We start from the raw sequence: 71,150 nt of genomic DNA, 5'->3' as shown, positions 1-71,150 counted from the left end.
TTGGGGTCGCTTATGTACACTATCATATCATCTGCAAATAACGCAAGTTTAACTTCTTCCTTTCCAATTCGAATCCCCTTGACCTCCTTATGTTGTCTTATTGCTATTGCTAAAACTTCAAGCACTATATTGAAGAGGTATGGAGAGAGTGGACAGCCTTGGCGTGTTCCTGATTTTAGTGGGATGGCTTTTAGTTTCTCTCCGTTTAATTTGATGTTAGCTGTCGGCTTGCTGTAAATAGCTTTAATTATATTTAGGTATGACCCTTGTATCCCTAATCTCTCCAAGACTTTTATCATAAAGGGATGTTGAATTTTGTCAAATGCTTTTTCAGCATCTAATGAAATGATCATATGGTTTTTTTCTTTCAGTTTATTTATATGATGGATTACATTGATAGATTTGCGTATGTTGAACTAGCCCTGCATCTCTGGGATGAAGCATACTTGATCATAATGGATAATTTTTCTAATGTGTTCTTGGATTCGGTTTGCCAGTATTTTGTTGATGCTGTATTTTGTTGAGGATTTTTGCATCGATGTTCATGAGTGATATAGGCCTGTAATTCTCTTTCTTGGTTGAGACTTTGTGTGGTTTTGTTATCAGAGTTACTTTAGCTTCATAAGCGGAATTTGGCAATGACTCTTCTGTTTCTATATTGTGAAATACATTAAAGAGTATAGGTATTAGGTCTTCTTGGAAGTTCTGGTAGAATTCCGCATTGAAACCATCTGGTCCTGGACTTGTTTTGGAAGGGAGGTTTTTGATAACAGCTTCTAATTCTTCACGACTAACAGGTCTATTTATGTTGTTCATCTGGTCCTGGTTTAACTTTGGTATATGGTATTTATCTAACTGTGGATGTTTGCTTTGTTACCGAGTATGTGGTCAATTTTCGAGAAGGTTCCATGAGCTGCAGAGAAGAAGGTATATTCTTTCCTATTTGGGTGGAATATTCTATAGATGTCTGTTAAGTCCATTTGATTCATTACCTCCATTAATTCTCTTATTTCTCTGTTAGGTTTCTGTCTAATTGACCTGTCCATTGGTGAGAGAGGAGTGTTGAAGTCTCCTACTATTAGTGTGTGCGGTTTGATGGCTGCCTTGAGTTTTAGCAATGTTTCTTTTACGTACGTGGGTGCTTTTATATTAGGGGCATAGATATTCAGGATTGCAACTTCATCCTGATAAATTGTTCCTGTTATGAGTAGAAAATGTCCCTCTTCATCTCTTCTGATTGATTTAAGTTTGAAGTCAACTTTGTTAGAAATTAGTATGGCCACATCTGCTTGTTTCTTAGGTCCATTTACTTGATAAGCCTTATCCCAGCCCTTTACTCTGAGTAGGTGCCTGTCTTTGTGGTTGAGGTGTGTTTCTTGTAAACAGCAGAATGTTGGATCCTGTTTTCGTATCCAATCTCTTAGCCTGTGCCTCTTTATAAGTGAGTTGAGTCCATTGACATTAAGTGATATTAATGACCAGTGGTTGTTAACTCTGATCACTCTTTTAGTAGTAGAGTTTGTGTGTTTCCCTTCTTTGAGTTGCGCTGGTGAAGGGTCTCTAGATGTCTGAGTTATTGTGGTCATTGTTGGACTCCTTGGTTAGTGATTTTCCTTCTATTACTTTCTGTAAGGCTGGATTTGTGGCTATGTATTGTTTAAATTTGTTTTTATTCTGGAAATTTTTGTTTTCTCCATTTATAGTGAACGAAAGCTTGGCTGGGTATAGTAGTCTGGGCTTGCATCCATGGTCTCTTAGTTTCTGCAGTACATCTATCCAGGACCTTCTGGCTTTCGTGGTTTCCATAGAAAAGTCAGGTGTAAGTCTGATAGGTTTACCTTTATAAGTAACTTGTCCTTTTTCCTTTGCAGCTCTTAATAATTTTTTTTAATTCTGTATGCTTTGTGTTTTGATTATTATATGGCGAGGGGATTTTTTTTTTGATCCAGCCTATTTGGTGTACTGTATGCTTCTTGAACCTTCATAGGTATATCTTTCTTTAGGTTGGGAAAGTTTTCTTCTATAATTTTATTAAATATATTTTCTGGACCATTGAGCTGCGCTTCTTCCCCTTCTTCTACTCCTATTATTCTTAGGTTTGGTCTTTTTATTGTGTCCCATATTTCCTGAATGTTTTGTGATGAGAGTTTGTTGGCCTTGCTGTTTTCTTTGATCAGCATGTTTATTTTCTCTATGGTATCTTCAGAATCTGAGATTCTTTCTTCTATCTCTTGTATTCTGTTGGTTATGCTTGTTTCTGTAGTCTCTATTCATTTACCTAGATTTTCCCTGTCCAGCCGGCCTTCTGTTTGTGTTTTCTTCTTTGCCTCCATTTCAGTTTTCAAGTCTTGAACTGTTTCCATTATCTGTTTGATTGTTTTTCCTTGGTTTCCTAGGGTATCATTCACTGATTTACTCAATTCTTCAAACTTTCTGTTATACTTCTCATCCATTTCTATAAGGGCATTTTTTACATGCTGTTTAAGGGCGTCAATCACTTTCATAAAGACAATTTTTTTCTACTTCTTCTTGATTAAGGTGTTCATGTCCTCCTGTTGTGAGGTCGCTGGGTTCTGGTGGTTTCATATTATTTTTCAGATTGTTGGTTGAATTCTTGCATTGGCGCCTGCCCATCTCTTCCTCCGAATGCTCCCCTATGGATCTTCTTTTACAGGATCAGGTCTCCTTGCCTACTGATGTACCTTCCCAGTGATGGCACTCCCCAGTGATGGCTCTCCTGGTGCTCCAGTGATTTCTCTCCTGGTGCCAATATCAGATCTCCGTGCTGGTTGGGTAGTTCGTAAACAAAGCGCCTACCTTGCTTGGTGCAGGCAGGTTATTGAAACAAAGGAACTCCCACCTGCCCGCTTGCCCTGAGGATTCAACCCCAGCGCCCAGACAGGCTGAGCTGGGTGGTGTTATGTGCCTGAAGAGGGTAGTTGGGCAGAAGGGAGGAGGGTTCTGGATGCAAGCTGGGTGGGATGGAAGAGAGAGGCAGAATGCAGGGAGTAGAGCCCCTGAAGGGAGCCCAGGAAGTATGGGGGGGATGAGGAACTTCTGAGTTCCCTGTCCCGGGCTGCTGCCGCGGGTGAGAAACTCACCCCAATGATGGCTCTCCTGGTGCGGAGATCAGTTCTCCGTGCTGGTTGGGAAGTTCATAATCAAAGCACCTACCTTGCTTGGTGCAGGCAGGCTAGTGAAACCTGGGGTGGGTCTTAAATGCAGTCAGAATGATTGGTCACTCCCATGGCATTCAAAACTGTGTATATCTCAAAGCATCATCATTATTGTAGCTCTTGGAGTTCACAGCTGAGTAAAATTGTTGGTTATTTCTCTCTCCCAGTGCCATGTAAAACACTTTACAGCCCTGAGAAAGCTAGCCATATGATGGAAGCTTCCAGGTTTCATCAGTCTGGTTTCTCTATGTTCTGTGACCAAACTGTGTAGTGTTTTTCAGCAATACAGTATACCATCAAGTTCTAGTGGTGGATTTAGGGCAAAGTTAATAAATACTCTGTGCTGTTTTGGGGTCTGAAATCTAGTTTTATATTAATCAGTAAATAAATATATTTTATTGGATTTCTATCCTTTTGCATATATTTACCCAAATGAAGCTATGATCTTAGTCATGTTAATAATATTCCAGCATGTGATACAGACTGACATCATTACTGCCATTTTGAGATGTAACTACCATGACCACCACTAAATAATCTTATTTGGTTTCCCATTGATAATTTCCCCATTATCTTTTTTTTTTTTTGATTTTTTGAGACAGGGTTTCTCCGTAGCTTTTTGGTTCCTGTCCTGGAACTAGCTCTTGTAGACCAGGCTGGCCTCGAACTCACAGAGATCTGCCTGCCTCTGCCTCCCGAGTGCTGGGATTAAAGGCGTGCGCCACCACCGCCCGGCTCCCATTATCTTAAATGTAAGTAAAGTCATTGGTGTTCTGTGGAGTTTTATTATCCATACACTCATGTCATCAGTCCTGAAGTTGCTCCCAAAATTTTTGGTAAGTCATATATTAGTATATGATTATTTATAATTATATATTAATATACTATATATTACTTATATCATATTAAATTATAATATATTATAAGTAATATACTTATATTACTTATAATATATTACAATATATTGTGCATAACAGTATTATTAATACTATCATGTTGCTATTAATAGAATATGCTACATATCTTAATCATAGTAATACTAGTATGTTATATTAATATGCTATTTAATAGTAATGCAATATATTGATACATTAATATTATTAACATTATATGATATGTTACTATAACTATGCTATGATATTAATATATTAATATGTTAATTATCGATAAATATCAACATATTGAATATAATAATGTATGCTAACATTAATACGTATTTGTAATTTATATATACATATATATATATATGGTGTGGGAAGTCTTTCTTATATGGTTAATAAAGAAGCTGCTTTCAGCCCATGGCTTAACAGAATACAGCCAGGCTGGAAGAGATAGAGAGAGAGGAGAGAGAGAGTAAGTAGACTCAATGAGAACCCATGAAGCCATCCCAGAGACAGACATGCCATAACTTTGCGGATAAATCACGAGCCTCATAGTAAAATATAAAATAATGGAAATGGGTTAATTTAAGATATAAAAGCTAGCTAGTAATATGCTTAAACTATTGGCCAAACAGTGTGTGTGTGTGTGTGTGTGTGTGTGTGTGTGTGTGTGTGTGTGTCGGAATCCACTGGTCTTGCTAGGAGTTAGTACCATGTTTCTGTCAGTAAATACCCAATAAATTGCATTATTGGCATTTATGGAACTTTCTTCTGTCTAAGGACATTGTGAGATCTGTTTATGTAAATGGGGATCCAGTGATTCTGAAATAATTTTTAAGATTTTGTCTTCCCTGGATGATCACCAGTTTTGCCACTACAAATCCATCATGCAGCAAGGCAGCAAGATATCTTTGACCAAGAAGGGTATTTGAGACTCTGATTCAAATTCGCCACATGTGCTTAAGGTATGGCCTTCTTGATCATTCTCTTGACTTCTGACTTGGTTGTAGTTGTTTGTAAGACTGTTTTTTTTTTAAATATTTATTTAACTTTATGTGCATTGGCATCAGATCTCCTGGAACTGAAGTTACAGACAGGTGTGAGCTTCCATATGGGTGCTGGGAATTGAACCCGGGTCCTCTGGGAGAGCAGTCAATGTTCTCAACCACTGGGCCATCTCTCCAGCCCCTTGTAAGACATTTTGAACAAGTTTATTGTAACTAGACCTCAATAGTGGAAGAAAATAATTTTAATGTGGGGCAACATGAGATTCAAAATCTCATGGAAATCCAATACAGGATTAGACTTCAGGAAGACCAGACCACATGGAGGGATATGATTCTGCTCTGCCAAAGGCAGATTATCTCCAGTTCAGGCTTAGCTGTGTGTGACTGTCCATTCCTACTGTACTGGGGTCTCTCTCTTTCGCCCCCTGCTGTCATTTACCTTCATCACATCTACTTTGTATTTCTTCTTTAGTTTGAACCTCTCTCTTAGTTTCTGTTTCAACATAATTTTTACTTGCTGGGATCATTCTAGGTACAATGAGTATACACTGTAATTTTCCCAGGGATCCTTTCATCATGAGAACTTCCTGCTGTTATCTCTATTCTGTCCACATGGAGTAATTAGCCAGACCCCAATGGAGGCATCTGCCATATTTTTTCACATGATGTGAAGTTAAACTCTAATCTCTATCTTAATGTTGTATGATTTGGACAAGTCCTTTCTTACTGACACTTGAGGTGTTTTGAAAGTAATTTTTAGATTTAAATATGTTTTTCTATTTACATAAATTTAACATGGTAGAAACTAATAAGCAAACACAATAAGGAACTCAAAGAGGGGCATTACTGCTATATCTGAAATAATATTACATACAAATAAGTATACTGTATGATTGTATGATTAAAATGTAGTCATATCTGGAAACTCTAAAACACAAGGGAGTTAACCTATGAACAATGAAAATCTAAAACAAGTGGTACATGTACACAATGGAATATTATTTAGTTGCTAAAAGTGGAATTTCCAGGTAAATGGATGCAGCTGTGTTTACATTCCTGCAACACTTTAAACTCAGACGACCCAGGCACTCCATGTCATTTTATTAAATCAATTGTAGGACACCAGTTCTTATTGGAACAGAATCTCTTGCCTCTTCATTTTACTGGTGTTGAGTTTTTTTTAAAACTGGATGAAACACACATTAGCTTTGCATCTACATGGCATATTTTCAGATGTAATAAACCCAAGGTAACAAAGCATTTCTGGGTGACTGAATCCACCCCTTTGAGAGATCGCAGTCTTCCTGACTTGGCTGTGCATTCCATCCAGCAGGCCCTCAGTTCCTTGCAGCATATGACAACAGGACCTGAGCCTAGCACTTCATCTGTGGTCTGACTGCTCAGCTTCTCTCTGAGGGGGTAGGACAGTCTTGGGGAAAGAGACAAGACAGGGAAGGAAAGATGATGTCAGCCTTTTATGAGCCTAGTTCATTCATTTTTTTTTTTCTGAGGAAGACAAAGCCTATAATGATGACAGTGGCAGAGACTCACACCTAAAGGGAGGTGTGACTGGATTGGTCTGTGGAAAGTAAGTTGGTGAGAGCTCCAGAGATATTACAGTTTCCTGACAGCCTCCATTTTAGTACCAGGTCCCACCATCTCAGCGAAGTCACAATATGTAGATGACCACCTTTCTCTCTGCCTTCCCTGCAGAGTGCCTAATTCGTCTTGTGATCCCAGAGCTTTTCTTACTTGTATTCATTTTATTCTTTGCCCCACAGATGCTGGCTTCATGTGTTGAGTTCCCCACTTTCCCTTCCATGTCTAGAATCATGAACTGAACATATCAGATCTCGGGACCACGGCAGGAAGACGAATGACATGACTGGATGCCACACCCGGGAGTGGTCAGAGAGTGAAGCAAAGGTGTCCACACTGACCCACAGTCCCTGATTACAAGCTTGCAGAATGAAATTCCTGCTCTTCAGTTTGCAAATTGTCACTGCAGAGCTGACAGTGGAAATGACAGGTTGTTCTGTGGTGGGAAGAGAGTGGATAGAGGAACCGCTTATTTGAGAAGGTTCCCAAAGCCTGATTCATGTACCATCCAATGCATTCCCTCCTGTCACGCTGGCTAGGAAGGTACCCCACCACACACACAGTAAGGATGGAAGCCTGACAGTCCTGCCTGCCTACTGTGTCTCTGTGACTCTAAAGATAAAAGAAGTATTACAGGTATATGCAGACTCTGAGGCAGTTGTTAGGACTTAGAAACTTGTACATGGGTGAGGAGGAAGAGAAGGAAACACATATTTAATTGTAGGGAACCATGGAGTTGACCTGACCTAGCTGCCTTGAGCGGCAGGCATCAGAAGTTTTTCTGGTTAGCGTCCATGGCTCCTGGGGCACAATGTACCTGCCTGTTCCTAGAGATCAATACACTCCCTCAGGCAATGCCATGTTCCGGCCATTTTTCATTTCTCTGTTCCCACAGAAGTCAAAGAATCATGATGCTCATCAGGAAAATAGGCTTCAGACATTAATCTTATAAACCCTGTAAAACTTGCAAATATCACTGTAACTGGGCAACTATAACTATATTGATTCTGGTAATTGCCATTATATTCTGTTTCCGATAAAGGTATGAAAAATCTGATTGTTCTCAATAAGATTGTCACAGCTTCAGTCTTGCAGTGGCCCCTTCCAACTGGCCAGTTTAATTTCTCGCAGCTGTATCAGGTGACCTTGACCTGGTAAGGAAGCATGGGTGCTTACATTTAACAATGCCAAATTTAAGAATGAAAATTTAGACTTTCTCCAGAATGTTGCTCATTTACATTTGAATTCTCTGACAGTATCGTGGGTTAGAAATAACTGACCTCATCTTACTGATGAAGACCAAGGGGGTGTTAGAGACGAAATTGTTTTTCACCAAGCCAACAAAGGTACACAGCTGTCTGAATAACCTAGATGTTCTCTTTCCAGTCCAGCTCTGCATCCAGAGTCTAGAATTGGGTTCCCAGGGTTGATCTGGAAGGTATCTGACCTAGGTTCCTCACAACAATGAGAAGTGAGACACAACTGAGAGTCTCTCTCCTCCAAACAAAAATGAATTTCTTTCTGCCTAGCAGAGACGACAGTTACTAGCAGATCCCTTTGAGACTAGAAGGCTCCAAGGACCTGACTGGACTCTAGAATTTACAGGCTATTGCAGGAAAGAATTCCCATGCTGCTTTGCAGACCCCCTTTATAGGACTCTCATTTGGAACATGTGACTCTCGGCACAGTCTTCAGGGGCTTGAGCTAAGAGCATCAGCTCATTCCTCCCAGAAAAAGACTCCTTGCCCCATCCAGAAAGATGTCATGGGTGTCCAGTGTTTAAATATGTCGATGGAATGCCCAGCTCCACCCGACCCCAGTCTTCTATAATTTTCCAGACAACTCTGAACATCTTTCCCAGAATAAGAGTAATAGGAAATTTACAACAATACCAAGATTGTTAAAAAGTAAGTGAAAATCACCTTTCTGTCTCTACTGTAGGACTCAGCCATGAGAAGCTTAATAGGAACAGACCACCCAAAGGAAGTTCTTACCTTCCAGCCATCATCACCTCCCAATGTTGGACCCAGCCAGTATAAGCTTAATGGAGGCCTGAGTCTCAGTAGTTTACCCTGAAGCAATACCTGGTTGCAGGAAGAACCACAAACAGAGATTACCCAGGCACCACCCAAGAACAGACCATCCAAAGGAAATTCCTAATATTCCAACCATTGTAGGTAGGATCACCTGCCAGCACACACTCACCAGGACACCCCTAGACAAATGTCAGCCAATCAGGGGTCCTGAGCCTTAGAAACCCCTCACCCTCACCTTTACTACTATAAAAACACAACTCTATCTGTGCTCAAGCCTCTCCGACTATTCCAATACGTTGGACACACGGAGAGACCAAGTTTGCAAACTTGTATAAGGCTCTTGCTTTTACATATGGGACTCGGTCTCCTTGTTGGTTTTAGAGGGACTTCACAGAGCTGAGCATAACATCTACCTCTAAGAAATGGTGGACCATCTTTCCATCCAGTATTATTTCCCCACATATATCACAAGTTCATGTCTCAATAGTCAGAGGAACCCCATGAAGGGCGGATGCACAGGCTTGCCCTTGAGAGCATTCACCCTAACGAGGTTTGTGTGGACCATAGACAGTCCTGTGATACCTGAAGACCCCTCTCCCTCCCACAGAGAGGAGACTTGCTATTCAACCTCTCCTCCCCACCCCTTTATCTAGACTTCCAGAGTCGCGCTGGTCTTTCCTTGAGCCTTCTCCTAAGCCTGGAAAGTATAACCTTCTCACCCTCAACACTGACTCTGACCCAAAGCCTTGTCATTCCTCACTGCTCTTTCTTAGTCCAAGGATTGTAGAACAAACTGTTATGTCCTGCTCTCCTCCTACCCAGAGCCTCCCCTCACCCATTCCCCCTCTGCTGCCAAGGGAGGGGCAATAGTAAAGAGGGTGCCTGAACTGACCTTCCCCTGTATGCAGACTGATCACTACCCTAATTGTTGTCAGAGAACCGTCATCCAGTACCTGATGGAGGTAGATGCAGTGATCCACAGCTCAGGACTGGGCTGAGCTCCAAGAGGCCAGTTGAAGAGAGGGTGAAGGGAGCAAGGAGGAGGGGGATCAAGATCATGATGGGAAAACCCACAGAAACAGCTGACCTGAGCTTGTGGGAGCTCATGGACTCTGGACGGGTAGCTGGGGAACCGGCATGGGACTGACTTAGGCCCTCTGCATCTGGGTGACAGTTATGTAGCATGGGCCTTTGTGGGGTCCCTAGCAGTGGGACTGGGACCTGTTCCTGATGCATGAGCTGGCTCTTTGGAACCTATACCCTATGGTGGGATGCTTTGTTCAGCCTTGATAGGGGGGAAGGAGAGGGAGGGAGCTTGGTCCTGCCTCTACTTGATACACCATGCTATGTTGGTTCCCATGGAAGGCTTTATCCCATATGAACGGAGATGGAGCAGGAGTGGGTAGGGGCAGGAGGGAGGTGGAGGGATTGAATCGAAGGAATGATGAATTTAAAAAGAAAAACGGACCCTTACAAAGAGACTGAAATTTTTGGCTCCCCATCACTGCCACCACCCCCTTTGCAAAAAGTCCTTTTCTCTGTGTGTCTGCTGCATGCATGTGCTTCCTCAGCCCTAATAAAAGCCTTTCCCCAACTGCTAATTCTGTCTCCTGCTGTCTAGATTTCAAAGAGATTTCTCTGCTGCCTCCTGGTGGGTGCCAGGAGATTTTCCTGCCTTTTAGTTCTTTAACTGGCAGAAGAATTGAACCTGAGCAAGATCCCAAGACTGAATCACCACCATGTGGGCCTTCCAATTGTGCAGATTTCTAAACAGGTTCCCGGGGGACACACTGCCCAGCAACATCATTGTATAGAATCCATTCAGTCAGCAAAAGTGACCCCAGGGCTCTGTCAACCTTGCTCTCCAATGCCAAAGCACAACCCGATAAGAGATGTGAGATCATAGAATTCTTGGCATTTGGGATTCTCGAGAGCCATCTGGAATCTCTAGCAAAATCAGGTCTCAGAGCTAGGGGAGGTAGTGTACTTCTTTAATCTCTGCACTCCAGCAGCAGAGGCAAGTAGATCACTGTGGACCCAAGGCCAGCCTGATCTATATAGTGAGTTCCAGAATAGTCAGGACTGCAGAGTGAGACCTTGTCTTGAAAAAAAATAAAAGACTCAAATGCTTCAGTCAGGAGCCACTTTTAGAGATCATGGGGGGCAGAGTGGGGAGCAGCTCAAGGCCTATGGGTGACACCCTGGCATGGGAAAGGAAAGAACCTGGCAGTGGAGAGAGCTGTAGGAAACAGTTATCTAAAAAGGCCACATGGCTTCAGTATGGTATGCATGTTAGAGTGGGCAGGAAATCAAGAGCAAGTTCTTCTAAGCAGCCTTTGAAGTCTGGGCTGAGGTTCAGAACAGGCTGAATTCTCTCAGATAGCTGAGCAAACAGATTAGCTAAACAAACAGATTAGCCTGGAAAAGAGAAGCCTGGAACTGTACCTCCCGCAGCCCAGAGTAAGCAAAGACACACGTGGAGGGCTGTGGCCATCAGAGACCTCCACACACATGGCCGGAGCCTTGTTTTCTTCTTTCATCTCAGACTTTCCTTCTCCTAGGGATGTTCTGAGAGTCTTTGAGGGTCATCCTTCTTAGAGGCAAGCTCTGAGGTTCAAGTAAATTTTCTTCTAGAATATCCGTAAACTCTGGTCCAGAACGATTAAAAGAGAACCTGATTCCAAACCAAACGCAGAGTCAGGCTCTTCAGTATATTGATTCACTCGTGGACCAAGCCATTGAGCTATGGGAGGCGGCGAGCCCGAGGCAGGGGCACATAGGTTCTTATCTAATCTTCCTGGATGGAAATGCAAATATGCAACCGTTTTGGAACATAATTTAGCAATTTCTTACTAAATTAAAAATTCTTTTCATTGTTATCATATGATTCAGCCATCCGATCTTTGGCAAAGGGACTTATAATTTATGCTGTCCACACATAGCTGTTTACAGCAGCCTTATTGATAATTGACCAAACTCAGAAACAGCAACATCCTTCAGTAGAGGAGTGGGCAGTAAGCATCAGAGAATGGAATACGGTGGCACCATACTTGGGTCCTGGACTACATAATGGGGACGTGGGGACTCATCTCTCTTGCTTCCTGACCTCAAATGCAATGTAACCAGCTGCCGCCGCTCTTGCTGCCGTGACTTCTGGCTGTAATAGACTGAACCTTGCCACTGTGAACCCAAATAAACTTCTTTAAGTTGCATTTTATCACAGCAACCACAAAAAAAAATAATTAATTATATTTAGCCACCAGGAAACTGTAAATGAAAACTATGTTAAGTGTGCATTGGATTTTGTTTCTAATTTTCTGTGCATCATTGTTTTGTTTTAGTGGATGTCTATATACCATTCATGTCTAGTGTCCGTGGAGGCCAGAAGATGGCATTGGAACCTTTGAAACTGGAGTTACAAATAGTTGTGAACTGTAATGTGGGTGCTGGGAATTGAACCCCAGTCCTCTGGAAGAGCAGCCAGTGCTTGTAACCACTGAGTCATCTATCTCTCCGGCTGCCCAGTTGGACTGTATTTTACTAAGAAAACAAAGCAACAAATGCTGACAATGCTGCAGAGAAAAAAATAAACCTTTCTATAGAGGTTTTACGTATTCATGTTGTAGTCCGCCACTTTGCTGAAAGCACCTATCAGCTCTAAGAGTCTAGGGTGTAATCTCTAAGGTTGATTAGATATAGAATGATGTCATCAGCAAGTAGGGATACTATGACTTCACTGTTCTGTTTCTATCCCATTTATTTCCTTCTCTCATCTTATTGCTCTTAGCTAAGACTTTAATCAATGCATTTGTCCTTATTTATAGTGTTTCAAGAGAATAATCAGAGTTCAGTTGTCAATAGTAGTTGAACTGTTCATGTCTGAGACCAGTATTTTTCATTCTCCATTTCATTGATGAAGAAAGTTAGTTTTGATATTGCCCAATTTATGGCTCTTTTATAATTTGTGGTTCTCCTGACCTCTCATTTGGCAATTTGCACAAATATGAAAGCAGTATTATATTCTCAGGTAGATAGAGTTGCTATGAAGGTTATCCTAGGAACACAAGGCAAGAACTCTCGCTTAGCCAGTAAGCCTTACAATGGAGGAGGGATAAATTTGGGGAGAAGTCAACAGGCTGAGGATCAAGTAGGAGAATAGAGGGATGGAGATACTTACAGTGAGGAAGTCAAATACAGCCATCCTCCTAAGTAAACATTCTTCAAAGGCTTTACAAGGACACAGACTTAACCTAGCATAATTCTCTCTCTCTCTCTCTCTCTCTCTCTCTCTCTCTCTCTCTCTCTCTCTCTTTCTCTCTCTCTCTCCTGCCAACTGCTCCTGCATTTCCAGGAATTATTTGTAAACACACAGAGCAGAATGTTTGTACTCAGTATGGGCAAAGGCAAGGATCAGGTATTCTCTGATGTTCACCATGTTCCTCCCTGGGGGATGAGTTCACTGTCCCCTTGGTGATATGCCCTTAGACTAGTCATGTAATGTCACAGATCATAAGATCACATTCCAGAAAGGACATTTCCAAGAACACAGTGTCCCTACCTGATTCACCCCTGCATTCCCAAGAGAGAGTGCACCCTAACTCCACAGTCACTGGGAAGCCGCTGCACAATGTGCCCTATTGTAGCTTTGCGCTCTTTATTGTAAAATTCTCCCTACAGTTGAACTAAGTCCCTGCCCTTAAAATTTCTCCTGCTGACCTAACATGGAGAAGTAATGAGACAAAGAAGGGGGAAGGAGAAGGGTGTTGTGCAGGGGGCAGCATAACAGTGTTTCAGGAGAAAGGAAGATAAACCTGTGCACAAAAACTGGAGGTCTGAAAATTGCTGTCCTGTTTCTCTGTGATTCTTCTGTTTTCTTCTTGATTAGTACACCACATGATCTCCCTAATGCTCAGAACTTCAGTCTTGAGATTTGAGCTGCAATGCCCGAGTGTGACTGGGAGACAGTGGTTTAGGTAACCACACCCCCAACACCTCCCTCCACTCCCCATGTTGGAAACTTACCCTCTGCCAAACAGAGAAAAGACAGGGTCACGATGAGCACTGTGCTGACTTTGGTCCCAGTGATCATTTTACTAAGTGTGAGGCTTTCTGCTAAACCAAGACACTGGTTGAGGAACCTCGCAGAACATGAAATCATCTCAACAAGATCACAAGTGTGTCCAGCATAGCTGGCCACCAGGGCCCAGAGGGGATTCAGATGAAACAAGTTTACCAGGGAAGCCTCTCTTCAGAAAAAAGAACTTTGACTGGCTACTCAGTATTACATAGTCAATTAAAAGACTAATTCTCCTTATCTCGGCACCTATTAATTTCATGTGCTCCTTTGTCTAAGGGTGGGGTCCTATAACATTTCCCCCTTCCATGCTAGCATGTCTTTGGGGTTTTACTGTTCACATCTTGTCTAGGCAGCAATAGTGTTGAGGTATCGTGGCTATCGATTATCAGCCCTGAAATCAAATACACACAGGCAACACTAAAAGGACTCATCAGATTGTATATGTATATATATAATAGAAAAAGAGGTAAAGCCATGAATTTGAGAGATTGATGGGAAGGACACAGAAGGACTTGGAGGGTGGAAAGGGGAAGGGATGCTATGATTAATTTTAATTAAAATAAAATTTAACTAATAGAGAGAAAAAGAAGACTTTGAAAACTAGTAAGAACATAGTTGGTGGGGAAAGACTGCACCAGAGGAACCACAAATGTCAAAGATTAGAAGTTTTAAGTGATTGGACAGACTATTAAAGAAGCAGGTGTTTGCTGCTGCATAAATGAGGTGGATATAAGGATGTATGTATTGAAACAGAGAGAGACACCTCATTGTAGAGGTAGCATTGGGCAAACAGATGGTGTCATGCTCTTGATACTGAGAGTGTGTGGTAGACGGTGTTTTAGTCTCCCTATGTTGCCATGACAAAGCATTCTCACTAAGACCAAGGCAACTTAGGGAAGAAAGAGGTTATTTGGCTTACATTGCCATGATCCACCACTGAAGAAAGTTGAGGCATGAACTCAAGGCAGGAATCGGGAGACAGGAGCCATGAAGGAACACTGCTTTTGGACTGACTCTCTCTCTCTCTCTCTCTCTCTCACACACACACACACACACACACACTCACACACACACACAGGTTCAAAGGTATTGATCACCTGCATAGGAGTGGTGCCACCCACAGTGGCACCCACAGTAGGCTGGACTTTTCTGAATCAATTAGCAACCAAGAAAATCCCCCCCACAGACATGACCACAGACTAACCTGATAAAGATAACTATCAAATTGAGTCTTTTTCAAATGACCCAGGCTGTGTCCAGTTGAGAGTACTAAATAGGGAAATTGGTATAATAACTTCCAAAGATTTTTATATCCCAGTTTCTGTTATCAAGGAATGCTACTATGTATGTCCCCAAAGGACTTTTAACATCTGATTATGTTAAGGACTGTAGGGTGAAAGGTTATCATGTTTTATGTGGTTGGGGCACTAAATATGATCACAAATAACCTTATAAAAGAGAAGTGGAGGACAAGGTCAGAGTTGAAAGGTAGAGAACTTGCCTAGCATTGGCAAAGCCAAGTATTTGATTGCCAGAGTCTGGGAGTAAGGGTCGACTATAGAATGAGGATAGGAGATGTAACGATGAAAGCAGGTTTTGAAGTTACATGCTTTGACGATGGAGAAATGGGTCACGAGCTATGGAGTATTGGAGGAAAATACATTATTTTCTTTAGTGTCTCCAGAAGGAGCTAACCTGCAACTGACATCTTTATTGTTTAGCTCCATAAGATGTTATCCCTCTTGAACTTGAGTAATTCTTAGCATTATAAGCTACTGTTTGAAGTTTCATAGGAAACTCACACATTTATAACTCTAAGAATATAGAATTGAATTTCTTGTTCAGTATGGTGTACTTCCAGTAAGTTGACTAAAAAATAATATTTTCTCAAGGATTGATAAATACACAAAAACCCCACTAATAGGAATAAATGCATGATCTGTAAATTTATCTCAACTATAACATTGTTGCAGACAGTCATGGGTTCATCTGCAATTTGCTAGCTGCTATGTGACCTTGAGTCCATTACTGAATCTTTCTGGAATTATTATTTCTTTTTTTTTTTTTTTTTGGTTTTTTCGAGGCAGGGTTTCTCTGTAGCTTTGGAGCCTGTCCTGGAACTCCCTTTGTAGACCAGGCTGGCCTCGAACTCCCAGAGATCCGCCTGCCTCTGCCTCCCAAGTGCTGGGATTAAAGGCGTGTGCCACCAGTTCATACAAGGAAACAATAAGTATTACGCATACGTCCCAGAGTTGTTTTTAGGATCCAGTATATGGAAGAAGCAGAAGAAAAGGAAGAGAACCCATCTGTTACGGTCTTAGAACATGCCACACAGCTAATCCCACAGAGGACAAGGGCAACAAGGAAACAGAAAAGACTTTCATGGATATTGGTTTGAAATGAAGCCCAGACTATGGAGCTACACAAAGTCATGGTCACCTGGAAAAGAAAGTAATGAGACCTGGAACAACTAGAATTGGGGTGGAGGCAGTACACCCCACCAGAGATGGCGGCATTCATGAAGGAAGTAAATCTCCCTGAGAAGTTGGGAGGCCACAAGAACAAGCAAGAAATTTCCATTTAGAAGTTTGTTCTAGAATGGAGCTGAATGGCTCAGAGTGAGGTTGGGACCATGACCCTTCATTTCCCTAGAGTACACAGCAGGGCCATTGAGACAGGGTTGAGTGTAGTGGAGGCATGGTCCTAGCTTTAATTCCAGAACGTCCAGGACAGGAAATACACAGAAACTGTGCTCAGACACCAAGAAGGAGCTCACTGGAAATGCCTCTGAAGAAGCACCCTCATTTCTCCCCTCACCCGTGAACTCCCAACCATAAGATCTGCTGGGAACCTGAGATCCCAGACTTCCAGAGTGAAGAGCACTAGAACTCTCTAAGGAAGAAAGATGGAGTCTTTAGGAGACAGGATCTAGGGAGTTGTGTGTAGACTCTCAGGCTCTAAACTCCCCTTTTCCTGTGACTCAAACTGGAGAATGCTCCAACACTGGGATAAGCTGTTCAGGAAATCTTCATGTTCCATCTTCCTTCTCTGGAAGTCCTTGAATCCAGAGTCACCGTTTCCCATTTCTTAATCCTAGGATGAGCAGACATTTCCCATTTAGCATATAGAGAGGAGTTTCTGGAGGAGCAGAAAACTGCATCTCACACATTGCACACACAGGAGACGAGATAAGGGAAGAGAAATGATCTGCACAGCTGTAGCTAGACAGCTGGGCACCCTGTGCTTTCCGTGTTATCGCACATCTGGCTTTTTGAAAAAGGAAAGGGCATTTCCTCCTGTGCTGATGTTGGAGATTACTTCCTGGTCTCCAGCTTTATAAAGGGACCAGGTGCCTTCCTTTATACAGTATCTCAAGGCACCACCTATCACCCAGCATGAATCCTGCGACCAAAGTCAGCACAGTGCTCATCGTGACCCTGTCTTTTCTCTGTTTGGCAGAGGGTAAGTTTCCAACAGGGGGAGTGGAGGGAGGTCTTGGGGGTGTGGTTACCTAAACCACTGTCTCCCAGTCACACTCGGGCATTGCAGCTCAAATCTCAAGACTGAAGTTCTGAGCATTAGGGAGATCATGTGGTGTACTAATCAAGAAGAAAACAGAAGAATCGCAGAGAAACAGGACAGCAATTTTCAGACCTCCAGTTTTTGTGCACAGGTTTATCTTCCTTTCTCCTGAAACACTGTTATGCTGCCCACTGCACAACACCCTTCTCCTTCCCCCTTCTTTGTCTCATTACTTCTTCTCCACGTTAGGTCAGCAGGAATCTTTATTTACCTTCAAAGCTCAGCACTACTCACACAGGTCCTTTTCCACCTCCAAGGCTCCAATTATAACTTATAGCTGAAAATAGTGAGCGCCACTCCTCAGGCAGATCTCTCTGCTGAGACTCCGTCTTACATCAGTGAGTGCACACTCTGCTTGAAAGGCAGCCTTGACACAGAGCTGTTGCTCATGACTAAATGAAAATTAATGTCTAATTCGTATTCATCTTACTTATTAAATGTACTCAAAGTACAATGGTGTTTTTATTTTGCCACCCTTTTAATACTAAGAAACACTAAACCATAAAATATTAGAGAAAATGTAAAATTATTCTTTTACCAGTTTGGGGAAGACCTTTCTAACTATAACTCAAAAACCTAGAGTTCAAAAAAAAAAAAACCATATGAATTTGAAAGAGAGCAAAAAGGGCCATATTGGGGGTGGGGGGGCTTGTATGGAGGAAAAGGAAGAGAAAAGTGATGTAAGTATACTATAATCTCAAAAAATAAACATAATATAAACAAAGAAATAAAAATCAAAAAATTCCTCATAATAAAAAACAAAAAGTCAATTCATGTTATGAACAAATGGCTGATGTCCCTAATATATGATGACTTTCAATAAAAACACTTAAAATACACTAATAATCTAACAGAAAAATCAGTTAAAGACATCAAAAGTTCATCATACAGTAAATACAAATAACTATTAAATGTACAAAAATGTGCTCAGACTCACTCCTTATATAGTGAAGAAGTACATATTCAAAGAACCTATCAGATTGTCAACATTCAGAAACTGAATAGCACTGTATAATGTCCTTGTTGTAGTGAGGTAAGAATTGCCTAAAAATTGATAACAAGAGTATAAATAGTTTCATTGCCTTTAAAGTGCATCTTGCAAAACTATCAAAACAATATTTATTATCCAGCAATTCTGCTTATATGAAATTATATTACAGATATAACCACATGCAAATGAATTATATAACAACAACCTCATTATATTATAATGAATAGTGCTCAGGATTATTTACTGTGCCAAGTAATATCAAAACATAGAAATAAATATACATAAGGAATTGATTAATTAAACCATGCTACAAAGTTATAATGGAATATTTTTCTTATATCATATATTGTTCAAAAGAAATCAAAGTGCATATTATGTATGGTGTATAGCCATCTCACTGACTTATAAAAAGGAACTCACTCCAGGTCTGCTCCTGATACCAAAATCCATGAATGTTCAAATTCCTGATATAAAATTTTACACTATGTTTGCCTCTAACCTGTGAACATCTTCTCGTATGCTTTAAATCATCATTACTTAGAAGTGAACAAACCCTTGGTCATGCAAGGACAAGTAGATCTGTCATTGGAGATCACTAGCAGCATTTGTAAAGGCAGTTTTAGTGGAGCAGGGAGCACGGAATATATAAGACAGATGTGGCACAACTGTCTTCAAAACCAGACGTAAGTCAATGGCACTCAAGTCCTCCTCGGCTCCATACAGAGTCTGACTCAATAATCTCAAAATGTCTAAGATGAAAGGTTCAAATAATGTACTACCTCTTCTCCGTCAATATTGCTTAATCCTAAATGCTAAATCTGTCATCGCTTCTGATGTCATCTCTGTGCCCTGCCTCCCTTGCCCCGTTGCTACTTGATCACAGAGATTCCTAGATTATTTTTCTGCTTGGCGAAGAGAGAGAAAGTAGAGCTGAGCTAGGTGGGATCATCAGCAATGAAAGTAACCTCAGTCCGCTCTGTATGTTTCACTGTTAGTCCAATCTCTATGCACGCCCTCATAAGATCCTCAACACACAATTACCCAGATCTAACCTACATCTCCATGTCTCCACTAATCAGCTGAAGTCCAAGGCCTTCTCAGTCCAGTGGGATCTGTCTGTTGTTATACTCAAACTGCGCCGCATAATTTATCCAGTTGACTACATATGTATTTGATTCTCATTGTTTTCATTTCATCCTCGAATGTACGTAGGCGCTAACCAGGTAACAGAAATAATGCCACCATTGTGTTAATCCACCCCCTAGCTTAACTCACAAACCCAAACTGAATAGTAGCTGAGGGAGTAAATGGACAGTACAGTCCATGTGTAACGCTGAAGCTTCTCTTTGATCTCGTAATCACTCATTCCCATAGCCTTATAGTTGATCCTAAATATCCTATTCTCTCCTTACTCAACAAATACAGGTCTGATCTGCAATGTCTGTGACAATGCAAAAGAATCAAAATGTAAAAGGGGCCAAGGCAGATGCGTCGCACACCCTGGTCAGTCATGTGCTACCATATCATACTTTTTGGGTAAGTGAGGCTGATGCAGACTACAAAAAAAAAAAAAAAAGACTCCTTCTAGTACCTGGGATAAAGGACTTAACATTGTTGAGCCTTGCTAAGGGGTAAGGCAGTGAGTGAAATGTGGGGAGGAGGGAAAATAGTACTTTCTAATTTATCATTGAGGGGCTTGGCATTCAGAGTCAGAGTCAGGATGGGAGTGTGACCCCAAGGAGCCTGGGAAGGGGATCCAGTGTGAAAGGGTTTTCCTCTTGGCAGTGATTTTAGGAAGTTGTATTGAGATAATCTCCTCCGGCGTGTATAACCGGCTTCTTTATTTTTAGGATCAACGCATCAGTTCTCCAGGCACCTGTGCATGCCTGACTGCAGGGAAAGGGAGCTCCGTCAGAATGGGAGACTGACTTACTTGATGTGCTGTGACAAAAACTTGTGTAACAGTTTCTAGGTGGAGAAGAGTCTCTTGAAGAAGATCATCTTCTGTACAAGATCCAAAATTACATACCAAGAAATATGAGGAATGTGTTTTCCTACACTGTTTCTACACTGGCCAGAGATCGCTGAGATAGCAACAGGAGCTGTGTCTTCATTTCATTGAAGGGTTCCTTGATTGTACCACTAGACCCTTAAATTCATGACCGTTGCAAAATGATCCTGTACCTACCATGTTATTTTACTTTATCCAGCTTGCAGTCTCTAGCCCTGCAATAGTCTCCCAAAGGCTTTTATTTTATTATCTGGAATCTGTGAATGCTGCTGTAGATGGCAAAAGAGGCATAGAAAATGTGGGTAAGGAGCTTATTTTTTGTAATAATGGAAGGTTATTTTTTGTCAGGGTAGGTCCTAATTGCAAGTACAAATGTCCTTCTAAGATGAGGGGTGAACTGACTATAGAAGAGGAAATTATTGTATGGTTGTGGAAGCAGTAACTGGAGTGATGTCCCTTGAAGATAAATCAAAGGTTCAGAAGCTGAGAAGGACAATGAAATTAATTTTCCTCAGTGCAATGCTGCTACTTGATTTTATCCCCAGAAGATTTATTTGTGACTCCAGAGTTCTACAAATTGAATAAATATGTATTGTTTTAAGCAATTAAGTTTGTGGTCATTTATCATCTCAATAATAAGAAATTAAAACAATCCAGTAAGTGTCTAGGAATTAAAAGAATTGGCAGTCCTGACCCCCCCACTCAGGGAGCAATATAAAATTCTTTGTTCCAGATTTAGGGTAACCTGCAAGAGGAGAGGTGTCTTAGTTTGGGTTTCTATTGCTGTGAAGAGACAACATGACACTGGCAACTCTTATAAACAAAAAACATTGAATTGGGGTGGCTTGAATTTTTAGAGTTGTCATCCACTATCATAATGGTGCACCATGGTAGCATGGAGGCAGAAGTGGTGCTGAAACAGAAGCTGAACATCTTGACTCACAAGCAACAGGACGTGGTCTAACTCACTGTGTGTAGCTTGAGCATAGGAAACCTCAAAGGCCACCCCCACAGTGATATACTTCCTCCAATATACCTACTCCAAGAAGGCCACACCTCCCATTAGTGCCACTCCCTCTGGGGGTCATTTTCTTTCAAACCATGATAGAAATGCAGAGAAAGTGCTGGGAACAAATGAAAGTTAGTCCTAAAAATTCAGCCTCACCATATGATGCACATAATCTTTTAGATATGACTTTGAAGCTCACCATACCCTACCACTGTAGTCAGGAGGCCGCTTGTTTGTCCAGGCCACCCAGAACCAAAATAATCACACAGAAACCATATTAATTAAATCTCTGCTTGGCACATTAGCTCTAGCTTCTTATTGGCTAACTCTTACATATTAATTTAACCCATTTCTATTAATCTGTGTATCGCCACGTAGCTGTGGTTTACGGGCTAAAGTTCCATCTGGCTCCTGCGGGGCTACACGGCTTCTCCCTGACTCCTCCTCCTTTCTCCCAGCATTCTGTTTTGTTTTCCCCACCTAGCTCTGTTCCCTATAGCTCTGCTATAGGCCCAAAGCAGTTCCTTTATTAACCAATGATATTCACAGCATACAGAAGGGAATTCCCCATCATACCACTTTCTAAAGCAATCAAATATATGTTCTAACAGATTAACTTATAGCTTCTCATTAGCTCATATACTGATTGCACCTTCTAGCTCTCTTGGCTGTTAGTTTCTCTACACATCGTTTTGTTTTGCTTTCATTATGCTGGTGTTTTTATATTCAGGCCCCTAATTTGTTGTGAGAAACGACTCACAATATGATGTTGAGGAAAAATTTCCATTATTATTTTTCTTCATAGAGTAAACTTTCCTAATATGTTTTGCTATAAATAGAAGTTATCCTTTTATTTGTGGTATTGTTTTATAATATATTGAAAGAAGAAAATTTACTGCTATCTCCCTCATATAAAATTTCTGATATATCAAAGGTATGAGCTTCCTCACACAAAGGAATCCCCTGCATCTTCATGGAAATGACAGGGTTGTCTACACTTTAATTCAACTCTGGAATGAACTGCAAGACTCTGTTTCTTCACAGTGTGAGAGAAGTCATTTTCCCAGCACACAAGTATGTTATTATTCACCAGCTCAGTAGGACTCCAAACTACTTTTGTTGGGAATCTTAATGGAAGATTCATAATACAGCAATGATTTTAATTCAGTCATCAGCTGTTGGTGTTTAACTCAACCTCCAGTCCTTCTCCTATCTTCCCAGATATTGTGGAGGGACAGAGGGGGCTGAAAGCTCTAACTCTCAATCACATTGGTTGGATCCCCTATGATCAATCCCAATTCTACAGTAATCTAAGTCATTCGCCCAAAATCATCTCCCCAGTGTGAACCTGGGCCTGTCTGAAGTCTGTTATCAATAGTGAAAGACATAGAGATGTTTCAGGAGCTAAGAACAAAAGATCAAATACTACAACATAAGGTGTCCCTGTTATTTTTATCACTTAGAAAATCACTGGGATTTCAGTGCCAGAAAACATGTGCAAATACAAAATAAACTACTCTTCAACTTATGGTAGGAAACTCCCCCATCTCACCCACTGCACACTGGAAATATCATGCAGGTAAAACTAAATTTAATATACTTAGACTGAGAAACTTAGCCCAGCAACATAGTGCATTATAGGATGTCCAACATTTACCTTCTGAGTGTGGTGATAACTGGAGGGCCACAATTCCCTGCTGCTGCTCAGCATTGCAAAACAGTATTAAACTTTACGCCACTGACCCAGAAAAAAATTCAATGTGTGATGCTTACCAAATGGCATCCTCTGCCATTGTCAAAAAGCCAAAATACTGAGCAGTGATGCATGAGAAACTATTTGTGTGGATTTTGTGTTGTATCACTAGACACAACATTCTACTTGATTATCTATTTGTTCTACAGTATGTAGGTGTCAAAATTCAGATTTAAAATCTACTTTCCAATATAATGATAGTTGAGGAAGTGACTATGCCTTAAGGGTAGAGTTCATGAATAAGAACGGTGATCTTATAAGAGAACCCAGAGGCTCTTTCTGCCCTTTCCAAGCTGACAAAATTCAGCAAGAAGGCACCACCTGCGACAAAAGCAAGCAGGAATGTAGTGGCTTTTCAATTGTATTTTAATAAATAAAGAGTACATGAAGATATGAGAGTGAAACAGTCCCACTGGTCAGCTTTACTGACCAGTTATGGTAATACACACTTTTAATCCCAGTAACCACAATGATACACACCTTTAATCCCAGTAGCTACATTAGTTGCCATAAAAATCGAGCAGTACATGCCTTTAATCATGGTGATGTATGCCTTTAATCCCAGCCCTAAGACCAAGGCAGAAACCTCTATAGGAGCAGGTACAAGGGAGCAACCGCTGAGGAAGCAGGTCCAAGCCAGAGACCTCTGTAGGACCAGGCACAAGTCAGGGACCTCCAAGGGAGTAGACCCAAGGCAGAGATGTCTGCAGGACTGGGCCCAAGCCAGGGACCTCTGCAGGGGCAGGCCCAAGTCAAGGACATCTACCAGAACAGGCCTGAACCAGTGACCTTGGCCAAGGCAGTAACCTCCACAGGAGCAGGCTTGAGCCAGTGACCTCTGCCTGGCAAACCCGAGGCAATGGCCTCCACAGGAGCAGATACTAGAGAGCTACCACTGAGTGAGCAGGCTTGAGCCAGAGACCTCTGTGGGATGGGCACAAATCAGGAACCTCTGAGGGAGTAGGCCTGAGTCAGCAACCTCTGATGGAGCAGGCCCAAGGCAGCTACCTCAGTGGGAGCAGACCCAAGCAAGCATCATCCAAGGGAGCAGGCTCAAACAACCCCTGGGAAGGCAGAACAACCCCTGGAAGCACTGAGCGACTTCCAGGAACACTGAGTGACCTCCAGGGTGACTGGAACAATGGCTCTGACTACATCACAAGGAGCAACCATCTGAGCCTCGGATTCACTGGCACCTGGAAGACTGATCACCAGAGACACAACCCCAACTACACCAATCAGAGGAAAAGATGAGTAGACAAGGTAAGAACACATGCAACACCACAAAGATCAACACGACACCAACTAAAACTAGTTGCCCTACAACAGAAAGACTTGAACACCCCAATATAGATGAAGCAGAAGAAAATGACCTAAAAAATAACTTTAGAAGAATGTTTGAGTCCCTTAAAGAGGAAATGAAAATTTTCCTCAAAAAAAAAAATGGAGAAAAAGACAAACAAAAATTGGAAGAAATCCACAAATCCCTTAAAGAAAACCCAAAAAAATGCAATCAAACAGATGAAAGAAATGATTCAAGACTTGAAAACTGAAATAGAGACAATAAAGAAAACACAAGTAGAAGGAATTATAGAAATGGAAATTATGAGAAAATGATCAGGAACCACAAATGCAAGCATAAACAGCAGAATACCAGAGATGGAAGAGAGAATCGCAAGCATTGAAGAAAGATAGAGGAAATAGACTCAACGGTCAAAGAAAACACTAAATCTAACAAAAACTTAACACAAAATATCCAGGAAATATAGGACACCATGAAAAGACCAAACCTAAGAATAATAGGGAAGAAGTCCAACTCAAAAGCACAGAAAATATATTCAACAAAGTCATAGAAAACTTTTTTAACCTAAAGAAATACACGCATATGAAGATAAAAGAAGCTTACAGAACACCAAATAGACTGGATCAAGAAAAAAGTACCCTCGTCACACAATAATCAAAATATTAAAAATACAAAATAAAGAAAGAATATTAGAGCTGCAAGAAAAAAAGGCTAAGTAGCATATAAAAGCAGACCTATCAGAATTACACCTGACTTCCTTATGGAAACAAAGCCAGAAGATTCTAGTCAAGCATTATACAGACATCAAGAGACCATGGATGTCAGCCCAGCAAAACTTTCAATTACCATAGACAAAACAAAATATTCCATGACAAAACCAGATTTAACCAATACCTAGCCACAAACCCAGCCTTACACAAAGTACTAGAAAGAAAATTCCAACCCAAGGAAGTTTGCTACATCCACAAAAACACAAACAATAGATGATCTCACAGCAGCAAATCACAATGAAGGGAAAAACACACACAATAACATCACCAACAATGAAACTAAAATCCCAGCCGCCGCCGCTCCTATTACAACACATGAGAGTAAACAAGAAGAAAAGAAGGCTTTAAACAACTGTCTGTGGGACAGTATGAGAATGATACACTCACTGCAAAGTGGTCAACCTTTGCTGGCTTTGGAAACAGTAAGAGACCATTAACATAAACTGTCTTGAGCCATCAAGTTTGCAGAACACTGTCATTGATTCCCTCCGGGGGTTTTTTTCACCCTTTTATTGCACAGATGCACAGCGCCATCTCCTGGCCCCTACAATTCTGCCGCACAGAAACTTCAGAAAAGGGAAACGGAGCCCAAAGGGAGTTAGGCCATGCCAGGAATATTCTTCCTTATAGCCTCAAGGAGGAGCCTTTTAGAGAAAATGTGAGAAAAAAATAATAATATCGTTTTGAGCTAAGTTTGCGGCTTTTCCTCTGTCTTCTCTCCCCTTACACGAATTTATTGTACAGAAGCCTGGCTCATCACACTGGACAACGTGGTTCTTATGACTTTGTGGTTCTTGTCGAGGTCCATCTCCTATGAGTCTGCTGTGTTTGTCAAGGGCCCTGTATTTCCTAGAAATAATTATAAGACCTTTCACACAAATTAAAACCTGTATTTGTTAAGTTGGGAGCGTAGTCCTAGCTCCGGCCTGGGAGTTGTTTTGCTCTGGACTCCAAATCCCCCCAGGGAGGGGTCAGGACCACTCCCACAGGGTGTGTAAGGGGCCTCCTAGAGGAGAAACATGTGGTTTTCGGGTCCCCGCCATGTGCTCAGCCACTGAGAGCGTCATTCTTAATAAAACGATGGGCATTTTGGTTTGGTTTGATTGGACCTAATTGGATTCTTACGCCGGCGGAGCTGCCTTTTTTTTCTTATCAGTATTCTCTGCCCCCTACCTTTTTTTTTTTTTTTTTTTTTTGGTTCCAAAGTACGCTTTTGGAACCAAAGGCTTAAAGAAGGTATCTGCACCTACAGGACCTGAGTAGACAGCACTGAGGTATGTGTAGCATTGTGGCCTTTTTGTGTCTACCATTAGATTGTTTTATTAAGAAGTGTAATTCTTACCCAGTGGTGGTGGCACTTATCTTTAATTCCAGCACTCTAGAGGCAGAGACAGGCGAATCTCTGTGAGTTCGAGACCAGCCTGGTCTACAGAGCAAGTGCCAGGACAGCTGTTACACAGAGAAACCCTGTCTTGAAAAAACAACAAACAAACAAACAAACAAGTATAACTCTCTTTGATTTCCTTAAGAAGATACAACCCTGAGGGCTGGAGAGATGACTAAGAGGTTAAGAGCACTGACTGCTTTTCCAGAGGTCCTGAGTTCAATTCCCAGCAATCACATGGTGACTCATAACCATCTGTAATGAGATCTGGTGCCCTCTTTTGGTGTACAGGTGGACATGCAGGCAGGACACTGTGTACATACTAAACACAGAAATCTAAAAAGAAAAGAAGGCACAATTCCTTTGTTGTGTGTCATAAGCTCTAACTGTCCTCTCTCCAAAACCAATTCTTTGGGAACAACCCATATCTTTTTCTCTGGAAGGCGCGAGGACAAAGTGGGGCTTGTCATCTGAGCTAGTCACATGCTTCCCAAACAGAAGACAGTTCTGTGAAGCACGTTCCAAGGAAGAAATAGTGCCTGCCTGTGCTCTGGCTTATCAATCAGGTTCCCGTGGAGGAAGAAGGCAACATACACAGATTAGGATTTCCAATTTTCTCCAGAATAACCAGGGTAAATTAAATTACGTAAGTGATGAGTTAGAAGGCCCCTTCACTTTGGGCCTGTCATTTTCTTGAGATAGGGAGGCAAACTGGGATAAACAATGACATAATAATAATTGTATGACTGATTAGTACACACACTGTAAGGCAACAGATCTTGGTTATAGTTGGTTGATAAATATAATCAGTCACTTCAAATGCATTATATCAGGAGATCCAAACTATCAGTAGGTCCAGTAGAAATTTTTGGCACACAGAATGTCAAGTCTGTTGATTTTGTTCTGTGTCTTCAGGAAACGTATAATGATGTTCTCGAGCAGGCAACACAAGGCATGGATTTTTGTGAACTATGAATTTTCTAATTAAATCTTAGATGCTTTCTCTAAACATAATTCCAAAAGGAATTTGTGCTATTATTTTTTTTTTATTTTATGTATGAAGGGACTCTAATCAGCCCAAGCATGGCAAACATGGCTCTGGCAGGCCTTGCCCTTCTCCTTTTCCTCCGCCTTGCTAAAAACCATTAGATTATGTTCCTAAAGCTAGTCACTGATGTCTACTTCCTCATCCTGAGGCTGACTATCACGGTCCAGCAATCAAAAGCCCTCCTTGGCTCACCTGATTAACATGCACAATTAAAATTAAACACCTCAACAGAAGCGGCGGCGTGGGGATAGTCCAGGCATGAAATAGTGAAGCCCACACTGAGAGCAGATCGTCCCACTACAACTAAATCAAGTAGGTTTTTTGGAGCCTAGCCTGCAGAGTGGGAGGCCTTTTATTGGCGAGGTCCATGGGCGAACGGGGAGCCTGATCCTGTCCCTGAAGACCCTCCTGAGTGGGGAGAGTGTTCTAGGCCTGCGGCAGGACACAGGAAACGGAGCCCCGACCCCCTTCACGCCCTCCCCCCGCCCGGTTAGCCTGCGAGGGCTGATACCCTCTGCTGGGGCTGCTCCTCCTCTGCTGCAACCTCTCTCTTCCTGGCACATCCCAGCTTGTGCCCAGGGCCCTCCTTCACTCCCGCTCCCTTCGACAGGGCCATGGGATCACCCAGTATAGCCTGTTTGGGCACTGGGTCAGGAGCTCGGGGCAGAGGACAGCGGGAGTTTCTCTGTTTTGGTGGCTGGCCTACAGAGGGGTAGGCCTTTTGTTGGCGAAGTCCCTGGCAATCCGGGAGCCTGGTCCTGGTCCTGAAGATCCTTCTGAGTGGTGAGAGAGATCTTGGCCCACGGCGGGAGCCAGGAAACGGAGCGAGGGCACTTTGTAAGCGGGGCCCTTGACCAGCAGGGAAACCTGTTCCTGACTTAAAAGTCCCATTAGATAGCATTGATAGGAGGAGATGGGCAGGCGCCAGGCAAAAATTCACCCAACAATCTGAAAAACAACATGAAAACACCAGAACCCAATGATCTTACAACAGAAGGACTTGAACACCCTAACACAGAAGAAGTGAAAAAAAAATTGTCTTTATGAAAGCAATAGAGTCCCTTTAAAACATGTAAAAAATGCCCTTATAGAAATGGATGAGAAATATAACAAAAAGTTTGATGAAATGAATAAATACGTAAATGATACCCTGGGAAACCAAGAAAAAAGCAATCAAACAGGTAATGGAAACAGTTTAAGAATTGAAAACTGAAATCGAAGCAAGGAAGAAAACACAAACTGACAACCAGCTGGATATGGAAAATCTAGGTCAACGAGCAGAGACTACAGAAACAAGCATAATCAATAGAATACAAAGATAGAAAAAAGAATCTCAGATTCTGAAGACAACATAGAGAAAATAAACGCACTGATCATAGAAAACAGCAAAGCCAACAAATTCTCATCGCAAAACATTCAGGAAATATGGGACACAATAAAAAGACCAAACCTAAGAATACTAGGGATAGAAGAAGGAGAAGAGTCACAGCTCAAAGGCCCAGAAAATATTTTTAACAAAATTATAGAAGAAAACTTACCCAACATAAAGAAAGATATTCCTTTGAATATTCAAGAAGCATACAGAACACCAAACAGACTGGATCAAAAAAAATTCCCTCGCCATATTATAATCAAAACACAAAATATACAGAATAAAGAAAGAATATTAAGAGCTGCAAAGGAAAAAGGCCAAGTAACTTATAAAGGTAAACCGATCAGACTTACACCTGACTTCTCTATGGAAACCATGAAAGCCAGAAGGTCCTGGATAGAGGTACTGCAGAAACTAAGAAACCATGGATGCAAACCCAAACTACTATACCCAGCCAAGCTATCGTTCACTATCAATGAAGAACACGACATTCCAGGGATAAGAACAAATTTAAACAATACGTAGCCACAAATCCAGCCCTACAGAAAGTAATAGAAGGAAAATCACAACACAAGGAATCCAACATAACCAACACTGCCTACAATAACTCAGGCATCTAGCGACCCTTCACCAGCACAACTCAAAGAAGGGAGACACACAAACTCTACTACCAAAAACAATAAGAATAACCAGAGTAAACAACCACTGGTCATTAATATCACTTAATATTAATGGTCTCAATTCACCTATAAAAAGGCACAGACTAAAAGATTGGATACGAGAACAGGATCCAACATTCTGCTGTTTGCAAGAAACACATCTCAACAAAATAGACAGGCATCTACTCAGAGTAAAGAGTTGGGAAAAGGTTTTTCAAGCAAATGGTCCTAAGAAAAAAGCAGGTGTGGCCATACTAATTTCTAACAAAATGGACTTCAAACTAAAATCAATCAGAAGAGATCGAGATGGACACTTTATACTCATAACAGAAACAATTCATCAGGATGAAGTCTCAATCCTGAATATCTATGCCCCTAATATAAAAGCACCCAATTATGTAAAAGAAATATTACTAAAACTCAAGGCAGACATCAAACCACACACACTAGTAGTAGGAGACTTCAACACACCTCTCTCACCAATGGACAGGTCAATCAGACGGAAACCTAATATAGAATTAAGAGAATTGTTGGAGGTAATAAAGCAAATGGACTTAACTGACATCTATAGAACACTCCACCCAAATAGGAAAGAATATACCTTCTTCTCTGCAGCTCATGGAACCTTCTCAAAAATTGACCACATACTCAGAAACAAAGGAAACCTCCACAGAAACAAAAAAATATCAGTGTCCACCTGTGTCTTATCAGATCACCACGGATTAAAGTTAGAAGGCAACAACAATGCTACCCCCAGAAAGCTGACAAACTCATGGAAACTGAACAGTCAACTACTGAACCACACCTGGGTCAAGGAAGAAGTTAAGAAAGAAATTAAAGTCTTCCTTGAATTTAATGAAAATAAAGAGACAACATACTCAGACCTATGGGACACGATGAAAGCAGTGCTCAGAGGAAAGTTCATAGCACTAAGTGCCCACTTAAAGAAAACGGAGAAAGCGTACACTGGGGACTTAACAGCACACCTGAAAGCTCTAGAAAAAAAAGAAGCAGATGCACCCAGGAGTAGTAGAAGACTGGAAATAATCAAACTGAGGGCAGAAATCAACAAAATAGAAACACAGAAAACAGTCCAAAGAATCAAGGAAACAAAAACTTGGTTCTTGGAGAAAATAAACAATATCGACAAACCCCTATCCAAACTAATTAAATGACAGAGAGAGAACACGCAAATAAGATCAGAAATGAAAAGGGGGACAAAACCACAGACACAGAGGAAATTCAGAGAATCATTAGATCTTACTACAAAAGCCTGTATGCCACAAAACTGGAAAATGCAAAAGAAATGGACATTTTTTTGGATAAGTACCATATACCAAAGCTAAACCAAGAACAGGTGAACGATCTAAAGAGACCTGTTAGTCGCGAAGAATTAGAAACGGTTATCAAAAATCTCCCTTCCAAAAAAAGCCCAGGACGAGATGGTTTCAATGCAGAATTCTACCAGAACTTCCAAGAAGACCTAATACCTATACTCCTTAATGTATTTCACAATATAGAAACAGAAGAGTCATTGCCAAATTCCTTTTATGAAGCTACAGTTACCCTGATACCAAAACCACACAAAGACCCAACCAAGAAAGAGAATTACAGGCCTATCTCACTCATGAACACCGATGCAAAAATTCTCAATAAAATACTGGCAAACCGAATCCAAGAACACATCAGAAAAATTATCCATTATGATCAAGTAGGCTTCATCCCAGAGATGCAGGGTTGGCTCTACATACACAAATCTATCAATGTAATCCACCATATAAATAAACTGAAAGAAAAAAACCATATGATCATTTCATTAGATGCTGAAAAAGCATTTGACAAAATTCAACACCCCTTTATAATGAAGGTCTTGGAGAGATTAGGGATAAAAGGATCATACCTAAATATAATAAAAGCTATTTACAGCAAGCCGACAGCTAACATTAAATTAAACGGAGAAAAACTCAAAGCCATCCCACTAAAATCAGGAACATGACAAGGATGTCCACTCTCTCCATACCTCTTCAATATAGTGCTTGACGTTCTAGCAATAGTGATAAGACAACATAAGGGGATCAAGGGGATTCGTATAGGAAAGGAAGAAGTTAAGCTTTTGTTATTTGCAGATGATATGATAGTATACATAAGCGACCCCAAAAACTCTACCAAAGAACTCCTACAGCTGATAAACACCTTTGGTAATGTGGCAGTATACAAGATCAACTCCAAAAAATCAGTTGCCTTCCTATACACTAAGGATAAGGAAGCAGAGAGGGAAATCAGAGAAGCATCACCTTTCACAATAGCCACAAATAGCATAAAATATCTTGGGGTAACTCTGACCAAGGAAGTGAAAGATCTATTAAACAAGAACTTTAAGTCTTTGAAGAAAGAAATCGATGAGGACACCAGAAAATGGAAGGACCTCCCTTGTTCCTGGATTGGGAGGATCAACATAGTAAAAATGGCAATTCTATCAAAAGCAATCTATAGATTCAACGCAATCCCCCTCAAAATCCCATCAAAATTCTTCACAGATCTGGAAAAGACAATAATCAACTTTATATGGAAAAACAAAAACCCAGGATAGCCAAAACAATCTTATACAATAAAGGATTGTCTGGAGGCATTACTATCCCTGACTTCAACTCTATTACAGAGCTACAGTAGTGAAAACAGCTTGGTATTGGCATAGAAACAGAGAAGTCGACCAATGGAATCGAATAGAAGACCCTGGCTTTAACCCACAAACCTATGAACACCTGATTTTTGATAAAGGAGCTAAAAGTATACAATGGAAAAAAGAGCATCTTCAACAAATGGTGCTGGCAAAACTGGATGTCAATCTGTAGAAGAATGAAAATAGATCCATATCTATCACCATGCTCAAAACTCAAGTCCAAATGGATTAAAGAGCTCAATATCAGTCTGAACACACTGAACCTGATAAAAGAGAAAGTGGAAAGTACTCTACAACACATGGGCACAGGAGAACACTTCCTACGTACAACCCCAGCAGCACAGACATTAAGGGCATCATTGAATAAATGGGACCTCCTGAGGCTGAGAAGCTTCTGTAAAGCAAAGGACACTGTCACTAAGACAAAAAGGGAACCCACTGACTGGGAGAAGATCTTCACCAACCCCGCAACTGACAAAGGTCTGATCTCCAAAATATATAAAGAACTCAAGAAACTAGACCGTAAAGGGCTAAACAACCCAATTAAAAACTGGGGCACTGAGCTGAACAGAGAATTCTCAACAGAAGAAGTTCGAATGGCCAAAAGACATTTAAGGTCTTGCTCAACTTCCTTAGCGATCAGGGAAATGCAAATCAAGACAACTTTAAGATACCATCTTACACCTATCAGAATGGCTAAAAGACACCAATGATAGCCTTTGCTGGAGAGGTTGTGGAGAAAGGGTACACTCATCCATTGCTGGTGGGAATGCAAACTTGTGCAACCACTTTGGAAAGCACTGTGGTGGTTTCTCAGGAAATTCGGGATCAACCTACCCCTGGACCCAGCAATACCACTCTTGGGAATATACCCAAGAAATGCCCTATCATACAACAAAAGTATATGCTCAACTATGTTCATAGCAGCATTGTTTGTAATAGCCAGAACCTGGAAACAACCTAGATGCCCTTCAGTGGAAGAATGGATAAAGTATGGAATATATACATATTAGAGTACTACTCAGCAGTAAAAAACAATGACTTCTTGAATTTTGCATGCAAATGGACGGAAATAGAAAACACTATCCTGAGTGAGGTGAGCCAGACCCAAAAAGAGGAACATGGGATGTACTCACTCATATTTGGTTTCTAGCCATTAATAAAGGACATTGAGCCTATAATTCGTGATCCTAGAGAAGCTAAATAAGAAGGTGAACCCAAAGAAAAACATATAGGCATCCTCCTGAATATTAACCTTCATCAGGCGATGAAAGGAGACAGAGACAGAGACACACATTGGAGCACCAGACTGAAATCTCAAGGTCCAAATCAGGAGTAGAAGGAGAGAGAGCACGAGCAAGAAACTCAGGACCACGAGGGGTGCACCCACACACTGAGACAATGGGGATGTTCTATCAGGAACTCACCAAGGCCAGCTGGCCTGGGTCTGAAAAATCATGGGATAAAACCGGACTCGCTGAACATAGCGGACAATGAGGACTACTGAGATCTCAAGAACAATGGCAATGGGTTTTTGATCCTACTGCACGTACTGGCTTTGTGGGAGCCTAGGCAGTTTGGATGCTCACCTTACTAGACCTGGATGGAGGTGGGTGGTCCTTGGACTTCCCACAGGGCAGGGAACCCTGATTGCTCTTAGGGCTGACGAAGGAGGGGGAAATGATCGGGGGAGGGGGAGGGAAATGGGAGGCGGTGGTGGGGAAGAGGCAGAAATCTTTAATAAATAAATAAATAAATAAGAAGTTAAATTTCAAAAAAGATAATAAATTTGAATAGAAGAAGTAAAAAAATTTAATTAAACACCTCATCCTAATATGGGATTTCCCACTTTACCTTTATAAACTGTCATTTGCCTATGGACCAGATCTATTTCCTCTCTATCCAGAGGCAGTCCTTTGTCCCCTGGGGCAAATATCCCTTCCCATTCTCTTTTATTTCCTTCCCTCTTTTCCTCTTCCTCTATTTCCTGTATTTGCCTCTCTTATCTCCTGCCCATTGTTCTCCTGGGGCAAATAAATCTCCTTCATGCTGAGTACTTGTTCTTAGGATGTCCTGAGTCCATACATGTCCCATGTATGTATGTGCATGTGTCTGTGCCAGTGAGGGAAGGTGCCTGAGGAGTTCAGAAAAGGGTGTTGGAGTTCTTAGAGCTGGAGTTACAGGTGGTTGTGAGCTGCCCATTGTGGGTGCTGGGAACCAAATCCAAGTCCTCTCAAGAGCAGCACATGTTTTGGGGGGTTTTTTGGGGGAGGGGCTGTTTTTGGTTTTGTTCTTTTAGTTTTTCCAGACAAGGTTTCTCTGGCTGTCCTGCATCTCCTGGAACCAGGCTGGCCTTGAATTTAGAGACCCTCCTCCTGAGTACTGGGATTAAAGGTGTGTGCCACCACCGCCTGGCCTGTATATGCCCTTAACCACCAACCCATCGATACAGCCCTATAACATGATTCTTAAAGAACAATGATTGGCTTAAACTATCAAATGTAAATTTCACGCCAAACTATATTATACAATGTACATTATCACTGAATGAACTTCTATTTTAAAAATCATAAGTCTTCACTTACAGTTTCCAAATAAATGCTTCTGTAAAGGAAAAGATAAAGCAGAACGCAAACAAAGGAAAAATTATAAATGAAGGAATATTAGTCAACAAAAGGTGAGCATATGATTGCTTTCTTTTTCAAGGAAAACTGTAAGCATTCTTCTTAGTATTTAGGGAATTTGTGCATGCATTTAAAGACTGTCATTTGAAAAGTTGCCATAAGCAATAACATACTGCCAGATTTTGTGGGTATCAAAGACTGTGTCATAAGGACAGACTAACAGAACTGTTGTCTTCTCAACATCAACAATCTTTAAAAATGGAGTTCCAATTCAGAGTCTAATTATATCAAATCTAATTATTCAATTATTCAATAAATTATTTAATTTATAAAAGCTAGTTGTAAGTAGCATATTAAATATGGTAAGAAAATCAAGCCCTTCTGAGGATGAGTTTATTAAGCAATGTATGGGAAGCATAATAGGTATAATCTTTTTTTTTTTTTTTTTGGTTTTTTTTTTTTTAGAGACAGGGTTTCTCTGTGGTTTTGGAACCTGTCCTGGAACTAGCTCTTGTAGACCAGGCTGGTCTTGAACTCACAGAGATCCGCCTGCCTCTGCCTCCCAAGTGCTGGGATTAAAAGCGTGCGCCACCACCGCCCGGCTTAGGTATAATCTTATACAAAGAAATATATATAAAAAGAAGGAATATTTGTTTAAAAAATATAGTTAAATCATCACATGTAGCATAACTGATGGTGGAACGGCACCTGGCAACAGGTGATGACGTAACCACTTTAGTGGCAGAGGCAGCAACAAACATTCCTCCCATTTGTTTATTACGAAAAGAGGAGGAACCTGGAACAGGTGATGACGTAACTACTTTGACGACAGATGCAGGCTGCTACTGTGGCAGCAGAAACTAACAGGGACACGCCATGACCCAGACTACTCTTATAAAAGAAAGTATTTCATTGGGGCTTGCTGACAGTTTCAGAGCTTAGTCCATTATTGTCATGGTGGCATGAAGGCAGACTGGAGCTGGAGAAGCAGCTGAGGGATTCATCCTGATCTGGAGGCAAAGAGAGAAATACTGGGCCTGGCATAGGCTTTTAAAACCTCAAAGTCATCCCCCAATGACACACTTCCTTCAGTAAGGTCACAGCTACTTCATCAAGGCCACACCTCCTAATCCTTCCTGAATAGTGCCACTCCCATGGCTAAACATTCACATACATGAGCCATTCCTACTCATACCACCGCATTGGTCCAGATCATATAGGGTCCAGGGACAGAATTTACTCTGTAGGTATGTAAGCAGAGTGACTTGATTATCATTTTAAGAAACCTCATCTGGTAATGATATCGAGGACAGATTGATCCATAAAAGATATAAGAAAAGGCATGGAGCTATTATCTAATGAGAACAAAGAATAAAAATAGCACACTGTTTAAATGCGTTATTTCATAGGTACTATGCTAATATGTGTCTTCCCACTTACTGACCAAGTTTACCCAAGCTTACAAAAAGAAGATATCTGCATAGAGCACAAATTTTCCCTCAGTTCTCACACATCACTTAACACACTTCTTTATTTACTTTATTATGTTACATACATGAGCGTTTTACCTGTTGTACACATGCATGTTCACCATGTGCGCACCTGGTACCTGTGGAGGTCAGAAGGCAATGGGTTCCCTGGGCCTGGAGTTACAGACTGTTGAAAGCTAACACATGGACACTAGGAATCGAACCTGGGTCCTCTGCTAGAGCTCTTAACCGCCGACTCAGTTCTCCATCAACACAACAAACTTCTTTAATCTAACTGCTTACGCTCATCTCCCCAGGATATCTCAAGGTATCTTCTGGATGTGTAGCATCTCCTAAGCTCAATGGTTTGAAAGACGGGACCCCAGTGGGTGAATCAACTCACTGGAAGGTGGTTAGATCAGAGGGGTCCAACCTCAGCAGTTGATCACCTCAGTAAAGGTTCATAATTTGGTGGTATTATTAGGAGGTGGGGCCTGGTTAGAGGAAGTAGGTAAAGAAGGTATGCCCCGGCCCCTTCTCAGTTACCTCTCCGTCTCTCTGCTTCCCAGCGGCCATAAGATAAGCAGCTCTGTTCTGCCTCATGCACCCACCATGATATTCTGCCTCACTAATCCCCAGGAACAGTAGAGCTAAGTGAGCATGAATGCAATCTTTAAGCACAATAAATCTTTCCTCCACTGGCATTGCTTTGTTAAGCTACAGCAGCAACATACATCTCTCTGTCCCCTTCTTAACATCCTGGCCATTACCAGCTTAGCCTAAAGTACCACAACCTACACCTGGAATACGCACTTATCTCCAGTTTAGATTTTACATAGAACTGTGTACACATCATGGATCAAAGGATACACAGTATTGTGTCGTGAACCAAGAACTAAGAGATAAGTGAAAAGATGCGGAGGGCCGATGCAGTGAGCCGTGTGTTATAGGTAGTGGGAAAGCACAGGCAAAGGTCACGGCGGATGAGAGACTGAAAGAGAACCAGGAAAAAGGTAGGTGGTAGAGATGAAATGAAGAGATAGGTCATGTATCCCATTGGGAGGGATTCTGGTTTTATCCAGAGAGCTATGGAAACTGAAGCAGAATTGGGGTGTGCTATGAAATATTCAGGTTTACACTTGAAACTGTGTCAGAAGTTCTCTCTGAATAATTTGTCACCCGTTGGTGCTGATGGGCCATAATTTAAATTTGTGATTGATCAATGTCAATTACTCCTAAAGGACAAGAAGTTTCTTAAGGATTGAGATTGTGTCTGTTGACAGAGGTTTCTGTCCCACCTGGTCCTGCAGCCATTCAGTCCCAAAGAAACACACAGAGGCCTACATTAATTACGAACTGGTTGGCCTATTAGGTCAAGATTATTATTAACTAACTCTTTCATCTTAAACTAACCCATAATTCTTTTTTCTTTTTTTTTTTTTTTCTTTTTTTTTTTTGGTTTTTCGAGACAGGGTTTCTCTGTAGCTTTGGTGCCTGTCCCAGAACTAGCTCTTGTAGACCAGGCTGGCCTCAAACTCCCAGAGATCCGCCTGCCTCTGCTTCCCGAGTGCTGGGATTAAAGGCGTGCGCCACCACTGCCCGGCTTAACCCATAATTCTTGTCTGTGTTAACCACATGGCTTGGTAACTTTCATCAGTGAGGCCTTCCCATCTTGCACTCTCTGCGTCTGGGTGATGACTGCAGACTGAGCCTTTCCTCTTCCCAGAATTCTCCTATTCTGGCCTCCCCACACCTATACTTCCAACCTGGCTACTGGCCGATCAGCATTTTATTAAACCAATACAAGCGACAAATCTTTACAGGATACAAGACCATTGTCCCACAGTATGTGTCTTTTGGTTTTGGTACTAAAGATTAAGCCCAGAATACTGTACATGCTAGGCAAGTGCTCGACCACGAGCTACATCCCCAGCCTCTTGTGTTTTGAGACAATCTCATTATGTAGTTCAGGATTGCCTCAAACTGAAGATCCTGCATTCCCAGTCTCTCACTTGCTGGAATTTTTATTCAGTTATCAAATCACCAAAACATATCACAGTAAATTGCATGAGTGCCCAATAAATATTTATTGGATAAATAACCTTGGGACTAAGAAAGAGAATTGAAGAGAATTAGTCTGTTAAGTTCACTGGCGACTGTCAAAAGTAGCCTGAGTTTACAGATGCGGCAAAACTCAGAAGCAAGTGAACAAGAAAGTGAAGAAAAGAGGACAGACAGACAAATGAAAGAGCAGCAGCGGTGTCAAGAGAAAGTTGCTTATTTTCATTTTGCTGTTGTCATTACTGTTATTCCTCTATACTGAGAAGACAAGAAAAATATTGAAAATGACAGGGACAGGATATAACCTAAGAATTGTAGTTAAGGGGATTTTAAAATGCCAGCAAAGGGGTAAGGAAGCAAAGATATCATGAGGGTTAGTTAACTTAAGCATGACTATATAACGAGTTGAAAATATTTGAATCTATAAAGATGCTGGCGGGCTAAAATAAACTACACCTAGTTAGGGGGGAGCAAACAAAAGCGAACTGTGTCAGCAGAAAGACAGTCCAATAAGCTGGCTCCTTTAAAAAGTAAGGTACAAGGAGGGAAATGGAGATGTCTCTAGAATAAAAGAAACTTAAGATAAACCAATCACAATGTGCAAATCTGATGAATTCTAAGAAGAAGCAAGTGAAAAACTAAACATGGACATTAAACCATCTGAACTGTCATGTATGAAGTGTGTTATAGGACTGCTAGGTTTAACTTCATTTGTGGGCAGGTGAGCACAGTCCTACAACTGCAATACTAGTGGAAGACAGACAGAAGAGAATCTTGAGATCCAGGCCAGCCTGGGCTACACAGCAAGCTCCTAACTTGAGGTATAGGGATAAAACTGAAAGTCAAAAAGTAGCTTAAATAAATAAATAAAAATAAAGCCTTCCGTTTGGGACACGTTAACTAGACGTTCTATGCAAAAGAAAAATTTGTAGTGTAACATGAAGACAGAGTATTTGTTCCCGAGGAAAAACTGTGTTCCCTAAAGAAGTGTTATGTTTCAATCAAGGGGCAGTCACTAAAAAATATCCGGTCTACCTCTGCCATTATCTCGATTTTATTCACTCACTTTTCTTAAATAAATCAAGGTCCTGAGAAAAAGTGAGCTACGTAAACGATAGGATGGAGTGTTTGAAAGAGTTACGAATTCTAGATTTTTTAAAAAATAAAATTGTTTTCTCTGCTTATTTGTGTTAGAAAATAAAACCGTAAGGATTTGGATAAAAAAATCTTTATACTCGAAGCATCCCAATGACTAGAATGTTGAAGTATGGGGGCCTCTTTTCCGATCTTATCCTCAGCAATTCCCAAAGCACTGGGGTCCTTTTTTAGTTTCAAGGCACGTACATACCCTCCCTCCCTCCTTCCCTCCCTCCCTCTCAAAGCGTCAGCTAATAATTTAAAAAATAAATTTTTATTTTGTCAAGAGTACGCTCAGAAAAAGGGTAATAATAGCGCATTCTGGGAGAGAGCACATTATGCCGCGGGAGGGCTGCGGGGGCACCGGTCAGGACGTCCGGCAGCGGGTGGCAGAGAAGGCGGACCCACGAGCCGGGCCAGCGGGGCCCCAGAACCCTCCCCTCCGCCGCCGCCAACTGCGGCCAAGGGCGGCTGGAGCACCGAGCAGGGCCAGCCCCTTGTCCCTTCGCCACGCTAACGCCAAGGGAACCAAGGCCAAAGCTTCCGCGCCACTACCCGGCGGGTTCCCACTTCAGCTCCGCGTCCCGTACTCCGCTTCCGGGCCCGCGGGGGAGGGCCGAAAGAAAACACGCACCAATCTCTATGTAAGCGTGGAAGACGTCTGGCTTCTACGCCAATGAGAGAGCTGGTGGGCGGAGCCAGGGGCGTGGGCTCGCTCCGGGATTTAAACTTGAACGGCCGACCGTTAACGACAGCATTGAGCGTGAGGGAGGGCGATTTGTCCCCCGTGTGATTGCGAATCTGTGGTCCTCAGTGGGCGGCGAGGAGACAACCCAACCCGCGGCAGCGGTGGTGGCGGCTGGTGACGTGCGCGGAGCCGGCAGCGGGGGACACTTCCTAGGCCAGGGTGCGGCGGAGGCCCGTGCTCCTTCCCTGGACCGCCGCGCGTGGATTTGCGTTCCCCTCCCTGGCCGGGCTCTTGCATTCAAGGTAAATCCCGGCGTGGGCTGCCTGGGGCAGAGGCCGCCCAAGCTCCTCCAGGTCACAATGTGCATCCTGTACGCGCTACTCTTGCCCGGAGGCTGAGCGAGCTGACTGAGCCCTCGGGACCAGCGTGGAGGCTGGGGACCGGTCCCTGGGGAAGGAGCCGAGCTCCCGGCACGCCCACGGCCAGATGGTGCGACCCGTGTTTTTGTTCGAAAAGCAGGGAAGCGTCTCACGTTCGGGTTACACCTTTTGTGGGCTCACACCTACAACCAGCCTTCCATAGCGTTTGCTTAGGATTTAGGATAGCGGGTAAAATTGAAGGACCCGCTGTGTGACTGTTTCCCGGATAGAGATAAACCTTATAAAATCTGTACATTAATAATGCAAACAAAAATATTAAACAGTGTCCTTTCAGGTTTGTTAAGTTTTTCAATACGCAGTGTTGATGAAAGTGAACGCTAACGCTTGTGTTGGGTAATGAGATTTCCGAGAAAGCAGGTGTCATTTGACTCGGAAGTTAAATTACACCATAATTTCAGTTATATCCGAATCCAGGAATTTAAGATTTAAAAATCCCACCCTCCGAATCCTTTCAGCTGTAACTAGGTAATAACCCTGGACCATTACACTGCTTAAGATGTTTTTTTAAATAGGTATTTTGGTCATTCACAAAATATAAGATTGGTGGTTTAGCTTCTGTATTTCTCTCTAGCTGGTGAGATTGTCGTGTTTTATTAGAATCAAAAGAAACTGACCATACCTGTAGACCTTATGAAAAGTTGCATCACCACATTTGAGGGGTAAAATAAAGGGAATGTAGTTTGAACACAAAGGACAACAGTTTATCAATGTTTTGTAAACATGCCATTTAAAAGTCCTCTTGGCTTTAGTGTCCAGTCGTCCCAGGCCAGCTCCAGAAGAGAGACAGACACACACATATTTCAATTAAACTCCAAAACCTTTTTAAATGGAGAAAGTAGAACTTAAGCCCTTCTTTACATTTCTCCAACATCACTCCTATCTTTGAGTTTTAATATTACTTCAGTGATTTTGCAAACATACATTCTGGGGTATTCTCATTTGCTTTTTCTGAGATGCCTGACTATCAACCATAAGGTCACTGAATCATTCTTTTAGATTCAGAGCGTCTTAAAAGAACTTTATTTGAATTTAAAGCCTTAGGCTCTGGCTTCTATAGACTCCTGAGCAGAACACCTTTTAGTTAGGGCTTTGGAGGGGGACTTTTTAAATATGGGCTATTTCTTAAAGTCTGTTTTTCTTTTCTAGGTTTTTCCTTTTGGTTAACTCAAGTCAAGGCAAGCAAAATATGGTAAGAAATTGCTCAAACAGATCCCAGCACCCAGTGATGGCTCACAACTGCCCAATCTTAAGATGCCTTCTCCCAACCTCTAAAGACACCCATGTGATACACACACATACAGACGTTTAAGACTTAAAAATTAAAGGACAAAGCAACTCTTTTTAGAATGTCACGTTGACCAGAAATGTTAAGTCTCTTGGCATCACTGTTTTCCTAGCTCCTCTGCTAGGCTGTGAAAGCTATGATCCTGTCGCGCCACTTCTTCTGCCCAAGTTTACCCACTTTATCCTCTAAACCTGGAGTTCCCACAGGTCTGTGATTATATATTCCACCCCTGGAGCTACAGGACTTAAAGAAGCACCAGATTACTGTAAATATTGTTTCTAACTGTCCATGTGTTCCTTGTATTGAGCAGTATCCAGATACAATCCGTTCTGAGTCTTGAACATAAACTAGTTACTGGTTGATTGACAAACATTTGGGTTTTATAAACATGTCTAGTAAACGTGAAGAACACTTGCAGTGAGTTACTAAAGTAGGGCTCTTGTAAGTTCGTTTGCTATGGCGTGGTCACAAAGGACAGTGCGTCAAGAATTTCATGTTTTTGCATATTACCAGTGCTTTTGCTACATAATTTTCTTGCTTTTAAAACTTCTTAGTGACCCCTTAAGATATGATTGACATACTGGCTGACCTAAATTAAGCTTCCGTTGCTTTGTAGTCACACTAAGTATGTGCTAATTTCCAATCCTAGAAAGGACCTGTATTTTCTACCATGGAATCAAAACTTTTTCTTGTTTGGTTGAGGAGTTTCCTATAGCCCAACTGGCCTTGAACCTCCAGCTTCCACCCAAAGGCTGGGATTATAGGTGTGTGCCAGTACACCTGATTGGCTCAAAACAGATTTTACTCCTCTGTCTCCCAGTTCTGCAAGGTTGAACTTCCAGAACTTGGCCAACAAAATCCAAAAATGTTTTGACATCTCTAAAGGGTCATAAGAAGAGTGCAACATACATTATTTTTCAGAACCTAAAATATCTACTCTTACCCTTGGTAGAAAAAAATTGCCAGCCTCTGCACTAGCTTCCTCATTAAAAACATACTTTGTGGGCTGGAGAGATGGCTCAGAGGTTAAGAGCACTGGCTGCTCTTTCAGAGGTCCTGAGTTCAATTCCCAGCAACCACATGGTAGCTCACAATCATCCATGAGACCTGGTGCTCTCTTCTGGCCTGCAGGCAGAACAATGTATACGTAATAAATAAACATTTTTAAAAAGACATACCGTACTACACTGAGGTAGATTCCAAGAAGCATCACATCTGGCACTAAACCCATCTAATCCAATCTTTAATTGGTGGAATTTAATAAGAAAGTAAGACACTCTGGCAAAGATCTTTGCCATCAGTGGTTATCTCATTTGCCTTGAAAAGGAACAAGTGTGAGATGCTGTTGACTTAGGAAAAAAGAAAGAAAAAGGAACATATGATATTTGTAGTATCAGGCTTTAATGAATTTAAATTCAAGGCACAGATTTCCAGGGGTATAGCTAACAAGTGCTTTTTGCTTTTTCATTTCATAATTCTTTTGGACAGGAATTAAGAGAATATTTAGACCCTTTACTGTTTAAGACTTGTTAGGTCTTTTTTTATGAGCTAGTCTTTAGAATTTTAGCTGGTTGTTGCTTCTTTTCCTGGTAGAGAGCCTAGCTTGCTGAGCCTATACAGTAGTGTTAACTTCTGCATCTATTATACAGACCCTTTTTGTTGGAGTCTCTGAAACATTATTTTCTTCTTCTGTGTCAGCACAGTCCCTTTTGGCCTTTGTTTCTTCCTTGTGGAGTATATGTGGGTGCTCAATGCGTCCTCTACGTACAAAATGCTGGATCCGAGATTCCAGTCCTTGACATTTAGGGCGATCCATGAGGGGCTTATATGTGCGCATTCTCACTCCTTCTACAAAGGCACTAGTTTGCTTTATGACAGAGGGCTTAATGTTTCTCCATTCTGTTACTTCATCCATCTTTGTTCCTGCCCCACATGTTATCATGACAGAATCTAGTCCTTGTAGCATGCTATATAGCATGTGGGTTTTAACAGCATGATTTGCCCATAGCTGTTGTAGGTGGGTAACATTGAATTCTTGAACCTCGTGATCATAAATCCATTTGGTATTTTCAAATTTGCAGTCATACAAAACTAGAGGAAATTCAACTGCCATGCTGAGAAACAAATGCAAGAATGCACAGCAGTTAGTCAATAGTTCTTTTTTAAATACCGAGCTTTAGTTGAGATTAAGGGGACAAGGAAGATCTACTAATGCCAATGGTTAGTAACATCTAAGAAAATACAACACTGTCTTAATCTGGAGCAACTCTGACTTCATTTTAAAAGGAAGGAAAAAAAAGCAATGATCAATTTGATTGGTATTAAGTTCATGTCAGTGGCAACAAATGACTAAGATGTGGGTTGATAATCCGTAGGATGCTCTGGCTCCCCATACCATAAAATTTAAGACTGGATATTTATCCAGATTTGTTCAGCCTAGGAATGAACTACTGGTATCACTGTTTAGCCACAGCCTGTTCACAAAAGAAAAGCCTCTTTTCTATCTTCCCTATAATTTCAGAAGCTGGGAATTAGAAGCCCAATCCAAATATCCATTTCCTTATTAATGGAAAAATCTAGTATATGTTCATAACATTCTACAAATCAGAAGTTTGTGAAGGGAGCTGGGGAGATGGCTCGGTGGTTAAGAGCACTCACTGTTCTTCCAGAGGACCTGGGTTCAATTCCCAGTGTCCACATAGTGGACTACAACCTTCTGTAACTCCAGTTCTAAAATATCTGACACCCTTTTTGTGGCTACCAGATAAACAAGTGGTGTGCAGGCATACATGCAGACAAAACACCCATACACAAAACAAAATCTAATAGTATAAAGTTTAATGAACCACATTATTTCAGTAATCATGGGAGAGAAAAGAATGTATTAGTTTGGTTTAACTTACCTATATTGAGGTTTCTCAGGATTTTTCTCTATGTTTAACAATTCATCAATAATCTCTGGCTTTTCCATTCCTTGGCCAATCAGGAAGAGGATAGCCATCATACACCGAACTTGATGATACAGGAATGCCTGGCCAATCACTTCAAATTGACATAACTGGAAAGGTTCTTGCCTTCTCTCCTCACCCAGAGTCTGAGCCACTAGTTGTACTTGTGCAGACAGAATAGTCCTCTGAAAATTAATCACTCCATTGGCCACATCCATTTTACACAAGTTTCTGAAATCATGAGTGCCAACATACTTCTGAGCTGCAGAATTCATAGTTACAATATCTAAATCAGCACGAGGGAAAAAATAACGGTAAGTCCGCTCAAGGCAGCTAAACCTAGCACTGAAGCTAGGCTCTACAGGGGCCCAGGCCAATATTCGGATATCTGCAGGGAGCACCCGATTGAGAATGTGGGTATAACGGATCTCTTTAGCAACATCATCAGCTTCATCTTTTAAGTTAAAATCATCTGAATCCCTGCCCCTTGGAAACTGAGAACGTAGGTCCAGAGAAATCACCTGTAGAATTAGAGAGAAACTGTTTCAGAGATGATCTAAAGACTCAGTATGTACACTCAGATTTCCATTATTACTTGCTTTGAGAAATAAGTATTGGCCCTTACCTGACCAAAGGCACTAACTCCTTTGTCTGTTCGACCACACCGGTGATAGTTGGATGTCTGTCTGCTTTCTACCAGTCGGGTCTTGGTTAAAGCCTCAAACAGTTTCTCTTCAATGGTATTGCTTGTGTTTTCCTGACTGGCAAAGCCCTGGTAACCCCAGCCTAGGTAAGCTATTTTTAGAGCTACATGTCTTCGGCCATGAGCACTGAAATCAAATGCACGCTTAGCTTTTCCAGAGCCTAAAGGATTTTCTCTGATGTTTGAGTCTTTGATACTATTAGCCTGTTCTTTCTTAAGTCTTTTCACTTCCTGCTCCAGATCCTTTACTCTGTTTAAAAGTTTCTCAATCTGGTTTCTGTCTGTGTTTTCAGCCATGACAGCCGTAGGAAGAAATCATGCAGGTCCTGCATGGAAAAAAAAGTGAAGTAATACATCAGCTCCAGTGCCTTTGCAGATGTTAGTGTCACATGAATAAATTATCATCTAAGCTGCACATAGCAGTGCAATCTTATAGCCACAGTACCTGGGGGCACAAGTTCTAGGCCAATCAGGGGTACAGAACAAGATACTACCTTGAGAAAACAAAAGAACACTCAGATTTAATTTGATGTTAAAAGTGTAGGTTTAGATTGCCCTACAGTTTAATTAGTATGGATTCATCACTCAGACACTGTCCCTTTACATTCTATCTGGCTACTTCACATAGGAAAAGGGAAAGATGCACCTATTTTTTAAAATTTAGGGAAATGCCTCAATTTCATTTCTCTATTCCTTACTAACCAAGATGATTCGTGTAGAATGTTTTCCTCCCTATAACATTTCCTCTTGATTTCTCAGTAATTTAAACAGTATTTTTAATAGTGACAATTACTTATATGGGCTACTTATGACTACTTCTGTTTCTATTGTTTTATAATATTTCAAGTAAGTGGCATATATATTGTTATCTAATGTTCTGTTTTGTTTTAAAGGTGGCCCAATAGAAGCTGTCTTAATTGAAGAAATATAATCAATGATTATATTTCACATCAGAAGTAGAACCTGGAGATAAATTTTTCTTTAAGCAGTTGTAATGGCAGAAAAAAGGTAATAACTACTAGCTTTTTTACAACCAAATTTCTTACGTTTATAAAAGATTTCTATAACAGTTATACAAGAGTTAGTGTGACATAATTTAGATCTGGAAGTTGAAATTTCTCCTGTATTTCAGTAACCAAACAGCAACAATACCACAGTCTGAACACTTAGGTGGTTCTAACTAATTTATGACTGTAATTACTTGGATAGCATTTCTACATCTGGTCTAGGGCTGACTGTGACTAAATGGTTCCCTTCTAATCTTTGGAGTTTATGATGAAAGATTAAACATTAAAATCTTACAGGTGAAACTAAAATTACTAGAAGAAATATGGGGAGATGACATTTTTAATATTACTGAACTATCAGAGAAAGCCTGGTGGGGAATTGAACTTAGAAGCCGGGCAGTGGTGGCGCTTGCCTTTAAATCCCAACATGGGGGGAGGGGGAGGCAGATGGATCTCTGTGAGTTCAAGGCCAGTCGGGTCTACAAGAGCTAGTTCCAGGACAGGTTCGAAAGCTACAGAGAAGCCCTGTCTCAAAAAACAAAGACCAAAAAAAAAAAAAAAAAAAAACCTGAACTTAAAGCTTCCTGTATGATATGCTGGGCAATTACTCAGTCACTAAGCTGTATCCCTAGGGAAAAGGCATTGCTAAGTAAAACATGTTCAAGTATTTGAGAACAGTTAATTGTGGAACAGTCTACAAGGATTGGAAAGTTTGATGGTATACCACTGTGGAGGAATGGAAAACTCACAGGTGATCCCATCTTGGAAATTGAACCTATGCTACCTGCTTATGCAAATGTGTAAAAGCTTACAAGGTACTCGAGTACTTTAATTAACAAGTGACTATAAGTCTAGATTATGTCAATAAGGAACTGGATAAATCTGATACAACATTAAATGGTAAAGTAGTTTTCATGTGCTGACAGCTGAATCACCACAATTCAAAGTTCAGAAAGATTTTGCCGCCATGTTCCTTTCTATTGAAAAAAATTAGTGTTAATACGGAAAATTAGAAAACTGCTAAGAAACTGTCTTTTAGAGAGAAGTTTCATCAAGGAGGGGAAATCCTTTGAAACTATAAGCATGTATTTCAACTTCAAGAGAAGCATAGGGAAAGCAAAGTAGCAAGCAATAGATAAAACTACCTTGATCCCTGGGCTGAGGAGGAAGGAAGACTTGATTGGGGGAGGGGGAGGGAATGGGAGGTGGTGGCGGGGAAGAGGCAGAAATCTTTAATAATTAAATTAATTAATTAATAAAAAAATCAGCAAGAAAAAAAAAAAAAAAACTACCTTGATCCCAGTCAGGAAACCAACCACTAGGTGTTTAGGTGGTTGAATTTTATTAGGACAGATTTGTCTTATACATATACACAGAATATATGCATACATATGTGTGCTTTATGTATGTGCACAGCCCATTATGTTGATTTTTTTTGATCTTTAGGCCATTATCACTTAGGAGTAAAAGCAAAGACTCAGTGTGATTCAAACTGCCAAAGTATGATTCCAGCTCTGCTGTTTACTACCTTTGGGCAAGTTAACTTCCTGAAGCTTCCTATGAAAAAGAACTCATCCTAAAATATAAGGATTATATGGATTAATAAACATGAATAATGCCATATGTATAAAGATCCTCTAAGCATGTTATATAATGTTCAGTAAGCATCATGTTCCATTACATGGAGTCTCAAGCTTTCCATATGCCAGAACTCAGCCCATATCATAGGAGCCACCCAATGTGACATGGCAATAACAGTGTAAGAAAAGAGTAGAAATGAAAGTAAGTTGGGGCTGGAGAGATGGCTCAGTGGTTAAGAGCATTGCCTGCTCTTCCAAAGGTCCTGAGTTCAATTCCCAGCAACCACATGGTGGCTCACAACCATCTGTAATGAGGTATGGTGCCCTCTTCTGGCCTGTAGGCATACACACAGACAGAACATTGTATACATAATAAATAAATAAATATAAAAAAAAAAGAAAGTAAGTAATGGATAGAACTCTACCACAACTATTGAATTTATTATTGCTTTGGATTTTCCATTTGACTATAAAATTGAGACAAGAATGAGCAATTAATGAGGTGGAAATTGACCAGTTGTTATCTCTTACAGACAGCCTTATAATGTAGAAGAAGCAATGGAGCAACTGATAGGACCCGGTGGACAAAAATGGGCCAGTATGGACCCAGAAGAACGAATGTTAGCTGCTGCTACAGCTTTTACACATATCTGTGCAGGGCAGGGCGAAGGAGATATTAGGAGAGAAGCCCAGGCTAGCCAGTATGATCCCTACAGTAAAGCCTCAGTGACCCCAGGAAAGAGACCTACTCTGCCTGTGCAGCTCCACTGCCCACACATCAGAAGCCACGTCACTTCATCAACATTTTCAGAGGCTTCCCAAAAATGCAGAAAGCCAGTGATGAAGAGAAAGGTTCTGCGCAGAAAGCCAGATGGGGAAGTACTAGTGACAGATGAGTCTGTTATCAGTGAGTCCGAATCTGGTACAGAAAGTGATTTGGATCTCTGGGACTTACGACACAAACTGATGAACCTACAATTTCAAGAAGGCACAGAATCCCCAAATGATGCTTCACAGAAACTTAACCTACCACATGAATACCAAGTTAACCTACCACGTGAATATCAAGGAATTTCACAAGAAAACCAGCTCATTTGCTATCTGCGAAGAGAAGAAATGGGCCCTCCTGTTTATGAACAAGACTTGATTGTTGCCAGCAGACCCAAATCCTTTATTCTCCCCAGGCTGGATCAGTTAAGCCGAAACCGGGGCAAGATAGACCGAGTAGCCAGATATTTTGAATACAAAAGGGACTGGGATTCAATGCGGTTTCCTGGTGAAGATCATAGAAAGGAGCTACGCTGGAATGTCCGAGGACAAATGCTTTCCAGAACAGAACCCCAGTCCAAGCCTCAACATGTGTATGTTCCAAACAATTACCTAGTACCAACTGAGAAGAAAAGATCTGCCCTTCGGTGGGGTGTCCGCTGTGACCTTGCAAATGGTGTCATGCCGAAGAAGCTTCCTTTCCCTCTTTCTCCTTCTTAAGTCTTTTTTACCTGTCTCCTTCCATCGTATTTAGGATAACCTAGTTCTTCCTCTCTCTCCTTTTAAATACAACTGACTTGAAAAGCCTGCAGAACACAGGGTAAGGACTTCACTGGTCCTTCCTATATCACATTAGGTACCATACGCCACTTAGATTTCTAAACTGACATTCTCAAATGCAGCAGTTTGGGGGATTGGGGGAACTACCTGAAATGTGAATTTCGTCAAAGTAGTAAGTGCCATTTTGAAAAGACTTGTAAACTGTGGTGTGTTTTTTTTTAAAATTAGTGGGTATTGGCAAATGATGAGTTTGAACCTTGTTTTAAGTACTTCCCAGTGTAAGAGGACCTCGGCCAGCTCTAGGCCATGATTCTTCCTCTGATCATCTAATGATACTCAAAGTTTCTGTATATAGTCTGACATGAAGACACAGAAATGAACTGTCTGGGTACAGATCAAAACACTAGTTCTGGGTTTTTGCTAGAACTTACATTCTTGATAATCCAGTAAGGAATACCTAAAGATCAGAGTTGTCTATTTCAAGCACTAAATGTGGGCCTGAAGTTTTGATTAAAGTGTTTATTCAAAAAGGAAAATAAACATGAATAGTCCTGGTCATTGAAACACTCTCCAAACAATATCTGACCCAGGGCCACCCACAGCTGGACATGATCAGGAAGAAAGATAATCAGTAATAGCTAAATGCTGTGGAGGAACTGACTCCAGGAAAGTAAAATCTGCAAACTCCAATAGTACATCTGGGCAAGGACGATGCCACAAATGCCTGGAGATACAAATTAAGGACCTTGTAACTCAGCAAGATCCATCATACATGCAGAGCACAAAAAAAGTTTTAGACTCAATTCTAGGTGTAGGATTAAAAATAGAACAGCTTTTTCAAAACAGTTGATTTAAAAAAAAAAAAAGTTTGCCTGGACCCAAAGTTCAAATTAAATTAAAGGGGTTTTTGAAGGTATGAATCCCAGTTTAGCTCTTAAGCATAGATGAACCCAGTCATGAGGCAGATTTAAGTGGAATGACCCCAAGACTTGGCCCAGTACACTAGGTTTATCAATGAAATTTGGAAGGTGGACCCACAAAGGGAATTCCTGGGTGTACTAAGCACCCACTCTAAAATAGTAAGCCTCGGAGTTTTTGAAGTTTAAAAAAAGGGAGAGGGGTGTGGATAAACATTTCCTCGTGATAAAGGGTTCAAAACGCGCTATGATCATTAACTCTGTATAACTAAGTATAGCGTAGAGCAAAACCCAAAATAAACTGGTTTCCGCCAAGCCTTCCTCCCATACTTTCTTTACTGGGCTACACTATTGTTTGTATTTGAGCAATTCAGAGGCCCTCTACTCCAGTTGCAGAATCTAAGCCCCGCTGTTGGGACCTATCTCCAAGAAGTCCCAGACACGACACACGCGCGCTGTTCTAAATCCCACCTCATCCACCGGCGCCTTCCTGAAGCCCTTAAGTACCGGAGCAGGAGATAGTCATTTAGCTTCCATTTGCTCATTCCTCTTTAGAGCTCAAAGCAGCCCACCTAGAAGAGTGTACACTTACCTTCCGGTCATCAGCTCGCGGCCACGCGACTAGCAGGAAGCTGAGACTTCGTGTCTCCAGTAAGCATGCGCCGCCTCACGGGAGGCGCGCCTGCGGTTCTGGGAAATGTAGTTCCGAGGTCCGGTGGCCGGCTTTAAGCCAAAACCCATCCTAGTAAGCACAGGTTTCTGACTCAGCCCTGTCTTCACTCCAAGACACAATCAATGACAAGAACAAATGACGAAATTATAATTATGGTCTAAAATAAGTTTTTAATGCTGACTATCCTATATAAAAACTAGGAGATTGAAAATCGTGTTCCAATCTTGCACATCGTTTAATTAACAGGAATTTAACATTGAGAGTAAAAGACATCTACTATTAGAATGGTAACGTAAAGGCTAAAGGGAAATGCTATAGCCTGAGTGAGACTGTGACAGTACAGGGCAAAGGAGTGCTGCTTCAGCACCACGGAGAGATCATGGCGACAGTTTTGTTGCTTTTCTATTTTTTGTCGTTTCTAGAAATGTTGCCACGACTCTTAAAATTCCAGTCGGAAATCAGAAAATCCTGGTTTATTGGTCCAAACTTAGCATAAGGGATCTACTCCCGAGCTGTGCAATAATATATGATGTAGGTAGTGGTGACCAGTGTTGCTTTAACGGGACCACGCCTTAGAATAAAAATTAAAATACGTGTATAGGAGGGCACATCAGAGATACCCAGGGATGAGGCAGATGTCTGCACTTGGATTCTGCTTTCTTTCCGAACCTCCAGTCAAGTCCCTCTGTTCCTCCACTGCCCTGCGCAATCTCACACCTTTGATGACCAGGCGGAGCTGTCCGGGGAGACACCAGCACGAGAGCCTGCAGCGCGGTGCGGGTACCGCCTCCGTGCTCAGTTTCTCTCTGCTGTGCCGATGGCCGGCTGGCCAAACGGAAAGCTCGCGGGTGCCCCGCACGGCTGCGCCCCGCAACTCGCTCTCCCTCCGCCCGCCTCGCGCTGGGCCCGCGCCTGCGCAGTGCGCCGCGCCACGGGTGGTCGCGAGGCGGACGCCGGTCCCGAAGCCTAACCATTGGCCACTGAGCCGAGCCGGCGCTTCCCCCGCGCGGGGGCGACAGCACGTGCCGGGGGCGAGAGCGGAGACCACAGCTATGGCGTCGTTACTTTGGGGAGGCGACGCTGGGGCGGCAGAGAACGAGCGGCTGAACAGCCACGTAACCGCCGCTGAGCAGGGGAGGGCCCACGGGCGGGAGCTAGAACAAGGACTCCCGAGGGAAGTCCCCTGGGAGGGGGAGCGCCCCTCTGGCGTTTGGAGTGGGGTGTCAGGTGATGGGGGAGGTGTGGGCAGGGGTGGAAGAACCACGGGAAAGGACTCTCCCAGAGGGAGGGCAGACCTTGGGTTTGAAAGGGCGAAGACCCCTGGAAATACAGATAGAGGACACAGCTGCTGGACCTAGCACTGCTGAGTTTTCTCCTCTCCTGATATTCACCATTTAGCAGGTTTCCCATCTTCGTAGCCACCTTTCCCTTGTAGGTGTTGTGAACCACCTTTCATCCAGGTACTGCCCATATTCAGCCTAAGAGAGCTCCAGAAGAGATTGGAAACTCACATCCTTTTGTAGGATAATTCATTCAGTGGCCCCACTGATGAAATCGTTAATCCTTAACATTGCAAAGGAAGCTGTTTGGGGTGGTCTTCCCTCCCGCTGCTGTAGGATAGCACCAGGCTTGCTGCTTGATGTCCTGTTTCCTAACGTTGGTTGAAATTTGTGCCTTTCAATAGTTTTCAAATCTCGTCCACCCCAGAAAGAACCTCCGTGGTATTAGAAGTACCACAGTCCCAAACATAGGTGAGTGCTGTTAGGCTAAAGTAGACTCGCTTAATTGAACATCTTTGCTTTCCCCCAGTATCTGCCAGTTGAAACAGCTTCGGCTCCTTTAATTTTGCATGCACAACCGTCCCCTACCTTCCCAATCACTTTATCTCCCTGGAGGTGACTCTGTCTGCATACACTATAAAACCGGTGAGAAATTTTAAGAGTCCACTGTATTTCTTTTCAACGTTTTTCTTTACATTCATTGTTTCTCTTTTGCCATTTTAGACGGCTCTCTTAACGCTGAAGAGGAAGATGAAGAAGACGATGTAGGTAAGAGGCGTTTGTTTGCACGTGCTTTCTGGCGTTGCTCGGTTTATCATCACTTCAGGAATGTTAGTGAATAGGATTGCATTGGGAAAGCACTGTCTTTGCTTTATTTTTGAATGAATACTATCAGACAAAAATACTAAGTTAGGAGGGGTGTATTCTTTAGACAAGATGAAAACTGCAAGGAGTGGGTTAAGAATATTCAGTTTTGCAAGGAAGAATTATTCGGTCCTGTCATGATTAGATGTTGGTTTGCTCAAGGTCAGGGGTTGGTGCAACAGAGCATAAGAAACTGGATCTTTGTAAAAGAGGGAATTCTCGGTGCTATGGAATTCCTTCTAGAACTTTCTTTAGAAGAAAGATGAGACTAAGCTGTAGTTGTTTTTGTATACTTTACTGTGTGGGAGAAAGCAGTTAATTAGATGTCATTCCGGAGGTTTGATGCCTTTTTTATTTTTGCTTTTCTAGTGGATTTGGCAGCCAATTCACTCTTAAATAAATTAATCCGTCAGTCCTTAGTAGAATCCAGCCATCGAGTGGAAGTCTTACAAAAGGACCCCAGCTCTCCACTCTACTCGGTGAAAACCTTTGAAGAACTACGGCTGTGAGTACCTTAACCCTTAGTGCGTAAGAAGGCTCGTGTTAGCTACAGCTGTGAGTACCTTAACTCTTAGTGCCTAAGAAGCTCATGTCAGCAAGCACTAACTAGGATGCTAGCACTAAACCCACCAGAATCCCATTTATTCTCTAGTATGCTGTATTCAAATAGATTGTATAATATTACATGCCATTAAGCTATAACTCAAGGTGTTGAGGTGAGGAGGAAAGAGCATCCTGCTTGTGGGCGGCACTGTCTCGTGGGCTGGGGTCTCTGAGTAACAGGTAGGGCAGGAGAAAGCCAGCCGAGCGGCAGCACACAGTGAGAGCAGCAGCCTGACTCTTTCACCCATATGCCCTCCCCCACCATAGTGGACTCTACCCTTTCTCAAACCATGAGCTAAAATAAATCTTCCTTAAGTTGCTTCTGTCAGGCACCGTGTCAGAGAACAGTCCCAGTGCTCAGCTGCAAAGTGGCTTCCCTCAGAAGTGTACCTTGCAAGTATACATTTCCGAATGTGGTACACGCTGACCACAGAGGCTTTGCATGTCTGAGAATTTTATTTATTTAGCTACCTGTGTATCCATCTGTTTATTTATTATTTTACAGAAAGGAAGAATTACTAAAAGGGATTTATGCAATGGGATTTAACAGACCATCCAAAATCCAAGAGATGGCCCTCCCGATGATGCTCGCACATCCGTGAGTTTACAGGGTAGTGGTCTTCCAAGTTGGCTGGTTTTGGTTTCTTCTATTTATACCCAGGATCTTGTGCTCAGTTTATACCCAGTCCTCTCCTCTGTTTCATAGTCCCCAGAACCTCATAGCACAGAGCCAGTCTGGAACGGGGAAAACAGCTGCCTTTGTCTTAGCGATGCTCAGCAGAGTGAATGCCTTGGAGCTGTTCCCACAGGTAAGGAAGGGCGGTGGTGGAATCATTGTGACTGCCATGCCAGCAACGATTTAGCAGTGCCGGGTCTTTCCGCAGATATTAGGATCACTGCAGGAAAATGACGACTAGGCATTCCTTCCTAAAATCCTAGCGCCCTGGGTAGAGTATCGGGATAGTAACGAGTGATGCCCAGCCCCAGCCTTAGAGTCCAGGTGCCTCCAGTCCCAGCCTCGCCACCGCTGCCCACCTAGCTGAGTGTCCGTTTCCCAGCGTCTGTTTCCTTCCTGTAAAGCCATCTCTCTAAAGACATGGCTGCTCATTGACCCGTTCATGCTGGACTCCCCACACCCACACAGTGCCTGGATCGTAGGGGCAATTCATTAAGCATTGGATGATAACTGAGTGTGTAAGTATGTGTTCTCCTCCTAAAGTCACCTACCCTTTTAGCACTATGCTTGGTTTTAAGTAGGCATGTAGTGATGGCGACTGCTTAGCTGTAGGGTCAGAAAGGCATACAATTCCCTCATTTCTCAGAGTGTCTTCCTATCATCACAGTGCCTGGTTGACGCACCCAGCTCACAGTTCTGGCCTCGTTTCTTTTCACAAAAAGAATCTGGTACTGTTTCCCTTTTTCCTCCAAAGGGCACCAGAAAGTTCTTTGATGGGCTGACTTCCCATATGTGATAAAAAGCTTTCCTCCGCCAGCGATTCCTATAAATTGTAGATGCATGTGATGGAGGCCACGCCCAGGGAGTGTGCTTTCCACATAAGGTTATTGATTTTAGTATCCATTAAATTATTCAAGAGGGCCATGTTTGAGCCCATGTTTTGAAAATGTGTGTGGAAACTATTTCCGCGCTTTGGTAGTCACCTTCTCTACCATAGACCCTGAACACGAACACTTTAAATCTCATCAGTCTCTTCCATTGGCGTCTTCATTCAACAGTCGCCATTTCTATGGGAGGGCATAGCAGATGGGCATAGGAGGGGAATATTATCCTGGCAGGATTATGCATCCATAATATGGATTAAGCAGATCGTGCCGGAACAGGCAGACTCTTAGGAGCAAGTAGAAGGTGATAGGTATTGTACGCTGTGGTTCGGCATGCCTTCTTCATGGACTCCTTGCTCTCTCCATCAAAAGACAGTGACCAGTAACTTGCGTTTCTAAATAGCCCCATAGAGAGAAGTATATAAAGTAACCATTTCTTTTCCCTTCAGCTCCAATGCCCCTAGTATTCGCCTCAAACCTGTCAGCTACTTATCAACTGCCAAATTATATTCGATTTAAAATGTCTCATCAGCTAGAATCTTCAGTGCCATTTCTGTGACTCTTCCAGTACAATTATAACTGTGGTTCCAATGTGAACAGTGGCTTGTATGAACCTGCCCCCTCCCCTCTTCTGTCTCACAGTGCCTCTGCCTGGCTCCCACCTATGAACTGGCTCTGCAGACTGGCCGTGTGGTTGAAAGGATGGGGAAATTCTGTGTGGATGTTGAAGTGATGTATGCCATTCGAGGAAATCGAAGTATGTACCAGTCAGCCTGTCTTGGCTATTTGTTAAATCCTGGCTTCACACCTAGCTCCTCTGCTTTCTCACCTCTGAAGTGGGGGAAATATCTCTCAAGGACGCAGTTCAGGCTTAAGCACTGGTGCAGCCTGGCGTAAAATGAGGGCACAGCAAACAAGTTCACATGTCGTAAGAGGATGCTGTTTTTATGGTCGGCTTTTTGAGACTTGATGGTTTTGTGCCAAACAAGTTTTATTGGAGATTTTTTACTAAAATTCTACATGCTTATCATGGAAACTGAGACGTTAAAGGACGAAGATGAGATGGAGTCTGCCCTGCTTTGCCCAGGAGGGGACGGGAGCTAGTCTTTGCTCTCCCTTGAGCTCATGCGCATCATCTGCATGGTTGTTTCCTTGTGTGCTCACAACCTGGAAGCCCGTCACACCACCCTCCGACTGGCTTCCCAGCATCTAGATTATTACTGAATATTTTTGTTAATTCCCATTTGGAAAGGCTTTGTTGTTTGGAGGGTTTGGTTTTGATTTGGGGTGCCGGAGATAGACACTGGGCCACGGGCATGCTAGCTGAGTGCTCTCACCCTGAGTGTCCCCCAGTTCCTGTAGCTGAATGGGGTCTCTCAGCTCATGCAGTGACAGACTGGCTGTGAGCGTCACCCCTGCTGCAGTCTCCAGAACAACTGGCATCTTTTCCTGTACCGCCACACCTAACCAGTGTCCCCTTAGCCGTGCCATTAGTCCCCTGGGACAATAGAAATGTGGAATGTGGTTTTGTTTATTTGCTTTTGATTTTGTTTTTGTTGTTGTTTGGTTGGTTTTTGTTTCATTGGGGAGGGGTTGGGTTTTGGTTTTGGTTTTTTTGAGATGATGTCTCACTGTGTTGCCCAGGCCGGTCTTGAACTTGCATTAGCAAGTGATCATCTCACTTCAGCTTTCTGAGTGGCTGGGCCTACAGAATGTCACAGTATCCATTTTATCAAAGCAGAGCTTTTTAAATGACCATGGAGCACCATCAAATATATAGGACTATTATTATAATAACCTTAGAACTCTGGAACCCATCCTAAAATTCTGCAGCATCTAAATGCATCCATGCCCCTCGGGGTTCGCAATTGGGAAATGATGCTGTATTTCTCTCCCCACCAAGCACTATATCATATCACCCTGGCCTGTGCCCTGTGTCAGTGAGTCGAGCTGTTTTTATCTACAAGGAACACTTAAAACCCTTTTCTCCACAGTTCCTAGGGGCACTGAAGTCACCAAACAGATTATAATTGGTACTCCTGGGACTGTCCTAGATTGGTGTTTCAAGCGAAAATTGATTGATTTGACTAAGATCCGTGTATTTGTCCTGGATGAAGCAGATGTGATGATTGACACCCAAGGATTCTCAGATCAGAGTATTCGTATCCAAAGGTAATCTTCACGTTCATCCATTCCTCCTGGATTTTCAGGCTAAATGATCAGTTTTGTTTGTCTGCCCTTCCTAATTACTTCCATTGCTTGATTTCTTGCCATCTTCACCTTCGGACTGACTTTGGGTTTTCAGCAGCTCAGGGACCCCTCAGACTGCTACAGTGCCTGCCTTCACCCTGTGGTGTGCCCCTCTGCCATACTTTTGTTGGAGTGCAGGCCTACAGGTGAAGTGTGTGTCCTGGATCGCACCGAGTGTTGCCAGGCATGTTTATATCCCAAGCAGAATCCAATTGGAACCTGCTGAAGGCTGTGGTGGCTAAAGAGCTAGAATAGAAAGGTGATGCTGGAGCAGGTCTAGCCTTGCTTCTGAGTTGTAAGTGAATCATCTGTTTCCCCCGATTTCTCTGCCAGATACCCGAAGGGCTTCCAGTAACACAGTTCTGGGCCTTCTCACACTTATTGAAATTTGGAGAGGGAAGTTAAGAATCCGCATTGCTCTTTTTTGTTCCTTTCTTTCTTAATAAAGTTAAGGTGGTGGCTCACGTCTTTAATCCTAGCACTCAGGAGGCAGAGGCAGGTGGATCTCTGTGAGTTGGAGGCCAACTTGATCTACAAAGCAAGTTCCAGGATAGCTAGAAGCTGTTACACAGAGAAACCCAGTCTCAAGGGGGAAAAAGTAGTATTTACTCAACTTTAAACTCAATATTATTGAAAGTCTGATAATGAGAACAGCAGTCCCCACCTGCCCAGTCCCGAGAACATGTCTGTCTTTTCTGATGTCGATCTTCAGATCTTAAATAATATGCTCACCTAACTGTTTCCTGATGTAAAGTCTTTGTCTCCTCAGTTTAGAAAATAGGCCTGAATTCTTTTAAACTACAACCCTTGTTCATTCCATTTCCTCTCAGTGCTTAAATCCTAAGAGTTTGACTATGCCAACCCTGTTTATATCCTTCTAAGCACACGCATATGAACACAGGCACTGTTCATGTTCACTGCTGGGCCCAACATGGTTATATTAGTATTATTTTTTATTGTACAAGTTTTCCTCTAGAGTTGTCTATTGCCTTTTTCCTGTGCATTATCCCTGTGTAAGGATTTTTAGCTTTTCCCTAACCATTCTGTCGTGCGTGTCATATGCAAGTGGTTTCTTCACATAGTCAAATCATGCTTTTTATGTTTAAAATGTTTAATTATTTTTTTATGTTTGAGATTATAATCTGATTACATTATTTCCTCCTTTGCTTTCCTCCCTCCAAACCATCCATGTACCCCTCTTTACGCTCTTTCAAATCCATGGCCTCTATTTAATTGTTGTTGGATACATATATGTATATGTTTGTACATACCTTCCTTAGTAAAACCTGCTTGGTCTGCGTAATGTTACCTGTATGTGTGTTTTCAGGGCTGACCATTTGGTACTGGGCAACCAATTGGTGCGCTCTGCCCTGGGGAAGGCTGTTCTCCTGCTCTCAGCATTGCTGCTGTCTGTAGCACTTTGTGTAGGGCTGAGGCCCTCAGATACCTGTAGTCCTCACCCCAGGAAACTTTCTCTTTGCAGCAGACAGAAAGCATTATAGAAAACCACAGCTGATCAAAATGTAGTTGTAGAGCCAAGTCCCATTGGATACTTCTACAGAAATCTAAGGCTCAGAGATTGCAGAGGAAGAAGGGGGAAGAGGCTGTAAGAGTCCAAGGAACAGGTAGTCTGCTGTGATATTGTTTCCTAGTAATGTCAAAAGCTACTCCCACAAAGCATCACTGACAAGACTGCTTCAACAGGAGTTTAGCGAGGACAGCAGCAGGAGACATGCCAGAGTGGATGGAGGAAAGACCATGAGGCCTCAAATCATGCTTTTAATCCACTGACTTCTGTATCTCAGGGTCTCCCTCTCCTGCCTGTGTGGGTGTCCAGGCCTGCTGTGTAGTTGAATCATGGCTGTGCTGTTGGTTCATTGGCTGCCTTGCATCTCCCAGTTCCTGGGCTCTCGTGTAATCACCCTAATGTGCTGGGTTGTATTTTCTGGTCTCTTTTCTAAAACATATAAGAAGTTTATGGTTTTGTTTTTTATTTTTGCTTGTATGTGACTTGGCATGTTTTTATTGTCTTGTAAACCTGGTTTTTGACTGGTATTTATTGCATAGGAATCTTGTATTAAAAACCATTCATCCTCCAATTTCAGATGCTTATTGAAAACAAAACAGTTTTCTGGGGTAACCTTATATATAATTATATTTGTGAGCATCTGCTTCTGTGGCTGAAAGGTTTGGTGTCACCCTGCTCTCCCAGACCTTGTCCTTAGCCTACCACTGGGTCTCCTGCCACCTCCGAATCCTGATATTTCTCACTGGAGTTTGTTGACTTTTATTATCGAACCTTGTGCCTGCAAGTTCTGGAAATTCTCGGAAGTTGTTTCTTTTCATAGAATGACCAACTGTTGAGAAAGCCAGTATAGGACACAGTCATTGCAAATAAGAAGTATTAAAAATGGAAATAGTTAATAAATAAATAAATAAAATGGAAATAGTTACACATGTGTCACTAAGGGTGCCGTTTCTGCTTCCGGGTGACCCACTCTCTGTTCTCCTTCTCACTGCTTCCGGGTGACCCACTCTCTGTTCTCCTTCTCACTGCTTCCGGGTGACCCACTCTCTGTTCTCCTTCTCACTGCTTCCGGGTGACCCACTCTCTGTTCTCCTTCTCACTGCTTCCGGGTGACCCACTCTCTGTTCTCCTTCTCACTGCTTCGGGGTGACCCACTCTCTGTTCTCCTTCTCACTGCTTCCGGGTGACCCACTCTCTGTTCTCCTTCTCTCTGCTTCCGGGTGACCGACTCTCTGTTCTCCTTCTCTCTGCTTCCGGGTGACCCACTCTCTGTTCTCCTTCTCACTGCTTCCGGGTGACCCACTCTCTGTTCTCCTCACTGCTTCCGGGTGACCCACTCTCTGTTCTCCTTCTCACTGCTTCCGGGTGACCCACTCTCTGTTCTCCTTCTCACTGTGTTTCCAGGTTAGAGAAGGCCATCTGTCTTTCACCCATTGTACATCTTTCTAGAGCCACCAAAAGTGTTGTCACCACGTGAGCACATGTCCTCATAGCTAAAGATCTTAACTGCGTGTAAACTTTAAACTGAAAAGTGGCCCAAACTTGGAGAATGAAAGGCTCAATATCAGGGTCAGATACTGCGTGCTTTTTAAGATGTCAGGTGCTAAGTATGCAAGACATGTAGCTGTTAGGACCCTTCTTGTTTTGTTTGGTAAGGAGTTTGTGGGATGAATAGAATTTGCCAGAATTTATATTTACACTCTACCATTAATTTATGTTTGAATGAGATGTGAGTAAACCTGTCTTTTGTTTTATGAAAAGTTCATAGATATCATCTCCATTTTAAAATTTTAGTATCTTAGACTGTGTGTGTGTGTGTGTGTGTGTGTGTGTGTGTGTGTGTGTTGAGAAAGACTTTTTTGCTGTAGCCTGAGCTGATCTAGGACTAAGTATCTATATCCAGCTTACTCTCAAACTCATGACAATCCTACTACTTCAGCCTCCTAAATGCTGAGATTACAGGTGTGAGGCAACATGCTTAACAGGGGGCATGTTTTTGTTGCTGGGATTTGGTGTAGCATGGGATTACATGTCTGAAGCAGATTTAGAAGAATCAACTCTCACACCGAAAGCTGTGTCCTCTGTTACCAGTTCTTCGGCCTTTGTTTTTGCTCCCAGAATGTTTTGTTTAGGTCTCCCCAACCCTTTATTGAAATTAGATTCTTTTCTCTTACAGTATATCCTGATTATAGTTTCCCCTTCCTTCACTCCTCCAAGCTCCTCCCCATCCCTACTCCTCCAGATCCACTCCCTTTCTGTCTCTCATCAGAAACTAAGCTCAACAAAATAAAATACAACAAGGTGAAGAAAAACTTTCATATCGAAGTTGGACATGGCGACCCAACAGGAGGAAAAGAGACAGAAGAGCAGGTACCAGAGTCAGAGACCCACTTGCTCTCACACACAGGAGTCCCATAAAAACATTTTCAGCTGAAAGCTTTAATATATACTCAGAGGACCGGGTGCAGACCCGTGTCTGCTCTGTGCTTGGTGCTTCAGTCTCTGTGAGTCCGTATGAGCCTTGCTCAAGAAACCCTTGTCTTCCTGCTATTCTCCATCCCTCTGGTTCTTACACTCTTTCTGCCTCCTCTTCTGTGGGGTTCCCTGAGCTCTGGGGTGAGGGATGTGATGGAGACATCCCACTTAGTTTCGTATAAACCAGTCTTAAATTTTCTCTCCTTAAAAGTCATTTTCCCTGGAGAAATTTTTACATGACTCCAGATATCTAGGTGCATGGAATAAGTATACATGTCAAGCATTTACTGAAAATAAGTCATAAATAGATTTATTTTAAAAGTTTTTTAGTAAGCATATAGTTTTATCATTAGTGATAAATTTGCATAATGATGAGGTAGATTGACTTTTATATCAAGAATGAAATATTGTCTGAAACAAAGCTTATTCAGTATTTTCTAGAGTTGCTATGTTTAAATTGCCAATGCTGGAAGTACCTCTTTTTGTAAGTATTTAATACAAGCAGTGAAAATGTGTTTCACACCATTTTGGAAATTGTTAGAAATTTTTTCTAATTCCAAACCACAGTTATGATTTTTTTTTCTTAATGAAACTGAAGTCAGCAACTAAAGCAGTTTTTAAAGTCAAACCACCCAGCAGTTACAGCATACTGGCTTGAGACCATGCTGCGGATATCTCTGTGAGAACAGAGAGCTGCGTAGGGAGCTCATCCACATACAGTGTACAGTATATACAGTAGTGACCAGTCTGAACCAAGTGTCTCCAGCAGCACTTGCTGATAGTTTGTATGGCCTCAGTGGCGCACATAGCACAAGAGCCAAGATTGCAGTGAAGTTGCGCTGTGCAGCCCAGGCAAGCTCTGCTAGAAACACCTGAGGTTCATTACGTGTCTGCCTTTGAATTCATTGTTGCAACCTATTTCGCAATCCCCATGTTCAGTTACACAACCCAGACGGGGCCTCAGCCCACAGTGAGACACTGTACTGTAAGCCTTGGGCTGCAGCTGTTCCGTGTCATGGAGATGGATGCCAGGGACAACACGATGACGCATGCTCATTTGGGTGCTATGACAGGTAACACTCGGCCCTTGAGGAAGCCACATTTAAAAGTTTGGAGGTACTGCCTTTCTCTCTTTAAGCTTACAAGTCCGTCTCCACACTGACCTCTTAGATCCCTGGCCCTAGCGCCAAGTCTCAACGCTTTCCTCCAGGTACTGTGTTCATCTGTGTTTGTTGTGCACTTCCCCTGTCTGAGGTTAAAATGCAGTTTCTGGCTTTCTTTTTCCTGTCTGGATCCTACTGGTGGTATTTTCTAGTTCTTATCCACCACTTCCTGTTCTTGTGTTCTGGATGCAGCACCTACCTTCCCTCACTGAGGGTACTAATTTCAGTATTTTTGTAGGGTATTGTTGTTGCTATTTTGTCTATTCTGTGTTGCTAAAGGAGCGGCGGACTGTGTTCCTGCTGGGATCCCAGCTCCCCATCTAGTTTACACCTGAAATAATTACACGGAAACTGTATTCATTTAAACACTGCCTGGTCCATTGGTTCTAGCCTCTTATTGGTTAACTCTCACATAGCTAATAATCTGAATGCCACCACGAGGTCTTGGCTTACGGGCATGAGTCTAGCCAGCATCTGTCTTGGGAAGGGGAATCATGCATCTGCCTGACTCTGTTTTCTTTCTCCCAGCATTCTGTTCAGTCTACTCCACCTATCTGAATTCTGCCCTATCAAAAAGCCAAGGCAGTTTCTTTATTAACCAATGAATGTAACACATAGACAGATGGCCCACCTACTCCAATTCCGAGTTTACAACATCGTCTGAACTGGCTGCTCACCTGGTTTGTTTGCTGCATCTGCCTTTCACAAAGGTTGACCTTGCTTCTCTGCCAATACTTGCCTGCTCTACCATAATCTGAAAGACTAAATTGCAGTAGCCAGCTCTCAAGGTGGATACCTTGAAAGCTTTACATTAGGGTGGTTGTCATACGGGGGCATTAGAATAGAACTGTATGGTGCTCAGGTCTCCTTCCAGGTGGCAGAGCTCGGCTGCTGGCAGTCTGGGTGAGAAGAGGCTACCAGGAAGTATGCACGCTTTCACTTGGTTCGCTCCCTTCAGCCATGTGACTTATCTCCACCTACTATTAAGGCTCATAGCTCCAAATATGGAATTTTTGCACTAGTCTCCCGGTAGTAAGTGTTTATCTGCTGAAGTGAGGGATCCAGCCATTCACTATGGCCAGAGATCAAGAGAGACTCCCCTCTTGCTACCCCCTAACCAGTAAGTTAATGTGTTTATGTTGTAAAGTAAATGGGTCAGAACTCAAGATTTAGCAGTCGAAGGGGGCTTCTGAAAAGGCCCCTTCTATTTCCTACTCAGGAGGATGCTGTATAATAATTGGAGCACTTGTGTTGGTTGCTCCCCACCCCCTGTTCTGATTCCCTTCTTCTGGTTGTTAAAACAAGTGGTTCACTCCATCCCCTTCAGATGTGTGCCAGCGTGAGACTCCTGACTCTTCAGTAGGAGGAGATGGGCGTGACTTCCGACCCTCCCCACTGCATGTCTGAACTTGGCTCTGAGATTCACATTCCATATATATTTGTGCAGATTCTTGGTGGCAGATAGGGACAGGCTGCTTGACTTGTGTAAAGGTGGAGCTGATCACGGCACACGGCACCACATATGCTACAAGTATGCACAGAGCAGCTGACGCCAGGGCTTGAAGGGCGACAACCTGCTAGCTGGGTGACGGCCACCTTCCTTTCTCTTCCAGAGCCTTGCCCTCCGAATGCCAGATGCTCCTCTTCTCCGCGACCTTCGAGGACTCTGTGTGGCAGTTTGCGGAACGGATCATTCCTGACCCCAACGTTATCAAGTTACGAAAAGAGGAACTGACCCTAAACAACATCCGACAGTATTATGTGTTGTGTGAAAACAGAAAAGACAAATATCAAGCCCTGTGTAACATCTACGGCGGCATCACCATTGGCCAAGCCATCATCTTCTGCCAGGCAAGCCTGCTGCCTGTGTCTTTGCCATGGACAGATCCCACACGAGCAGAGGGGAGACGGTACTAGGAATACATGCCATCTAGCCAGGCTCCATGTTCAGTTTAGCCCGCAGAACAACTTTGAGTAGAATCTCCAGTTTCAGGGCAGAACTTAGGAAGGTTGACTGATGGGTGGGATCTTAAATAAAGGTCCCTCTCAGAAGCCCTGCTGCTGGCACCTCCGCACGTGGCTTGAGGTTTGCTGTAGCCGTTCCCTGCCCATGGTGTTACTTTACTGATATCCCACTGCTTATTTTATGGCGGGGGGTTGTGTTTTCTTTTTCCTGTCTGACACTTCATGTCCATATGTTTTATTTTCGTCCCTACCATGTGAACATGCTAAGCCTTGTGAGCAGGTTGTTGAGACATGTCTCCTGCTCTCGGCTGGCCTCTGCTGCCATGGAAACTTGGCAGTGTCTTGGCTTTGCAGTTGTTTTCTTTTTGTTCCATTTAACAAAAACGATGCTGATAATGAAGAAGCAGAAATGGGGGAGCTATTTTATTGTGTACGTAAAGATGTTAATCACATGGCTCCTGCAAAGAACTCTTGTAGTGTTTGTTGGTTTGGTTTGGGCTTCAGTTTGTGGAAAAGAAGGCCAAAGCTTGGTCAGGTTGACAGAATATGATTCTTAGAATTGCAGAGAATGCCATGCCACAGTCTAAGGCTTCTTGCAAGATTTGGAGAGGGGGGAAACAAAAGCCTCTGCAGCTTTCACCCTACACCCGTGAGCATCCCAGGGAGAGCCAGTCTGCTTTGACCCGCTGCTGTTGTCTCTCCCAGACCCGTCGCAATGCCAAGTGGCTGACTGTGGAAATGATGCAGGACGGCCACCAGGTGTCCTTGCTGAGCGGGGAACTCACGGTGGAGCAGCGAGCGTCCATCATCCAGAGGTTCCGAGACGGGAAAGAGAAAGTTCTGATAACAACCAATGTCTGTGCTCGAGGTATGTGAGAGTTGGGTGTCACTGTGAAGTGTATGCACAATCAAACTCAGAGCCTGCCACCCCCCAGCATTGCCCTATCTCCTCCCAGCACGTTGCCTCTGGCAGCTGTTGATGAGATTTCAGTATTTCTGTCTCGGACTAATGCCTGAGTTGCATCATATAGTGTGTAGCCTCTGTGGCTGACTATGTGTCCACCTCACATGATGCTGGCTACATGCGGCAGTAGAAGGCTTGGAGCAGAGAGGGCAGCCTGTCAGCATGGGGATGGAAGGCCCAGAGAGCATAGAGGTATCCTAGGCAGCACGAGGGTTGAAAAGTATTGAAGGAAGGAAGGTAGTTCAGCTTTGTTCTTAATGCTGGTATTGAACCCCGGGCCCTGTGCTTGCAAGGTGGGTGCTCTACCACTGAGCCACGTCACCAGCCAGGAGAACAGTTCAGCTGGGTAGGGAAATACAGCGGCTTTGGAAAATGGCTGCCTGTGTAACTGGAGCTGAACATGAGGATGAGATGAGCCTGTGCATGGCTGGATGGCTGGAGGAGTGTATGTTCTAGGTGTGGCCCAAGTGCCCTGGACATGGCTGTGGCGCCCATCCGGTGAGAATTTAGAGAAGTGGGAGAAGAGACAGGGAAAAGCATGGAATGGCATGTGGAGGTGGTAATGGCTGGGGCAAGAGATGAAAAAGACCTGATGCAAACCCAGTCATGGAGTAGAGTTGAGCTGCACCCCATAATGGGTGAGAAGACCATGGACCTAGGAACCTGCAGGGCACTTAGTGCCACAGGTTGGGAGGAGCTTGGCGAGGGTCTCTCTCCCGTTTCCCCGCTCACCTATACACATCCATGCCTTGCGCCTGTTTAGATTTCCGCAGATTTAGCATCCTGACCGAGCAGCACAGACACCGAGTGTGCGAGCAGACTGATCTGTGTTATGACCCACTTGTGGGAATTCCTTTGGCAAATACAGTTCTTGGTGGATTTGTCCTGGAGAAATTATTGCAAGACACCATAGTGCCTTTCTTCTCCTAGGAATTGATGTGAAGCAGGTCACCATCGTTGTGAACTTTGACCTTCCTATAAACCAGTCAGAAGAACCAGACTATGAGACCTACCTCCACCGTATAGGGCGGACAGGACGCTTTGGGAAAAAAGGTCTCGCCTTCAACATGATTGAAGTGGATAAACTGCCGCTGCTCATGAAAATACAGGACCACTTCAGTAAGTAGCAGGCTTTCACATGCGCAGTGGGACCCACAGACTTGCTCATACCGCCATGAGGGCAGCGAGGGGCTGTGTGGAGCAGAGGTCGTGAGGGAATCGCTTCTAATTCATAGGATGAGAGTCATAACGTGGGCCAAGTGAACACATAATTCCTTTGTGGTTAAGCAGAAGATGTACGTGTCAAGTAGAAGTCACATGAGCTCGCTCTGCAGTCTGTAGAATTTTATGCCCGTAGAGCAGTACCACAAAGTAATGAACTCCTTTAGGATCTATTGTCTCCCAATTTCCACTTTCATAGTTTCTCCTTCTCTTGTCTCGCACTCTCTGACTCTCAGAAGTCCTGACTTCTGAGCTTTGCAACCCTTCCCCAGCCCCACCCCTAAACAAGCAGCCTCAGATAGCCAACTGGGCCACACAAATGGCAGAACGCCCTCACAGGCGCCTCAAGAGTTATATCACCCAGTAGTTGTACCCCTCACCGGTAAAAGTCAAGTGTACTGGCACACGCCTTTAATCCCAGTACTCGGGAGGCAGAGGCAGCCTGGTCTGCATAGTGAGTTCCAGGACAGGCAGAGCCGCATAGTAAGAATTCGTCTTGAAACAAACAAACAAAATCACTCCAAGCCCAAGAGAGCATAGATGTGAGCGGGGAGCGTGCCAGAAAGGCAGTAGGTGCCGTTTTCCTGACGGGTCTTTGTGGGTAGCAGTGGGCACCCTCCCCAGGAAGTGGACTCATAGAACATTTGGAGTGGAATTTCAGGCTGACTGATGCACATCCCACTGACCCTCTAAAGGATTGCTTAGGCACCCCATCTTACACTCCCTGGAGTGGCTAGGAGATAGGGTCCATGCAGGCCACCACTGCCATGTTAACTCTTAAGTAACTACAGTGGGGAGGCGTGGTCCTCCCCAGCTTTTCTCACTGTCGGCATAGCCTCTTTTTCTCAAGTATCTAGACATGTACTTTCTCGATCCAGTCTATCTGTGCTGTGTTATTGTATGTGGGTGAGTGTCACTTGTCCTGGGCTTTCTCTACAGAATGTCACAGGAGCAAGTGTTGATGTTTGTTTGTTTGTTGAGACAGAGTCTCACTATGTAGACCTGGCTGTCCTGGAACTCACTATGTAGACCTGGCTGGCGGCACAGAGATCCGCCTGCCTCTGCCTCCTGAGTGTTGGGATTAAAGGCGTGCGCCACCACCGCACCCTGCTTAGTTAGAAACGGGTTATCCTCAAAGGTGTCACTGTTTTCAGAAATGTTTCGCTGGCTCGCACGAACTTGCACTTAGGAGCTGGGCTGAGACTGCGTCCTTTCTCTTTGTCTTGCAGATAGTAATATCAAGCAGCTTGACCCAGAAGACTTGGATGAGATTGAAAAGATCGAATACTGAAGAGCCTTCGTTGTTTGTGGGCTCTCCTAGTTTGTGTGAGGATGCTCCAGCAGGTTTTGAAGATAATTTTCTATGTTGAGGCTCTGTCAAGGTGAAACTGTCACAGATGAAAAAATAAATGTCATGATACTCTTCATTCTAAGACCTGAGGTCTTTTTGAACCAATTTGGTTCAAAGCGTGTGACCATTCTAAATGAGAACTCAAGATTGCGTCTTCTCTCTTCAGGAACCACCTCCTTGCCCTCCTTATGAACCTGGCCACGAGGGGGCAGTAGAACATCACTGATTTTAGAATTCCAGCTGGAGACAGAAGAAAGCCACCCATTGTCAGGCCTTGCCGCACCTTGCCCTTTCTGCATATTAATTTCCCCATTCCTTCCCCATGCTCTCAGGTGAAAAGTATACTTTAAAATTTTCTGAGAGAGCATTTTACCTTTGAATATATATTAAAATATATATATATATATATATATATATATTTTTTTTTTTTTTGGATTTTCGAGACAGGGTTTCTCTGTAGCTTTTTTTTTTTTTTTTTTTTTGGTTCCTGTCCTGGAACTAGCTCTTCTAGACCAGATTGGCCTCGAACTCACAGAGATCCGCCTGCCTCTGCCTCCCGAGTGGTGGGATTAAAGGCGTGCGCCCACCGCCCGGCCCCTTTTAATATTTTAAGTGGCATCCAGAATTTCATAGTCTTTCCCTCTTCTGCTTGTTAACTGTCTTCAAGTTAGGAAAGATTTATTCTGTCATGTTATAGTCTTTGAAAATATGGCTTTATTCTAGACATTTCCCAAAAATGGGCAGTGAGTGATCGTCACCCTGCTGTGGGTGAGGTCTGTCCAGTGAGTGACCGTCACCCTGCTGTGGGTGAGGTCTGTCCAGTGAGTGACCGTCACCCTGCTGTGGGTGAGGTCTGTCCAGTGAGTGACCGTCACCCTGCTGTGGGTGAGGTCTGTCCAGTGAATGATGTCACCCTGCTGTGGATGTGGTTTGTGGCTTATCTATTTTGACAGTGCACTGTGTCCATGTTGATCCCTAAGTGCAGGAATGGGAGAACCAGCAGGCTCCCCCATGCAATACCAGGTATTTATCATGCATCCTTGTGCTAAGCAGCATGGAAAGGAAGATAAATAAGATTCAAGACACCTCAGCAGAGAGTGTAATGGCAGAGACCCAGTATAAGCCAGCATCCAAACAGCTAAGAGGGAAGAACATATATATCTAGTGTCACACAGATGAGTCCCTAATAGCCTCCTCCAGAGAGGGGGGACATATTTCGCACCATGGGTCCACTGGGGCAGTGTCCCAGAGCCAGCTCATCCTGCCTGTCCCTGTCTGGATAGACAAAGCCAGATGCGGCTGAGGCTAGAATCCAGAAGATGTTAGGTAGAGAACTCTAAGTGTTGGCAGAGCAGTGGATAGAAGGGGCACTGTCTACAACACTCTGAGGCCGAGAGGTTCTCGGAGACACAGTTTGCCAGAAGGAGACGTCATTTGGGAATATCAGCTCACCTGTTTACGTGCATCTGCTGTCCTCTCTGTGACTGGAAACTGTTACCTTGTGTACTCAGTACCTCGCCCGTCACGGTGCCCATGATAGCAACTCTCCTAGTAACTATTTTTCTTCTTTTGATGCCTCCTCGTTCATTCGCATTCTTCCATAGTTTTGAACCCCAATAGGAAGACATAGGATAAGCAAGCATGAGAGACATAATAAGGGGTTTTTTTGTTGTTGTTGTTGTTTTGTTTTGTCTAGCTGTTTGAGAATTGAGTTGGGCTCTCCATCCCAGTCAGCTCAGTGTCCTAAATGAAGCCACACACGCACACCATCCCCATTGCAGATCTCTGGCAAGGCCTCAGCAGGTCACTGCCCCACAAGAGCCCTTGGGAGGCTTCCCCTGCAGCTCTTCCCACAGAGTCTGCAAACACCAGACATTCTTGTGCCTTGCCCTTTGTCCCTCTCTTCCCATCCCTTTGTCACCACCTAGGAGGCCGCAAGGCCACAGCTGTATGAAACTGCTGTCACAGGTCTGCGAGTCAGGGGCAGCTCCGTTCTCGGAACCATAAGCAGTTCCCTATCTCCACAGTGACCTGACCAGGTCGTCTGAGTGCTGACTTGAGGAAGGAATAAATAGGCAAGAAACAGTCATGCGGTTTCAGAACATCTGTGAGCTGGCTTAATCAGCTGTGTGTTACTTGGCACCAAAGACCAAACAAAATCCAGGAGGTTTATATTGGCCAGCTCCGTCCTGTTAGCCTACTGAACTTGGGGATCACATGTGCAGGGTTGTGACCTGCAGGGGAACTGTGAGTGACCAGTGATCAGCCTGGGCCCTGTTGCTGTGATGGGAGGTGCCAGATCTAAGGAAAGGTGGAGAGTTTCCCACAGTCTGGAAGGATGTCTGACAGCTCAAGGGACGTTATTGTGATTAGACAAAGTGTTGCTCTTCCCCTTAAAGTCTTAGAGGATTGCGGGGGGGGGGGGGGGCGGGGGAGGCTGGTTGTGCCAAACCTGCCTTTGGTTCTTGGGCCTCTTGGTTCATGTAGGTGCCCAGGTTAAAAAAAGAA

The 71,150-nt window shown here is 42.8% G+C and overlaps 4 protein-coding genes across 6 annotated transcripts; 3 read left to right on the top strand and 1 right to left on the bottom strand.

The window, feature by feature from the left end:
* Positions 1-17,171: 17,171 nt before the first annotated feature.
* Positions 17,172-20,321, top strand: Pate4 (prostate and testis expressed 4). Its single transcript, XM_057766383.1, has 3 exons — positions 17,172-17,238; positions 19,775-19,885; positions 20,200-20,321. Exons 1-3 carry the CDS (start codon positions 17,172-17,174, stop codon positions 20,319-20,321), a joined length of 300 nt encoding a protein of 99 aa, XP_057622366.1.
* Positions 20,322-40,367: 20,046 nt separating this feature from the next.
* Positions 40,368-50,816, top strand: Hyls1 (HYLS1 centriolar and ciliogenesis associated). The gene is made up of 4 exons (XM_057768988.1): positions 40,368-40,619; positions 41,904-41,946; positions 46,587-46,701; positions 48,814-50,816. Exons 3-4 carry the CDS (start codon positions 46,688-46,690, stop codon positions 49,766-49,768), a joined length of 969 nt encoding a protein of 322 aa, XP_057624971.1. The 5' UTR covers positions 40,368-40,619; positions 41,904-41,946; positions 46,587-46,687; the 3' UTR covers positions 49,769-50,816.
* Positions 43,414-51,365, bottom strand: Pus3 (pseudouridine synthase 3). The gene is made up of 4 exons (XM_057768987.1): positions 51,338-51,365; positions 45,616-46,019; positions 44,946-45,511; positions 43,414-44,156 (listed from the first exon to the last, which is right to left on the bottom strand). Exons 2-4 carry the CDS (start codon positions 45,988-45,990, stop codon positions 43,655-43,657), a joined length of 1,443 nt encoding a protein of 480 aa, XP_057624970.1. The 5' UTR covers positions 45,991-46,019; positions 51,338-51,365; the 3' UTR covers positions 43,414-43,654.
* A 955-nt stretch (positions 51,366-52,320) lies between these two features.
* Ddx25 (DEAD-box helicase 25) lies at positions 52,321-68,724 on the top strand. 3 transcript variants are annotated; one of them, XM_057767057.1, is made up of 12 exons: positions 52,321-52,533; positions 53,103-53,169; positions 53,422-53,466; positions 53,932-54,067; positions 54,671-54,763; positions 54,872-54,974; positions 56,368-56,482; positions 57,780-57,897; positions 64,755-64,992; positions 65,812-65,974; positions 67,001-67,189; positions 68,521-68,724. In XM_057767057.1, exons 1-12 carry the CDS (start codon positions 52,471-52,473, stop codon positions 68,580-68,582), a joined length of 1,392 nt encoding a protein of 463 aa, XP_057623040.1. In that variant the 5' UTR covers positions 52,321-52,470; the 3' UTR covers positions 68,583-68,724. The 3 variants fall into 3 exon arrangements, with proteins under 3 accessions (XP_057623040.1, XP_057623039.1, XP_057623041.1); XM_057767056.1 differs by having other exon boundaries at positions 52,323-52,533; positions 57,720-57,897; XM_057767058.1 differs by having other exon boundaries at positions 52,412-52,533; positions 53,126-53,169; positions 57,720-57,897.
* Positions 68,725-71,150: the final 2,426 nt, after the last annotated feature.

The sequence above is a fragment of the Chionomys nivalis genome, chromosome 4 (genome assembly GCF_950005125.1).
Source record: "Chionomys nivalis chromosome 4, mChiNiv1.1, whole genome shotgun sequence".
NCBI lineage: Eukaryota > Metazoa > Chordata > Mammalia > Rodentia > Cricetidae > Chionomys > Chionomys nivalis.
This window is presented reverse-complemented; position numbering and strand designations above follow the sequence as displayed.

Coding starts and splice junctions, on each gene's coding strand:
- Pate4 (XM_057766383.1), top strand. CDS start 17,172: ATGAATCCTGCGACCAAAGTCAGCACAGTGCTCATCGTGACCCTGTCT. Junction 17,239..19,774: donor TTTTCTCTGTTTGGCAGAGG/GTAAGTTTCCAA, acceptor CAACAAATACAG/GTCTGATCTGCAATGTCTGT. Junction 19,886..20,199: donor TACCATATCATACTTTTTGG/GTAAGTGAGGCT, acceptor CTTTATTTTTAG/GATCAACGCATCAGTTCTCC.
- Pus3 (XM_057768987.1), bottom strand. CDS start 45,990: ATGGCTGAAAACACAGACAGAAACCAGATTGAGAAACTTTTAAACAGA. Junction 45,512..45,615: donor GAGTTAGTGCCTTTGGTCAG/GTAAGGGCCAAT, acceptor CTAATTCTACAG/GTGATTTCTCTGGACCTACG. Junction 44,157..44,945: donor CCTGAGAAACCTCAATATAG/GTAAGTTAAACC, acceptor TTTGTTTCTCAG/CATGGCAGTTGAATTTCCTC.
- Ddx25 (XM_057767056.1), top strand. CDS start 52,471: ATGGCGTCGTTACTTTGGGGAGGCGACGCTGGGGCGGCAGAGAACGAG. Junction 57,898..64,754: donor CAGAGTATTCGTATCCAAAG/GTAATCTTCACG, acceptor TTTCTCTTCCAG/AGCCTTGCCCTCCGAATGCC. Junction 67,190..68,520: donor GAAAATACAGGACCACTTCA/GTAAGTAGCAGG, acceptor TTTGTCTTGCAG/ATAGTAATATCAAGCAGCTT.